General features: G+C 45.6%; 2 protein-coding genes across 3 annotated transcripts; one reads left to right on the top strand and one right to left on the bottom strand.

Annotated features, from left to right (window-relative positions):
- Nucleotides 1-13388: 13388 nt before the first annotated feature.
- AFG2B (AFG2 AAA ATPase homolog B) lies at nucleotides 13389-40435 on the top strand. 2 transcript variants are annotated; one of them, XR_014519205.1, is made up of 10 exons: nucleotides 13389-13495; nucleotides 15182-16302; nucleotides 17683-17868; nucleotides 27490-27645; nucleotides 30038-30247; nucleotides 32273-32500; nucleotides 35277-35411; nucleotides 36910-37035; nucleotides 39185-39765; nucleotides 39823-40435. XR_014519205.1 is itself a non-coding variant. In XM_083475710.1 (9 exons), the coding sequence occupies exons 2-9, from the start codon at nucleotides 15229-15231 to the stop codon at nucleotides 39329-39331; spliced, it is 2262 nt and encodes a 753-aa protein (XP_083331836.1). In that variant the 5' UTR covers nucleotides 13389-13495; nucleotides 15182-15228; the 3' UTR covers nucleotides 39332-40435. The 2 variants fall into 2 exon arrangements, 1 of the variants encoding a protein (XP_083331836.1); XM_083475710.1 differs by having other exon boundaries at nucleotides 39185-40435.
- A 1968-nt stretch (nucleotides 40436-42403) lies between these two features.
- Nucleotides 42404-43216, bottom strand: LOC310693813 (integrase/recombinase xerD homolog; the record flags this gene model as incomplete). The annotated part of the gene is made up of 1 exon (XM_083476190.1): nucleotides 42404-43216. The coding sequence occupies one exon, from the start codon at nucleotides 43214-43216 to the stop codon at nucleotides 42404-42406; it is 813 nt and encodes a 270-aa protein (XP_083332316.1).
- Nucleotides 43217-65546: the final 22330 nt, after the last annotated feature.

The raw sequence follows: 65546 nt of genomic DNA, 5'->3' as shown, positions 1-65546 counted from the left end.
AATGGCAATATTCTAATGCGACTTTTATGGACTGCAGAAGGAATGAGGCTCTGCCTACGCCAATAGAATGAGGTAATAATCTGAGTATTTACATCTGGCAGCAATTGTATGTAGGTCCCAGTTTTGTAGAATAAAGGCCATACCGAAGAGCAAGACCAGCATATGTGCTAGATGGGTGAATGCGAACTGCCTAATGTAAACCACAGATATAGGTTAGTTTCTGAAAAGGATAGAATCCAAAATGTGAAATGAGAAAGCATAACTTCAAACGCAAACACATTCTTGCGCTAACAAGAGATGCTCAAGGATTTCGTTCATTACTCAGTTTTAGGTTGTTTTTCTTGTAAACCAGTGTATACTGGTGAGAGTGTCAGGGTTGGACCTGTGAGACCAGTGTCCAAATTCCCATTCAACCATGAAAGAAGATTTCCCGGGATTCTTTGAGGAGAGCCATGACTGCTTATAAGAGTAGTATCAATGTTTGTTGCGGTATGGCTCCAATGTGTCAATGTGACTACAGTGATACCTTGGTTCTCAAACGCCTTGATACTCAAAACAACTTGGAACCCAAACACTGCAAACATGGAAGTAAGTGTTCCGGTTTGCGAACTTTTTCCAGAAGCTGAACATGCTCCATTTTGAGTGTTACACTTCCGATTTGAGAGCCACACTTTCGTTTTGAGTGCCCTGCTTCCGTTTTGAGTGTTACGCTGAGGTCTGTTTTTGCTATTTATTTTGTGCTTTTGCGGCTTTTTTGTTTTGTTTTTATGACTGTGTGGAACCCAGTTCAGCTACTGATTGATTGATTGATTGATTGGTTGTGTGACTGCAGTACATTGTTTATTGCTTTCATTTCATGGATCAATGGTCTCCTTAAATAGTACAATTCATGTTAAGTTTCTGTTTCAGGGATTGTTTTTATAAGTCTGAAACGGATTAACCCATTTTGCATTACATTCTTTGGGAAAGCGTGCCTTGGTTTTCAAACACTTTGGTTTTGGAACGGACTTCCGGAACGGATTAAGTTTGAGAACCAAGGTACCACCGTACAATGTTCAACTCACTCAGCACGGGGCAATACTTTTCTCTTCCTTCCATTTTGCAGCGTCAACACAGCAAACTTTATTTTCCTAATAATCATTTTTTAAAAAATGCCTCTACCTATGCAAAATAATACAGGGGTAAGGAAATAATTCAAAGTAGAGGTTCTGAAAGGACAGGAGAAAACAAACAAACAAAAAAAGCTACAGTGCCAATTACTGTTTGAGGTTAACAGTTAACAGACTGCAAATTAGCTAGGGGTTTCCAAAATGGTATTTATTTAGGGCGGCACAAGCTAGTGCAGCTTGGGTTTGTGAATGCAGATCTGGGAGGTGGCTGCTTTTGCTGTTAAGAAATACGGTTTTGGCAAGGGCCTCACGGTCAGAAAGCTGCATTGTATTCAGCATCCGAGATGGAAAAACTGGACCCCATTGGGAGAGGAGCGATGGCTTTTGTGGTGAAAGGGAATGATTTATTAGCTGAAGAGAGTCAAATCTGCTAAAATGTATGTTTTGGCTGAGCATCTGTAAGGGCGGGGACACAAGTGTTGAAGGGAGACGTGATACAGGGGACTGTTGTTGTTTTTAGGGGGAGGGAGGGAGGGAGGGAGGGAGGGAGGGAGGGAGGGAGGGAAGAAGAAGAAGAAGAAGAAGAAGAAGAAGAAGAAGAAGAAGAAGAAGAAGAAGAAGAAGAAGAAGAAGAAGAAGAAGAATTTATTATTTATACCCCGCCCATCTGGCTGGGCTTCCCCAGCCACTCTGGGCGGCTTCCCAAAAAAACATTAAAATACTCTAATACATCAAACATTAAAAGCTTCCCTAAACAGGGCTGCCTTCAGATGTCTTCTAAAAGTCTGGTAGTTGTTGTTCTCTTTGACATCTGGTGGGAGGGCATTCCACAGGGTAGGTGTCACTACCGAGAAGGCCCTCTGCCTGGTTCCCTGTAACTTGGCTTCTCGCAATGAGGGAACCGCCAGAAGGCCCTCGGCGCTGGATCTCAGTGTCCGGGCTGGACGATGGGGGTGGAGATGCTCCTTCAGGTATACAGGACCAAGGCCGTTTAGGGCTTTAAAGGTCAGCACCAACACTTTGAATTGTGCTCGGAAACGTACTGGGAGCCAGTGTAGGTCTTTTAAGACCGGTGTTACATGGTCTTGGCGGCCGCTCCCAGTCAGCAGTCTAGCTGCCGCATTCTGGATTAGTTGTAGTTTCCGGGTCACCTTCAAAGGTAGCCCCACGTAGAGTGCATTGCAGTAGTCCAAGCGGGAGATAACCAGAGCATGCACCACTCTGGCGAGGCAGTCCGCAGGCAGATAGGGTCTCAGCCTGCGTACCAGATGGAAGAAGAAGAAGAAGAAGAAGAAGAAGAAGAAGAAGAAGGAGGAGGAGGAGGAGGAGGAGGAGGAGGAGGAGGAGGAGGAGGAAGTTGGCTTCAAAACTCTCCTGCTTTTGGATTATGTTTATGGAATTTGGTGCAAACCAAAGTAACCTAGAAGCAGCTCTGCTTCTCACACTTTTGGAAGCTGAGCTATATAGATAAATAAACCTTTCCCTCTCACTTCCATGTATGTAAAACTTACATATTACAAAGGCACTAAGGCAGAGACCCGCCAACAAGAAGAGGACCCTCTCAGCAGAGACCATCTGAATCCAGAGCATCTTTCCCCAAATTTCTCCTATCAGTAGAAGGACAGTCGTAACAAAACAGTGCTGGGACCTGGGAGTATTCACGAATAGAAGAAATTATATTTCTGGGCTGCCTCCGGCTGCATACATCCAACATTTTATTCCAGAATTGAGAGTGGGTACTTGTCTTTTTTCTGCATAGTCCATGCACAATCTAGATCCATTGCATATTTTTGGCCCGGGAAAGCACTTCTTGAGAAACTGTTTCTTTCCAGAAATAAAAGGTCATTGCTGATTGATACTGCATTATGCCACAGTGTGTCCGTTTGAAAATGGGTGAAAATATTTCAATCTGCTTGTGAAAATTATCAGAGATCGCAAAGAAAGGAATATACGATAACAACAAGAAGAGAAAGAAAGTAATAAAGGACTATCTAGATTGAACTGGATAGAACTGTCTAATTAAAGCAGTAATATAAGTGATGTTTGGACTCGTTCGGAGCTTGATGTATGGGTACCCCCAACAAAATTTAAAATTTGGCTGTATAATTTGGAACTAATGTGATTTGGATAATGTGATGTGATTGGCCTGTTAATAATTATTATTTTTTTTAAGAAAATGGGTGAAAATAAATCCAGGCAATTGGTGGCGGGGGGCTGTATCCACCCCTGCCTAATGATGTTGTGGGTGGGCATATGCCAAGATCGCAACCACCACTTCCTTCCTCATTCACCCAGGGCATCTGCAGAGAGGAAAAGGCGTGGCCAGCCTGATCAAGGTGGAGCATTTTCAAATGTCCATCAAGTAATCCAGAATCAATCTAGATTGAGGTGAAAATGACTGGGAAAATCAGAAACCAGGAAGACCAAGACTTTAATAAAGACTGGAGGAAATTTATATTGTATAGTGGTACCTCGGGTTACAGATGCTTCAGGTTACAGACTCCGCTAACCCAGAAATCGTACCTCGGGTTAAGAACTTTGCCTCAGGATGAGAACAGAAATCGTGCGGCGGCAGCAGGAGGCACCATCAGCTAAAATGGTACCTCAGGTTAAGAACCGTTTCAGGTTAAGAACAGACCTCCAGAACGAATTAAGTACTTAACCCAAGGTACCTCTGTACTTAGAAGACCACCGTAAACAATTGAGCTCTTTAAAAGGACTTAAGTAGCGCTTGTGAGTTAACAGAGACTTACGATATAAATGATAAATGGAATAAATGGAGGACATATGCAACAGAAAGGAATAAACATGGAACCCGTGGAAAGGTGGAGGGAGGTCCAAAGATTCGAAAGAATCTTGTATCTGTTTTTTTCTTTCTTTCTTATTTATGCTTGATGAGAATGTTAACAAATAATTGGAAAATTAATAAAACTTTAATTTAAAAAATGCAATCCATCTAGATTGAAAGCAGCATGTTGAGGAGGAGCATGAATGATTCTGGACTGAGGGAAACCCACATTTTTGTGCCACAAACGTGCTGTTGGGTTTGCAGCTCCTTTTACAGTTGAAGATTTTCCTGCTGGATTTCTGCATGAATGGAAGGAACCGATTGAATTGGCTTTGGCAGCCGGGTGGAAAGTATAAATTGAGGACAATCTAGGAAGACAGCCCACTCCAAGAGCAACAGGGTACCCCCAGTGAGAAAACACCAAGGCAACAAACAAGTTTGGCAAGCTGTGCAAGCAGGGTGTCGAGATGAAGATCTCCCAGTTTCGAAAATCGGGCTATTCATTTATCGTTTCTACAGACCAGAAAGGCTTTTTTTTTTACCCATGCTCCCACCACCGCCGCTGCCTGGGTGCGCGCTTCGCGCAAGCACAATACCTACACAAACTATAAAATAATCCAGCCTGGAATTTTTTCACATTGTCCTGATTATTATGATGCTAACCATGCATGCTCATTCTTTGAGTTTAAGTAAATAGGACCACCCCCTCTGCTTTTACAGTAGTGCTTATAGAAACCATGTGTCTGGCACACAGTATAATAAACTACAAAAGGGAGAGAGAGAAAAGCGGTGATTGCTAAGACTGCCACCCTCTTTCCTGGCAAGCATGGTAGTTAAGTCGGTCAACAAGTAAAAAAAAGGGGGGAGTTTGAAGCCCATAGGAGGGAGCCACGCAGAAGGGACACAATTGGGCAAGCGGTCAGACTGCCATTCACACTGCCCTCCCTCTCAGGCCCCCATACGCTGTACAGCAGCGGGGGGTGGCATTCAGACAGTGGTGTAGCGTGGGGGGTGCAGGGGGGCCGGCCGCACCGGGCGCAACATCTGGGGGTTAGGGTTAGGGGGCACAAATCCACGGGTTAGGGGGCACAAATTACTTGCCTTGCCCCGGGTGCTGACAACCCACGCTACGCCACTGCATTCAGAAGAGCTCCCATATACAATGGCTACCTCCATTTTAAATCCATAGAACATAATGCCCTGGCCCATAGACCTGTTAAATGTATTGACCCCATAGAGAAACTGCTGCATCATTACATGCACGATGCAGGAACTTGTCCTCGGAACATATTCCCATCATGGTGAGCTAATTGATTAATAATAATGATGATGATAATTTATTATTTATACCCCGCCCACCTGGCTGGGTTTCCCCAGCCACTCTGGGCATCTCCCAACATTAAAAATACAATAAAACTTCCCTAAACGGGGCTGCCTTCAGATGTCTTCTAAAAGTCAGATAGTTCTTTATTTCCTTGACATCTGATCGGAGGGCGTTCTACCAGGCGGGCACCACCACCAAGAAGGCCCCTGCCTGGTTCCCTGTAGCTTCACTTCTTGCAGTGAGGGAACCGCTAGAAGGCCCTCGGAGCTGGACCTCAGTGTCCAGGCTGAACAATGGGGTGAAGACGCTCCATCAGGTATACTGGGATGTGGCCGTTTAGGGCTTTAAAGGTCAGCACCAACACTTGAACTGTGCTCAGAAACGTACTGGGAGCAGATGTAGGTCTTTCAGGACCGGTGTTATATGGTCTTGGTGGCCACTCCCAGTCACCAGTCTAGCTGCCGCATTCTGGATTAATTGCAGTTTCCGGGTCACCTTCAAAGGGAGCCCCATGCAGAGCGCATTGCAGTAGTCCAAGCGGGAGAGAACCAGAGCATGCACCACTCTGGAGAGACAGTCTGCAAGCAGGTAGGGTCTCCGTCGGATTACCAGATGGAGCTGGTAACTCTGTGTGTGGGCATCATGTGGGCATTCTTGCCAAGCACTCCTGACTGGTGGGTTATGTTAATTTCCTGGGATCTTGTGAGGATATCGGCCATGGATCCCCGTTTGTGGACTGCTCTCCCCAGGGAAGTTCGCCTGGTGCCTTCATTATACACCTTCAGGCACCAGGCAAAACGTACCTCTTCAACCAGGCCTTGGGCTGATTGACATCCGATGCCCTTTTAAATGTGTTGTGGCAGGGAGGATTATCAGTTTGTTTGTGCCCCTATTTTTATTATGTATATTGTGTTTTTATATTGCAATTTTATGGTGTGAACCACCCTGACATCTACAAGTGAAGGGTGGTATACAAATACAAAGGGCAGGATATAAATAAATAAAATAAAAAATGTAACAAATAATAATTTTTCTGCAACTTTTGTATTTTCTACTTGTGCGTTTCCCCCTTTCCTTCACAGGCTGGTTCTGTACCGGATGCAGTGGACATTTTGTTGGCATAGTGGTGCTACAGCTCTGCTCTTTTCAAAATATGAGTATAGGATTGGTCTGGAACGGCACTGTATTTTGCATTATTCTGCTAAAACAAAACAAAAAAGTTATGAAGAAGCAGAACTGGTTTAGTGGTGTAGTTCCTGAATACTATCAAAACATTTGCCAAATTATATAGGTGGATTTGAGGCACAATCTGCTCCAAAGAGAAATACTGGATCATATTTTGATTATTCTCCCTTTAAAACTACTCCCCTTAAAATCACTCCTCTCTGAGGAGAGGAATATCCATCACTGATGCTTCTCTGCCATCTAGTGGATATTAAAAACACCAAAATAGATATTTTATTCTTTATAAAAGATAATGCCCACCAGCCTAACCACATAATCCTATGCATGTCTACTCAGAAGTAAGGCCCGTTTTGAGTTGCATGAGTCTGCCAGGTAAGTGTTTATAGGATCGCAGCATAAGTACGTGTGATGTGTGAATACAAAGAGACAGGCTGGAAGGATCCAGACAGAGGAGTCGTTCAGAGCAGAGCAGGAAAAGCAAATCCTTCTGACACACACAAAGCACAGAACGATGTCAGCCTTTAATGATGGGATTTTCTTCCAACGATAGGCTTTCTAATCAAAACAGATACGCAGTATGAAACCTTGTGGCGAATGCGCACAGAAACTTGGGGCTGTATCCAGTGCGAATTCTACTCAAAGTAGATGCCTTGATCATGACTAACGCCCCAAGGTAGAATCTCACAACAGATCTCGGCACCTAGTGCTTTTTTTCTTTAAAAATGTTTAGGGATACTCTCATTTTGACTCAAGAGAATCACCATTTTATAGTTCAAATCGGGGGAAATAAATACAGTAAATGGACAAAAGTACGAAGATTCACAAAATGTTTAGGGGTATGCGTATGCCCAGAAAAAAAAGCACTGTCGGCACCCATCACAAACTACACTTCCCAGGATTCCTTGAGGGAAGCTATGGCTGTTTAAAGTGGTACAGTACTGTTATAACTATACAGTGCAGATTGTGTCTAATGTAGGCCCATTAATTTCATTGCGTCTACTCTGAGCAGAGCTTAGGTACATCTCATAATTTCATGCGCCCAGCAGCTGAAATCCTTTTGGTAGTCCTTGTGCAATATTTTGTGCTGTTATTCCAAAGTACACAATTGTGAGGAAGCACTGGGCTATGCCAGGAGCTTTCAACAATGTGCAATAACAGAGCCCTGAGTGCTCACTGGAAGGACAGATCCTGAAGCTGAGGCTCCAATACTTTGGCCACCTCATGGGAAGAGAAGACTCCCTGGAAAAGATCCCGATGTTGGGAAAGATTGAGGGCACAAGGAGAAGGGAACGACAGAGGACGAGATGGTTGGACAGTGTTCTCGAAGCTACTAACATTAATGGAAGACAGGAGTGCTTGGCGTGCTCTGGTCCATGGGGTCACAAAGAGTCAGACATGACTAAACGACTAAACAACAGCAACATGTATACAAGAGCAGGCTTGCAAATAGCCACTCGCCTGGTAGCATGTGATGAGCAAGAATTGTTTCCAGCTGACCACTTCTGTAAACTGGAAGAGAGCTGGTTCTCCTCTCTCCTCCCCAGATCATTGATATTCCACAAATAATTACCAAGGCATGTGTGGACACACAGATGAGCAAAGATTTCTGTGGGATAGTAACTTTGATGGACTTATTTTCAAGGTAGCAGCATGAGAGTATCCCCAATATCATCCAACACAATCACCTACCGGTTCATAGCTTGATCCAAGTAAAACTGCCACCCAATAAATATATGGCAAAGTTAGAAAATAATATGGATAAAAGTGAGTGATATAAAATTTAGATGGTGAAATAATATGCAGTTGAAAAGGCTAATAATAGGACCCATGGAGGTTAAGGTGGGAAGTCTAGAAATTCAGAGAATCTCTAAATATGGATATGCATTTTGTATTGTCATAACTCTACACTTGTAAAAGCAAATAAAAATTATTTCGGGGGAGTCTAGGACTTGTCGATCAGAAGGTTGACGGTTCGAATCCCCGCGACAGGGTGAGCTCCCATTGTTCGGTCCCTGCTCCTGCCAACCTAGCAGTTCGAAAGCACGTCAAAGTGCAAGTAGATAAATAGGTACCGCTCCGGCGGGAAGGAAACCGGCGTTTCCATGTGCTGCTCTGGTTCGCCAGAAGCGGCTTAGTCATGCTGACCACATGACCCGGAAGCTGTACGCTGGCTCCCTCGGCCAATAAAGCGAGATGAGTGCCGCAACCCCAGAGTTGGCCACGACTGGGCCTAATGGTCAGGGGTCCCTTTACCTTTTTAACCCTTTCTAAATACATATGTGTGAAGGCCTGGCCGTGCCATGCACTCTGCACATGCATGAGACTCTTAAGCTCAGAGTCTTGGGTTCCAGCTTCACATTCGGCAAAAGATTCCTGCATTGCAGGAAGTTGGACTGGATTTATATTCTATAAATATATAAAGCTTTACACTGAGGCTATTGGCCCATTTTGCCTCATCTTGTCTGGTCCGTCTAACAGCGGCATTCCAAGGCCTCACAGTGAGGTCTTTCCAAGGTTTGCTCCTTGAAATCCTTTTAAGTGAAAGCCACACCTTGTGCATCCAAATATGTGCCATGTTACTGAAGCTCAGCTCAACGGAAAGATCGCTGCAGAGACTGTCTGCAGCCAGACTTCTACATTTGGAATATGAAGCAAGCTCACGCCTGCCCTCTGGCAGCCAAAGCCAGAAGTTATTCTCTCATTTCCCAACTGCAGCACTGGCTGAGGCTCCTAGAAGTGTCTTTTCTTTTTCTTTTTGAAAATAATTGTTATTTGGTTTTACAAGCGTAAAGTTATAACAATACAGTAGTACCTCGGGTTAAGTACTTAGTTCATTCTGGAGGTCCGTTCTTAACCTGAAACTGTACTTAACCTGAAGCACCACTTTAGCTAATGGGGCCTCCTGCTGCTGCCACACTGCCGGAGCACAATTTCTGCTCTCATTCTGAAGCAAAGTTCTTAACCTGAAGCACTATTTCTGGGTTAGCGGAGTCTGTAACCTGAAGCGTATGTAACCCGAGGTACCACAGTACCAAATAAAGGTCCACACAGTGAAATTTCTCTTAATCCCTCGACTCCCCCTGCCATTCCCTCCTTGGGTCTTATTGTGAACGTTTTCAACTGCATCTTGTTTCGTAATCTATGTTTTGAATCTGTCCATATTGTACAGTCAAACCTCGGTTGTCCAACGTAATCCATTCCGGAAGCCTGTCCGGCTTCTGAAATGTTTGACAACTGAGGTGCGGCTTCCGATTGGCTGCAGGAGCTTCCTGCACTCCACCAGAAACCGTATCGGGCATTCAGCTTCCAAACAACGTTCAAAAACCGGAACACTTACTTCCGGGTTTTCAGCTTTCAGGAGCCGAAATATTCCAAAACAGAGGTGTTTGGGAACCAAGGTTTGGCTCTAATTGTTACAAGTGTTATTAAAATCCTGCTGATATTTTCATCTGCTTACAGTGGTCTCCTAAGTACAGTCATACCTTGGTTTTCAAATGCCTTGGGAATTGAATGTTTTGGCTCCCGAACGATCGAAAACCGGAAGTGAGTGTTCTGGTTTTCTAATGTTCTTTGGAACCCAAATGTTCGATGTGGCTTCCGATTGGCTGCAGGAACCTTGGTTCCTGAATGTTTTGGAAGTTAAACGGACTTCCGGAACGGATTCCGTCCAACTTCCAAGGTACCACTGTATATTATAAATTTTTCCCATTCTTTCTTAAAGTTTTTGTCTTCTTGGTTCCTGAGCTTTCTGGTCAGTTTTGCCATTTCGGCATAGTCCATCCGCTTAGTTTGCCATTCCTCTCTGGTCAGGACTCTAGAAGTGTCTTAAGCAGAACAAAAAAAACCCCTCTGTGCTCTCTTTTCCAGTACTGTTCCTCACGGATCTAGCCCTGTCGTTTTACTCTGCATGAGTGCAAGAGCAAGGTGTGCTTCAAAACCACTAGCAGAAAAGCACTGGGGCCAACAGCTACTTTGCTACGCCTCTCCTTCCTTAATAATAAAAGTATTGCAGATGGGATTGCTCTTTTTTTTGGAAATAATTTTTATTTGAGTTCACAAGTGTAAGATTATAAGAATACCAAATACATTCTCCGTATTTAGAGATTTCTCTGAATCTCTAGACTTCCCACCTTCCCCTCCGTGGGCCCTATTATCAACCTTTCCGACTGCATATTATTTCATCATCCAACAAGTTTTATGTCTCTCCATTTGGTCCATAGTAGTTTCTACATGAAATGGAGGCAGTGAGAGATTTTACTTTCTTGGGCTCCATGATGACTGCAGATGGTGACAGCAGCTACGAAATTAAAAGACGCCTGCTTCTTGGGAGAAAAGCGATGACAAACCTAGACAGCATCATAAAAAGCAGGGACATGACCTTGCCTGTATAGTAAAAGCTATCGTTTTCCCAGTAGTGATGTATGGAAGTGAAAGCTGGACCATAAAGAAGGCTGGTCACCGAAGAATTGATGCTTTTGAATTATGGTGCTGGAGGAGACTCTTGAGAGTCCCATGGACTGCAAGAAGATCAAACCTATCCATTCTGAAGGAAATCAGCCCTGAGTGCTCACTGGAAGGACAGATCGTGAAGCTGAGGCTCCAATACTTTGGCCACCTCGTGTGAAGAGAAGACTCTCTGGAAAAGATCCTGATGTTGGGAAAGATGGAGGGCACAATGAGAAGGGGACGACAGAGGACGAGATGGTTGGACAGTGTTCTCGAAGCTAGCAGCATGAGTTTGACCAAACTGCGGGAGGCAGTGGAAGACAGGAGTGCCTGGCGTGCTCTGGTCCATGGGGTCACAAAGAGTCGGACATGACTAAATGTCTAAACAACAACAGTTTCTACATTATCAGTGTTATTGCAATCCTGCTAATGTTTTCATCTGCTTACACTGGTCTCTCAAGTAAATTGTAATCCCCCCCCCCCCATTCTTTATTAAAGTTTTGGTCTTTGGGTCTTTGCGAGTAGCTGGGATTGTTCAATCGGTAAAGCATGAGACTCTTAATCTCACGGTTGTGGGTTCAACACAAAAGATTCCTGCATTGCAGAGGTTTGGACTAGATGTCCCTTGCAGTCCCTTCCATTGTATTCTGTGATAATAATAAATCAATATAACTTCACTTTATAATCTAAGAGACAGATGAGAGGAAATATTATTAGGAGCACCTCTGTGGTGTAGTGGTTAGATGTCGAGAACCAGCTCGACATCCGAAATAATCAGTCTCACACCAAGATGACTTGAAGAAAAAGCTTTGGCTTCAGCCGTGCAATGTTTATTGTGTGCAGTGAAAATAATTCATCCTCTCTCCTCCAGCACAACGTTTGTTCTGTCTCATACCCAAAAGTAACAATCAAAAGGAATGCAACCTTGCCCTTGCCCGCAAACAAAGAGGGTACTATTCTACGTGAGCCAATCATTTAGTCTAGCATGAGGTGTTCACGTGCTCATCATGCTCTTAGCAATATCTCGTGCTGTAAAATCACTCTGCAATAATAAGAACTCTGCTCATGCTCTTATGTACAAGCAATCATTTTCCCACAGTTAGAATGTTAAGACAAGTATCTGGGAGTTTGGGGTTCAAATCACTGGGTGACCTTGGGGCAGTTACTGCCTCTCACCCTAAAATACCTCAGGATTGTTGTGGGGATTAAATGAGAAGGAAGAGAACTATGTATGTCACAGTGAGCTTCTTGGAGGAAAAGGTGAGTATTTTTCTATTTATAAAGCTAAAATCCTAACCTGAGCATACCTGGAGTAAGTCCCCAATGAATTTACTCACTTCTGAACAGGTCCGGTTAGCATTGCACTGTAAAATAAATTAACACATGTGTATAAAAATCCTAATGACATTTATTTAGAAGTCCTACAGAGACCAACAGGACTTGCTCCCTCGATGGAACGTGTTGAATTTTTCAAATACCAAAAATGAGGGGTATAAAACGTTTTCACGTGACTTGGGAATTCAAAAGATATTTGGGTGCAACTTATGTAATTTATTTTGCTTAGTATGTAAAATCTGTGCAAAATTGCATAGAAGTCATTAAAAATGATTGCAGTTTTTATATTATTATTATTTTAATTTTTTTCTACATTTCAGGTTTATACATTTCACTGATTTTACAATCATTTTAACATTTCAAAACTTGACTCCCCCCCCCCCCACTTTCTGCGGTTCCTTAAATTTATTTTTAATTCCTTCTGCATATTCAAATTAACTTAATTTGCTCATTTTTTAATCTACTTTAAACATATACTCTTATATACTACAGCGGCAAGAATGTCACTAGCCCCAAAATGGAAAGAAGCAGAAGTCCCAGCAAAAGAAGAATGGATACAAAAACTTGTGGAATATGCAGAAATGGCGAAAATTACAGGAAGAATAAGAAATCAAGATAACATTTTTTTAAATAAAATAATGGAAATGATTTGTTTAATATTTACAGATAAATTATAAACCGGTAAGAACATTGGCAGGATTATTGTAATAACCTGCACTTACATAAGAGCATATATTATTATTAAGCACTACCTGACATTTTCAGAAGGTAAAATTAAAATTCTTTGGTTTTCAGAGAACAGTTATGTGCTTTTTAATACGACCTAGGTTTACCAAACTAAATGCTGCGCAATCTGAAAAATAATAGCAGGTTTTAATTTCTCGCATCCAAAAACATATTTTCATCGAATAAAGTTGCAAAAATTAAGTTTTACCCCCCCCCCCAAAAAATAAACCTCACAAAACTTCCTAACACAAACTCACGCCTCTCTCAATAAAATAGACACCTCCCTTTTTGCAACTATGCGCCACCCAGCGTCCAACCAGAAGCCTGTTCCTCTTTCCTTTGTCCCACCTACTACCACCACCCCCGTTCTCTGATTGGAACCTTCCACTCCACATCCGCTTTCGATGGGACCGGAGGAAAAGCGACTCGCTCCAAGGGTTCGTCTGATTGCCTTCTTTTGCGGGGAGAATTGATTGCCAGGCCTGTTAGCCAATTAGCGGGCTGCACTGTACCATTTCCTTCCCCCTTTCCCTTTGCTTGCTTGCAAAGAAGGAGAAAATGCCTTTAAATCGCTGGTGCCTGGTGAGTGTTTAGGCTGCAGTCTTCTTATACCTGTCTACCTGAGATATGCAGGCGCTTTTCTCCTTTGTTTCATCAGAAACTTGCATGCCTTTCATCTTTATTTTATTCCTTCTAAAATAACGCTTAATTATTCACATTTCTCAGCCGCATCCATAAATCCCATCAGATAAACGGGGCAGCAAGACAATGGAAAATAATTATCATTAATCCCAATGCTGCCCTAAAATGCCGGCTAGAGCAATGATCGTATCTTAATTAGGTATTAAATTTGTATACTGCCCTTCATCCGAATAGCCCAGGGCAGCTCACGACAGAAAGGGGGAAAAAACAAAATGAGAATATAAAATGCATAATATATATTTTTTTAGAAACTCTTGGTTCAGTTACCGGGGGGGGGGGGTGTCTCCATCTCCCACCTGAGGAAAAATCCTGCAGACACTCAGGCTTTTAGAAATTAAACTGGGAAATGTTGCTTTTTGTGGCTGTATTTCATGTATGGCTTGGGATGTCTGTCTCTGGGAATGCGTTCCTTTGTGTTTATTCCTTTGTGTTTACTAGTTTTCTTAAAAAACAACAAAGCAGGATATAAATTTGATGAAATAATTGCGTACCTATCCTTGAGCATTTTGCTTTCAGAATTGAGTTTGTGTGTTGGAAGATAGGGTATAATAAGAAGCCACTTAAGCCATTGTCAGGCTATTGCTCCATCTAGGCCAGCATTGCCTACTCTGGCTGGCAGCAGCTTCTCCTGGTGCTTCTTCAGCTACTTGATGCTTTTTCATTGGGATTGATCTTGTAACCTTCTGTATGAAAAGCCTAGGCTCTAGCAATGGGCTTTACTGGCTTCCTATAACTACTGGCTGGGTTGAGAGCTAGTCAACAAAAGGCCTGCTGATGCTCAAGGCTACCTAGAAATTGTGCCCCATATTGCCCCCCCATATTGTGGCAGCTGGCTGCCCATAACAACAAAGGGAAGGTTTTCTGTGTGTATCCAAGGACCAGCTTTCTTGTTTGTGAATTGTGCATTGGTAGTTAAAAAGGGTTTCAGGGCAGAGGACAGATTCAAAGTGAGCGCAAGCCACCCAGAGTGGCTGGGGAGACCCAGCCAGATGGGTGGGATATAAATTAAATTATTATTATTATTATTATTATTATTATTATTATTATTATTATTACAGTAGGCCTGTTTCTACATACATTCTTAGATCCCTCTTTCTCCTGGGTCTGGGCAAGCAAAAAGTATAATTGGAGTCAAGGGCACATTCTAGCCAGGCAAAAGAACTTGGGAGGATGTAAAGAAACTGGGGAGAAGGACTGGAGCTAGGAATTGTCTGAGGGCCATATAAAGAGGCTTGGAGGGCCATTGGTCCTCTCAGTTTGAGGTCCTCCATCCATGTCTTAGATAAACTATTCAGGGAAGGCAGAACCCTTCACATTCTGTGATTCAGAAAAGTATTTCTTTTTCAGGCAAATTTTATGTCTGGAATGATAACGGACAGGCTCTTCAGTTATATGGCTGTCTTGTAATTTATTCTTGAATGCATCCGGGAACTTTGAACCTTTCTATTAAACTTACACCTCTCCCTGAAATCTATTATCCTCCTTCCTAAAACCTGCACACACTATTGTTAAATAAAATCAGCTAATTTTCTTTTTCTTTTTTCCTCTTCATTCTAAACTGTGCAGAGAAACATCTGCGTGTATGATTTGCAACCCAGCGGCTCGCCGTGAAGATGGCTTTGTTAAAGCTGTTGCCGCAGGTTCCCGAAGATGAAGGCACCCAAAGGTGCAGGCTGGGGCCTGCTGTATTCTCTGCCCTGGGTGCCACACTGGGCTCCCCTGTGAAGATCACCCTCCCTACTGGCAGCTGTCTCTGTGCCGCCTGGCCGAGGCACGATTTGGCCGATGGCTATTTGCAGGTCGATCTCAAGTGCAGAACTTTGGGCTTAAAGGAGTGTCAGCCCCAAAATCTCACAGTGAGCATGGACCAATTGAAGCTCTTGCCTTCTTGCAAGCTCAGGAGAGTGACAGTCAAAGCCATCTTTAAGAACCGTGCCTTGAAAAAATCCACTCCGAAAACCATGGTGCAGGACGTGGTCAAGGAACTTCTGAGAAAGACCTACGTTTCTCCCCATCACGTTGTTACCTTTGCGCCAATTCCGGGCAATCCGTTGGCATGTATTGAAATATTGTCCATGGAGCCTGCCACCGCAGAAGAAGCCGGTTTGGTAACCCTCAAAACTGGTGTAACTGTCAAAGAGGCAGTCACACTAGATTGGCACAACAGTTCAACGGAGGACAGCGCCAAAATCCTGGTGGCGGGCATGAACGACGCCAGCACCTCCTTAAAAGAGATGATTGACTTGCCCTTGCGTTTTCCGAAAACCTTCCAGAAGCTGGGCCTTTCTGTCCCTAGAGGAGTGCTTTTGGTGGGGCCTCCAGGAGTGGGCAAAACTCTTCTGGTGAAATCGGTCGCCAGGGGAATCGGTGCCAGCCTCCTTTGCATCAACGGCCCTATAATCTACGGTTCGAGGCCCGGCGAAAGCGAGGAGAACTTGCGGCGAGTTTTTGAACAAGCAAGAGAATTGTCCAGCGAAGGACCGGTTGTTCTTTTTATTGACGAGATCGACTCGTTGTGTCCTAAACGGGGAAGTTCAAGTAATGCCCCAGAAAATCGTCTGGTGGCTCAATTGCTAACTCTTCTAGATGGCATCGGGGGAGAAAATGACGTAGTGATCGTGGCGGCGACAAATCGACCCGATGCCCTGGACCCTGCACTTAGGAGGCCAGGAAGGCTGGACCGAGAGGTGATTGTAAATTATATCTTTCTTGTTACTTCTGATTGCTACTTACTGCTTTGTTTAGGAAGGGGGAGCCCTTTTATTTTTTGCTACTACTGCAGCCCGTGTTTTCTGAGCCCAAAATGGAAAACAAGCGAGGTCCCAACTAAAGAAGAATGGCAACTTAAACCGATGGAATATGCGCCGCTTCTGGACCTAACATATAGAATAAGAGAACAAGAAGAACATACTTTTAAGGAAGATTGGAAAACATTTATTGATTATATGGGGGGAAATTGTGTACACTTGAAAATGTTGGCAGCATTAGGATTCAACAGTGAAAATAAGTTTTGATGGATGTAATAATGGAATACTGAATGGTTTAGTTTATGTAAAATATGCAGGGATTTATGTTAGGCAAAATGAACCATGGAAAGAGAGGAAGGGAAGTCATTGATATTTTAAGGTTGTTTAAATGAATACAGTGGTACCTCGGTTTTCGAACGTAATCCGTTCCAGAAGATCGTTCGACTTCTGAAATGTTTGAAAACCGAGGCGCAAAGGGCGGTCTGCAGTGGAGAAAATTGAAAAAAAAACCTCAGCGGAAGCTGTTTGACTTCTTAGGCACGTTTGAAAATGGAAGCATTGACTTCTAGGTTTTAGGTGTTGGAAAACCCAAGCGTTCGGCTTCCGCGATGCTCAAAAACCGAGGTACCACTGTATTCTAAAATGTAAAACAGAAAATTTGATAAAAATTATGGAAAGAAAAGGAAGGGGGAGCCCTCTCAATGACCTTGGGGTGTCATGGCTTTCCTCAAAGGACTGTAGAGTTGTAGTTCCTGCAAGAGAACTCTTTTATCATCTGGCCCATTTTCAGAAGTACATTTCACAGCCTTCTTTTGTTCCAAGTGGTAATATTTAGAAATGGACAGTTCCAGGCCTGCCCCGTAGTTGGAATGATGGAAAACGGGGTGATAAATAATTTTACGGAGACGCTTACACATTGGGGTTACTTTGTAGAATTTGCTCATTATGTGGACATTGGAGGGTGTCTTTTAAAGCCATCTGAGTTGGTTGGAGAAGAACATTATGAAGAAGCTCAGATCTGAGGTTTAGTTCAGCCCATCTAGCACAGGGTTGCAGAACCGTCAGTCCTCCATATTTTGCCGGACTACAGTTCCCATCTGCCCCAGGCAATCTATGCAGCGAAGAGGGATGAAGGGAGTTGGAGTCCCACGGCACCTGTCGGGCTAGAGATTGCCCATTCCTGATCGAAACCTTTGCACTCGAAATTGGCCTGAGATTTGCTTCGGATAAGCCCTGCGTTGCCTATGGTTAATACAGGTTGTGAATTGCCAGGCTACACCAAGATAGCAACACATTTCTTTATATTTGCTCTTTTCTTAGGTTATAATCGGGACGCCGACCATGAAGCAAAGGAGGTCTATTCTGCAGTTGATTACTGCTGGCATGCCTGTGTCGAACGATGTGAATTTGCTTGAACTTGCAGAAATAACCACCGGTTATGTTGGAGCTGACCTTACGGCGCTCTGCAGAGAGGCTGCAATGCAGGCTGTGTTTCGTGCCTCTTCGGTAAGGAATTATTTCAGATGTCAGCCCAGAATATTTTCGTGCACTGGGGGGGGGGGGGTCTCCTCCCATGCACTCTTCCCCCTGCCGCGCTTTGGGCTAAATGCTCAACAGCTTTATCCTGTGTGACATTGTGGCTGCAAATAGACATAGCTTGGTTTAATAATAATAATAATAATAATAATAATAATAATAATAATAATAATAAAATTTATTATTTATACCCCGCCCATCTGGCTGAGTTTCCCCAGCCACTCTGGACGGCTTCCAATCAAGTGTTAAAAACAATACAGCATTAAATATTAAAAATTTCCCAAAACAGGGCTGCCTGTTTTGAGTTGCTGCACCCGCACAACATCTAGGGTGGGGTGGGGAACCAGCTTGGGGGACTTGTGTCAGTTCTACAGGTGCAATTGAGTGTCTGTGTCACTGTGTAACCCATATTTACTAGATATCAATGATTCACACACCTGGGATGCAGAAGAGACTGAGATGATAACACTGGAAATAACTTGTTTGCCCATCACAGAGTCAGCAACAGTGGTTGAACTCTACATGCCTGATATGTACGATTCTCCCTTTTTCTGATGTTCAGGCAGTGGGTACCATTAACTGACACCACCCAAACTCAGGAAGGGGTTATAACTGGGGGTTGCCATATTTCAAAAAGTAACAACCAGCACACCCCGAAAGTTGATGAGTTGTTTTTTTAGGAAGACCCCAAAATTGTTGAGCTTTGCAAAAGTACAAGATATCTGGCGAGGAAAACCCAAAGAAGGGGACTCTCCAAACTTTGTACAGTGGCCATGGAATACCAACTGACTGTTTGAGGTGGCAGATAAGGGAGCAACTGGGATCATGAGAAGCAATACTCTCCACTGCAATGTTTTGTTGCAGATGCACTCTGTGTGCGGTGGTATATCATATATGTGCCTATTTCTGGAATCTGTGCCTTTCACACCCTGTAATATGGCCAAGGAACGCAATCTAGGCCGAGACATTTACAGTCAAGCTCATTTCTCAGTGATCCCCATTACATTGAGATTAGCAGTGCAGTGGTACCTCGGTTATCAAACGTAATCCGTTCTGGAAGACAGTTTGAGTTCTAAAACATTCGAAAACTGAGGCACAAAGGACTGTCTGCAAATTCAATTGAGAAAATTGAAAAACACGCAGCAGAAACCGTTCGACTTCCGAGGCGCATTAGAAAAAGGAAGCATTTACTTCCGGGTTTTCAGTGTTTGGGTTCTGAAACATTTGTTAACGGAGACGTTCAAGAACTGAGGTACCACTGTATCATGGGAATTGGGGTTGCTTGTGTGTAAACCTCCAGCTGTTCCAACTGCTTAGGGGTGGTTGCGTCTTTCCCTGGCTGAGCAGCCCCTTTTGCACGGCTCGCTCAGTCGCTGGCAGAATCTGTCAGTGGGTGTCTCCTAAATTTCCTCCAGCATAAGAATTCCTTAACGGACCAGCTCCTCCTCGCCTCTCTGCGCGGAAGCCTTCTGCGCAGAGTGGGCGTGCCAGGCGGTGGTCCTCCACTCTCCTCACTGACTTCACTGGAAGAGTCTCGGAGCCTCCCCTCCGAAGTGCTCTCTGCCTCTCCCTTCTTCCTGGTGTCACCTGGACTTCTTTCCCCAGAGGACGTTCTCTCTCTTCCCTTACTGGTTCCCTCTCTCCGGCAGAATCTGGGAGCTTAGCCTCTCCACTCTGCTCCGATGTCAGTTCCCTGACACACTGTATATGGTTATAGGTGCCTGCTTTGCTCCAGCCATCTATATAAACACAGGGTTTCAGTGTCAGAGAGACAATTTGAGCTGGGTGTCAGGGAGAGGCGGTCTTGCTGGCCAATCCCACCAAACAGACCCAGATTCTACAGTTCATAGGACCTTTCTCAGTTCCCCCACTCAACAATGGGTATTTTTGCTTGTAAGGTAAAGGACCCCTGGACAGTTAAGTCCTAACAAAGGTGACTGGGGTTGCGGCACTCATCTTGCTTTCAGGCTGAGGGAGCTGGCATTTGTCCACAGACAGCTTTCCGGGTCATGTGGCCAGCATGACTAAACCGCTTCTGGCGCAACAGAACACTGTGACGGAAACCAGAGCGCACGGAAACGCTGTTTACCTTCCCTCCGCAGCAGTACCTATTTATCTATCCACTTACTTGTTTAGCCACTTGCACTGGTATGCTTTTGGACTGCTAGGTTGCTAGTAATTATTAATATCACATAGCCACAGTTGCTTCCCCTAGGAGGCCTCTGTAGCTATGTTATCACAAGCTCCTGGATAGCATTGCAGAGTTGCACATCTCTGTAGAATCAGAGTGTTGTAAAACATTATAACTTGAATGTTGTAACAGACACTGTCTGCCCTGTGGGAAAGAAGGGAAAAGTGAGGCAACCAGGCGAAGACAATATTAGAGACAGCTCCAGTCAAACTGTCCCCTCCCTGCCCAACTGTACAATTTGTTGTGGGGACACAGGTGGCGCTGTGGTCTAAACCACTGAGCCTTTTGGGCTTGCCGATCAGAAGGTCGGCAGTTCGAATCCCCACAACGGGATGAGCTCCTGTTGCTCTGTCCCAGCTCCTGCCAACTTGGCAGTTCGAAAGCACGCCAGTTCAAGTAGATAAATAGGTACCACTGGAGTGGAAAGGCAAACAGCATTTCCGTGCGCTCTGGTTTCTGCCACAGCGTTCCGTTGTGCCAGAAGCAGTTGTCATTCTGGCCGCATGACCCGAAAAGCTGTCTGTGGTCAAATGCCGGCTCCCTCAGCCTGAAAGTGAGTTGAGCGCCTGTCAGGGGTTTAGGAGCAGAGGCACGGGCAAGGGAGGAAACAGAGAGCGAAGGGGAGGAGGCAGAAGAAAAGATGAGTGATGACGACGACCCGAGATCTCCTAGTCTTTCCAGTGAATCAGAGGATTCACAGAAAGGAGCACCAGTGGCCAGGGCAAGGGGGGAGTCTAGGGGGGCACCCCAGGAAGATAGAGCCAGAGGGGACTCAGGGGGGAGCAGCTGGAAATCGGGACCAGCGTCACCGCCAGGAAGCAGGGAAGAGGAAGGGAGCCAGGGGGGAAGCGCTGGCAGCTCACCACAGGAGGGAGGGCATGAGTCAGGAGTGGCCACACCTCCATCGGGGAGCGAAGAAACGGTTAAGAGGAAAGTGGAAGGTTGGGCGCGCGCGCCAAGTTCAAATGCAGAGGAAGGCGGCGCAGTAAGCAGCCCCGAAAGGGAACCAGGTCCTAAAGCCCGGCGCAAGGAGGCAGGAGGGTCCGGGTCAGCGTCAGAAGAATCCCGGAAGGAAGAAGCCCCGGGGGGTAGAGGGACCCAGAGGAGGACAGTCAGGCGGAAAAGGTGGAGCAAGGCTAGGATATTAAGTTGGTGCACACGGGGCGGAGACTCAGACGGAGCTTCGCCGACCTAGCTACTAGACGTAGAGTTGCGCGCAGCAGCGTGAGAATGGAAACTGTAATTCAATAAAGACTTTTACTTAATGATCGCTGGCTAGCGTGATCCTCTGTGAGCTAGGATCTTCAAGCAGCTCTGACAGTAAGCTCCGTCTCCCTCTTGTGGGCATCTACAGCCTCGAGGAGGGGAGAGAAACTGGTGCCTACTAGCGAGCTCACGAACGGCAGACGACATGACGGCTGAGCAGCAGATAGAGGAACTCAGAAACGCAGTGGCACAACTGAACGCCGAGGCTCTCGCATCCAAGAAGAGAGAGGAGGAGGCAGCTGCCGCCTGCAGGGATCTCCAGGTCAGGTTAGACGTGCTGACAAAGCAGACACCCCGGCAGGAGGGAATTGGGTTGGCGAGACGGACAGGCGGGCTGGTCTCTCACTTCGATGGGAACCTGCAACAGTATCCCAACTTTAGAGCCGACGTACTGTGCGCACTGCAACTGCTGCATAAAGACTTTAGAGATGAACAAGAGAGAGTGGGGTTCATCATGTCCCATTTGCATGGGGATGCGAAAGCATGGCTACGCAATTTATGGAGAGATAAGGATCCGGCGCTCCAGAATGCAGATGCCTTTATTAAAGCGATGGATGGGTGTTTTTTATCAAGTATTGACGTGGATCTTGCACGGAAGGAGGTGCATGGGCTGAGACAAGGGAGGGCCAGCGTCAGGCAGTATCATGCCCGCTTTTTCGCCTTGGTCAGTGCCCTGGAATGGGACAGAGATTCGGCTCCTGTAAGAGACCTCTTTTGGGAGGGGCTGCACAACTCGATTAAAGATGAGATCGCGAGGGGGGAGAGACCCCGAACCACCCAGGAGGTCGTTCAGAGGGCACTGGCAGTGGGGGTGAGGCTGGAAGGACGTCCGTGGAGCAGGGACGAAGGGCGTGGAGGGCGCGAACCAGCCGGGGGCCCCTCCTTCCTTCCCAGAGAAGCAGCGCGGGCGCAATCCACGCCTCCGCCAGGAGGAGGAGCCGAACCTATGGAGGTTGGAGGTGCAAGGGCTCAGTCAGCAACCAGAGCCCTAGCACCGGCAGCAGTGAAAGCGAAGCCTCCTAGAGGGAACAGGAAGTGTTACGTCTGTGAGGAGCCAGGGCATATGGCAAAAGAGTGTCCCCAGAGGCCCCACAAGCTCACTGCAGCCTCAGCAATGGTGACTGCAGCAACGCAGCAAGGAGGACCACAGCAGGGAAACGACGCTGTCTGGCTGGAGGAAGAGGCACTGGGGCCCAGCCAGACGTGTTAGTGACGCAGTCCCCAGAGATTTTACAGCCCGTGAACCCCCTCCCGCCCAAACCAGTAGTGAGGCTCACAGCATCTCTCCAGCTGCCCAATGGAATCACCATGGACGTGCCAATCACCATTGACTCAGGCAGCAATGCGGACTTTATAGGGCAGGACTTTGTCGACAGGCACGCTGTGCAGTTGCTGCCGGCCACACTGCCCCTGCAGGTTGTCACGGTGGATGGCAGGGAGCTGCTCGGGGGGCAAGTGGTGAAGCAGACGCCACCAATGGTGATGCGACTTGGGAATCACAGAGAAATCATCAGCTTCAACGTCACTCAACTATCTGACACGCCCATTGTATTGGGCATGAGTTGGCTGGACAAGCACAGCCCAACGATGGCTTGGTACCAGAGGCAGCTGACCTTCGGCTCTTCCTTTTGTGCTGAACACTGCATCGTGCCCAGGCAGGAAGGAGAGGAAGAGGAGTCACAGCTGCTGCTAGGCACGCTGCAAGCGATTCCCCACAAGTACGCTGAATTTTTGGAAGTTTTCTGCGAGAAGGAGGCAGACAGGCTACCCCCTCACAGACCATATGACTGCAAAATTGACCTGCTGCCGGGGGCGGCGCTGCCTAAAGGGAAACTGTATTCCATGTCAGAGGACGAACTGCAAGAACTCAAGGAGTTCATTGATCATAATTTGCAGCGCGGCTTCATCCGGGAGTCCAGGGCAGTGGGGGGCAGTCCCGTATTCTTTGTTAAGAAGCGGGACACGCCCCAAAAGAGACTCGTAGTGGATTACAGGATTTTGAACAGTGTGACTAGGCCATCGGACTTCCCCATGCCCCGAATTGACGACCTCCTCGCAAAGGTACGGAAGGGCAGAGTGTTCACCAAGTTGGACCTGCGGGGGGCGTACAACCTCATTCGCATGCGGGAGGGTGATGAGTGGAAGACAGCCATGTTCACGCCACTGGGGACCTACGAATATAGAGTTATGCCTTTTGGATTGCAAAATGGCTCCCACGTTTTTCAAGCGTTTATGCATCACGTGTTGGCGGGACTTCTCTACAAGACGTGCGTCTGTTTCTTAGATGACATCCTGATCTTTTCGGAGTCGCAGCAGGAGCATGACAAACACGTCAAGGAAGTGCTGAGCAGGCTAAAGCAACATAGGCTCTACGCCAAGCTGGAGAAGTGCCAATTTGACGTGCCGGAGGTGGATTTTCTGGGCTACAAGCTGTCTGACAAGGGGCTCGCCATGGACAGCGCCAAGGTTCGAGCGGTGTTGGATTGGAAGAGCCCGCGCAACCGGAAGGAGGTCCAACGGTTTGTCGGCTTTGCGAACTTCTATTGCAAGTTTATCAAGGGCTTCGCGATGCAGACGGCGGCCATCACTGACACGCTTAGCTCCAAAAAAAAGAAGTTCATTTGGACAGAGCAGGCGGAGCAGTCCTTTCAGGCACTCAAGCGTCTCTTCGCGTCGGAAGAGCAGCTGCTTCATGTCAACCCCAGCAAGCCGATGAGGGTGGAGACAGACGCCTCGGACAGAGCCGTGGGGGCGGTCCTGCTGCAGAAAGACCCGCAGGGGGTGTGGCGACCGGGAGCGTTTTACTCCAGGAAGCTCAGCAAGTCCGAGCAGAACTACACCATATGGGACAGGGAGTTGCTGGCCATTCACGCAGCGTTCAAGGCGTGGAGGCACTTTCTGATCGGCGCCAAGCACACGGTGCAGGTTTGCACGGACCACAAGAATCTAGAGCACTGGCGCACGGCACAGTTCCTGAACCAGAGGCAGATACGTTGGGCTGAGTTCTTTGCGAACTTCGACTTCCGAATAGAGTATGTCCCGGGGGACACCAACATCATGGCAGACGCTCTCTCCCGTAAGCCACAGTATCTGGAGGACGCAACACCAGCGGCCGCCATGCACATCTTCGCACCAACAGTGTGGGCGTGCGCCGCGGCGACCGTGGACCTAGAGGCGGTGCGACGAGCGTTGCAGGGGGACTCCTTCGCACAAGCAAAGATGGCAGAGGTGCAAAGGGGCAAGGCAGCGGCCGACGGTTTCCAGCTAAGAGATGGATTGCTCATCCGTAAAGGGGCCATCTACGTGCCGGGAGACGAACTTCGAGCCAAGGTGCTGCAGCAGCTGCACGACGCGCCCACGGCCGGGCACTTTGGCAAGGAGAAGACGGTGGAATTAGTAGCCAGGGATTTCTGGTGGCCTGGAATGAGAGGGGAGGTCGCAGACTACGTGGCGAGGTGTGACACCTGCCAGAGGGCCAAACCAGTGCACAAACCGCCGGCCGGACTGTTGGAACCGCTGCAAACTCCGGTCGAACCTTGGGAAAGGGTGGCCCTGGACTTTGTCACGGATCTGCCCAGCTCAAGGGGCAAGACGGCAGTGCTGGTGGTGGTGGACCTGTTTTCCAAGATGGCGCATTTCATTCCGTGTGCTAAGGTGGCCACGGCGGAGCAAACCGCCAAACTGTTCATAGACCACGTGTTCAAGGTTCACGGTCTGCCACGGTCTATTCTGTCCGACCGGGGGCGGCAGTTCATCTCGAATTTCTGGCAGAAGCTGATGGGCTTCCTGAACGTCAAGATCAACCTGGCGTCGGCGAGACACCCGCAGACCAACGGGCAAGCGGAACGGGTCAATGCCATCATGCAGCAGTACCTGAGATGTTATGCAAATCAACAGCCTGCGACGTGGGTGGATTACCTGCCGCTTGCCGAGTTCGCCTACAACAACACGAAGCACGTGTCCACGGGGGTCACGCCGTTCTTCGCCAACAACGGGAGGCACCCCAGAACCTTCCCGGGACTGGAAAGAATGGGGGAGGGGGAGCCGCAGACAGCAGATGCGTTCGCGTCGGAGCTGCAGGAAGTCCACGATCAGCTGAGGCGCCACCTGGAGCTGGCCAAGCACGCATACAAGGTACAAGCAGACAAGCACAGAAGGGTTGGAGAAGAGCTCCACGTGGGAGACTGGGTTTGGTTAGCAGCCCACGCAGTGCCGGCCAGGTCGTTGGCCAAGAAGAAACTAGGGCATAAACAACTGGGGCCCTACCAAGTCGAAGAGCAGGTCAACCCGGTAGCTTTCAGACTGGCACTTCCGGAGGGTTCCAGAATGCATCCGGTATTCCACAGATCGGTGCTCACTCCCTACAAGGCACCGCACAGGTTCCAGGAACCCGGAACGGCGCCGAGTCCGGCCAGAGACAGAACAGGGCACGCGGGAGTGGCACAGAAGGAGCGCATCAACGAAGTCACGGAGATTTTGGACTCCAGATGGGGGGAAGAGGGGGTAGAATACTTTCTCGCCAAGGAGGGCACCCCGGCCAGTGCGAACAGCTGGGTGCCGGGCTACGCCTTAGACGAACCTCTGCTCAAAGACGAGTTTCATGCCCTCTTCCCACATAGACCTATGCCAGCAGACTTTTTCGACGACTGGCTTTTCACGCCCACGCTTTCGGCCAGCACGTTCCGGGGGTTCGACTCGGACGAGGAACCGACACGAGACGTCCGTTCCCCGGAGGGGTCACCCTCGGGATCTGCCTCAGAACCCTCGTATTGGTGGGACGATAGGCCAGAGGAGCAGTTCCGCAGAAAGTGGCTGGAATGCTCAGGACGAGCAACGCCGCCAGGAGGAAGTGAGGGAGAGACGGACATGGACATTTTCGGGGACGACCCTGGTTTCGAGCACGGCGGCACAGAGATGGAAGCGGAGGTGACCGTCGTCGACGAGAGCAGGGAGGAAGACCCGGGAGAGTTCAGATGGAGGCCCGCCACGGGAAGCGACCGATATCCGACGTTCGTCCCTTTGCAACAGCAGCCCCCAGCTCCAGCACCGGAAGGAGGGGAGGGGGGAATGGGGGGCTTCGAGGGGGGGATGGATGTCAGGGGTTTAGGAGCAGAGGCACGGGCAAGGGAGGAAACAGAGAGCGAAGGGGAGGAGGCAGAAGAAAAGATGAGTGATGACGACGACCCGAGATCTCCTAGTCTTTCCAGTGAATCAGAGGATTCACAGAAAGGAGCACCAGTGGCCAGGGCAAGGGGGGAGTCTAGGGGGGCACCCCAGGAAGATAGAGCCAGAGGGGACTCAGGGGGGAGCAGCTGGAAATCGGGACCAGCGTCACCGCCAGGAAGCAGGGAAGAGGAAGGGAGCCAGGGGGGAAGCGCTGGCAGCTCACCACAGGAGGGAGGGCATGAGTCAGGAGTGGCCACACCTCCATCGGGGAGCGAAGAAACGGTTAAGAGGAAAGTGGAAGGTTGGGCGCGCGCGCCAAGTTCAAATGCAGAGGAAGGCGGCGCAGTAAGCAGCCCCGAAAGGGAACCAGGTCCTAAAGCCCGGCGCAAGGAGGCAGGAGGGTCCGGGTCAGCGTCAGAAGAATCCCGGAAGGAAGAAGCCCCGGGGGGTAGAGGGACCCAGAGGAGGACAGTCAGGCGGAAAAGGTGGAGCAAGGCTAGGATATTAAGTTGGTGCACACGGGGCGGAGACTCAGACGGAGCTTCGCCGACCTAGCTACTAGACGTAGAGTTGCGCGCAGCAGCGTGAGAATGGAAACTGTAATTCAATAAAGACTTTTACTTAATGATCGCTGGCTAGCGTGATCCTCTGTGAGCTAGGATCTTCAAGCAGCTCTGACAGCGCCACAAACCCATAGTCACATTTGACTGGACTTAACCTTTCAGGGGTCCTTTACCTTTACATCTACAATTTATTTCATTTATTTGCTTTAGTATTTTGCCATTGTAAACTGCTCTGGGTGCCGTGTCAGAAAGCAGTATATAAATGTAAGTTGTGGACCCAGATATATGGACTGATTGTTCTTTGGCAGGGCTGCTAAGACTTCTCATGAGTGAGTGACTTCAGGGTTTGGGGCATTAAAAGCAAACAAACCTTTTTTTCCTCTGCTTGTACATACATTTCTTCAGGATTCAATTGACACAGTGCACATGTCGGACTTCCGTGAAGCATTGAAAAAGATTCGGCCGTCCTCTGTTCGAAGTGGAGTTGGGCTGGCAGACTTCAGGCCTGTCACCTGGGATCAGATTGGTGGCCTTGAAGATGTGAAACTCAAGTTAAAACAGGTAGTGTTACAGAGACAAGGACGGCTATACTTTCACAGGTCTTGGATTCTGCAATTATTACCTTATTTATCACATTTTCAGCTCTCTCCCTGTATGGAGCCTGGGGAGATGTTTATAGCACTACTGATGTTAGCCCCGTGAGACAACATAACATGTAAGGTGGTAGCCGGATTTAGATGACCGCTTAAACCAGGAATCAGGAAATGGTGGCCCTCCAAGAGGTTGTTAGATCCTGACCATTGTTGATGTAGGGGCTGGTGGGAGTTTGAATCCACCAGTATCCAGAGGACCACACATTCCTTGTGCTTATTTAGAGGGTTCAAAATGCTTTGTTAGTTTTGTGAGAATTATTTCTCTACATCGCAGAGAGAATGGGGCGGAGGGGGACTTCCCTCTGCAAGCTGGTTTACTGCCTTCAGGACCATAACCTGGGACCAGACTAGAAATCTCCACCCCCATCGTTCTGCCCGGACGCTGAGGTCCAGCACTGAGGGCCTTCTGGTGGTTCCCTCATTGCGAGAAGCAAAGCTACAGGGAACCAGGCAGAGGGCCTTCTCGGTGGTGGCGCCCACCCTGTGGAAACGCCCTACCGTCAGATGTCAAAACGATAAACATCTATCTGACATTCAGAAGACATCTTAAGGCAGCCCTGTTCAGGGAATTTTTTAATGTATGATATTTTAGTGTTTTTTGGTTTCTATGGAAGCCGCCCAGAGTGGCTGGGGAAACCCAGCCAGATGGGCGGGGTACAAATAATAAATTATTATTATTATAAATGTCATAAGGAGCAACTATTATTATTATTTATTAAATTTTTGTATACTGCCCCATACTCACAGGTCTCAAGGTGGTTTCAACATAAAACTGCAATATAAAAACACAAAATGCATAATAAAAACAAAAACAACCCAATTAACACCCCTCAACACATTTTAAAAGGGCATCAGGTATCAATCAGCCAAAGGCCTGGTTAAAGAGGAATGTTTTTACCTGGCACCTAAAGGTGTATAATGAAGGCACCAGGTGAACATCCCTGGGGAGAGCATTACACAGACGGGGAGCCACTGCAGAGAAGGCCCCTAAGCTCAGTGCAGTTGAGTGTAGAATGCAGAGAAAGTTATCAGCTCAAAGTCTTAAAGGAAACTCAAAACCAGGAATGATGTTTGTTTAGCAGAAAGCTATTTCTCTCTGGATTGTGGGCCCATCTCTGTTATCAGTGTAGCACTGTGGGGTGACAAGTACATTGATCTGAAGTTGTAATAATAATAAAAAATTATTATTTATACCTCTCCTATCTGACTGGGTTCCTCAGCCACTTTGGGCAGCTCCCAACAGAATATTAAAAACACAACAAAACATCAAACATTAAGAAGAGAAGAAGAAGAGTTTGGATTTGATATCCTGCTTTATCACTACCCGAAGGAGTCTCAAAGCGGCTAACATTCTCCTTTCCCTTCCTCCCCCACAACAAACACTCTGTGAGGTGAGTGGGGCTGAGAGACTTCAAAGAAGTGTGACTGGCCCAAGGTCACCCAGCAGCTGCATGTGGAGGAGCGGAGACGCGAACCCGGTTCCCCAGATTACGAGACTACCGCTCTTAACCACTACACCACACTGGCTCTTAAAAACTTCCCCAAACAGGGCTGCCTTCAGATGCCTTCTAAAAGTCAGATCGTTGTTTATTTCCTTGACATCTGAAGGGAGGGCATTCCACAGGGCGGGCGCCACTACCAAGAAGGCCCTCTGCCTGGTTCCCTGTAACCTCAATCCTCGCAGGGAGGGAACCACCAGAAGGCCCTCGGCACTAGACCTCAGTGTCCAGACTGAATGATGGGAGTGGAGACGTACCTTCAGGTGTAATAATAATTTATTATTTCTACCCCGCCATCTGGCTGGGCTTCCCATCTCAGCTGGGCCGAGGCCATTTAGGGCTTTAAAGGTCAGCACCAACACTTTGAATTGTGCTCGGAAACGTACTGGGAGCCAGTATAGGTCTTTCAGGACTGGTGTCATACTGTCTCAGCGGCCACTCCCAGTCACCAATCTAGCTGCCGCATTCTGGATTAGTTGCAGTTTCTGGGTCACTCTCAAAGGTAGCCCCACATAGAGTGCACTGCAGTAGTCCAAGCGGGAGATAACCAGAGCATGCACCACTCTGGCGAGACAGTCTGTGGGCAGCTGGGTCTCAGCCTGCGTACCAGATGGAGCTGGTAGACAGCTGCCCTGGACACAGAATTAACCTGCGCCTCCATGGACAATTGTGAGTCCAAAATGACTCCCAGGCTGCACAACTGATCCTTCAGGGGCACAGTTACCCCATTCAGTGTTGCCTTGTATGATCTAATGTTATAAGGAATTAATGGAAGTTTCTACGGCTTTTTTGTATTTGCAGAGCATTGAATGGCCTATAAAATTCCCAGAGGCTTTTGTGAGAATGGGGCTTGCCCGCCCGAAGGGCATCCTTTTGTACGGACCGTCAGGTTGCGCCAAAACCACGCTTGTAAAAGCAGCAGCCACAAGCTGTCACTGTTCCTTTCTGTCTGTGAGCGGCGCCGACCTTTTCTCGCCTTACGTTGGAGATTCGGAGAAGATTTTGTCTCAGGTTTGTTTTTTATTCTCCTCGTAGTCTACAGTCCTTGGGTGAAAATAGACCACATTAAATAGTTATCTGGTTCAGACCTAGCCATCCTGCTTTAATAACCCATAGCTAGATTTTAGTTTTATATTGTGGCTGATAAACTGAGATTAAACTTTGGTTTCCTGGTTTGGGGACAAGAAGAAATGGTGGTTTCAGAAATGGTTTAAGTTTTCTGTTACATTGTGCTAGAGAAGGCAGGAAAGAGCACGCAGGCACAAAACTCATTTTATTATGCCGACTTTATTGCATCTGAGGTGACATTATGTCCATAGAATAAGATAATTTAAGATAATAAAAAACAGTTAAACATGAAAACCAGGCAGAGGGCCTTCTTGGTAGTGGCGCCCACCATGTGGAACGCCCTCCCATCAGATGTCAAGGAAATAAACAACTATTTAAATTTAAGAAGATACCTGAATTAGGGAAGTTTTAAATGTTTTATCTTTTATCACATTATTATTATTATTATTATTATTATTATTATTATTATTATTATTATTATTTTAATAATAATATAATATTCTGTTGGGAGCCACTCAGAGTGGCTTGGGAAACCCAGCCGGATGTGTGGGGTATTAATTATATATTATTGTTATTATTGTTGTTGTTGTATTATGTATACACTTTCATTATTAAGGGCTACCATCTCACTCTGTATACATCGTAACTTCAGACAAGCCATGCTAATTGAAGTACCTTTCAACTTGATGCTAAATTTTTGTATTGAGCCTTTTTCACGGATTTCCATTTATCTCTCGGTGTGGCAGGACTGACTTTTTATGCCTTTAATCACCTTCCAAACAACCACCTCAAGGTGATTTGCACGTAAGAGAATTAAAAACAATTAAACATAAACAGATAAACACATTAGCAGGATTGTTGTAATAACCTGCAGTCTTATAAGAGTATATATTTACAGCAGGTAATTAAATGAGCAAGTTAAATGAATTTGGATTTGAAGAAGATATTAAAAAATAAATTTAAGGAACCACAGAAAGAGGGGGAAGGAAGTCGAATTTTGAAACGTGAAATTGATCGTAAAACTAATGAAATGTATAAATTTGAAAAGAATAAATAAAAAGCTAAGTAAATAAATAAAACCATAACAAAATAGACACTCATGGTAAATACCTATTTATCCAGCAGGTAAAGCCTGTCAGAAATATAAATTCTTCAGTTGTTTTGTGAAAGTGCAGATTGTGGTTGCCTGTCGAAGGTCAACAGAAACGCAGAACAGAGACAGCCACACCAAAAGCCCTGCTTTGAGTTACTGCAGAGCAAGCTTCTGAGATCTTTATATCATGCAAAAGAAGCTCTCCTACAAATCAGAGTGGGTATATTTGGCTTCAGCAAGTATAGTGCTATCTTGGTTCTCAAACTTAATCCGTTCTGGAAGTCCGTTCCGAAACCAAAGCGTTACAAAACCAAAGCACACTTTCCCATAGAAAGTAATGCAAAATGGATTAATCTGTTCCTGACTTATAAAAACAACCCCCTAAAACAGAAATTTAACATAAATTTTACTATCTAACAAGACCATTGAGCCATAAAACGAAAGCAATAAACAATGTACTGCAGTCACACAATCAATCAGTAGCTGAACTGGGTTCCACACAGTCACAAAAACAAAACAAAAAAGCCACAAAAATGCAAAATAAATAGCAAAAACAGACAGACACTCAAAACGGAAGCGTGGCACTCAAATCGGAAGCGTAACACTCAAAACAGAGCACGTTTGGCTTCCGAAGAAAGGTTTGCAAACCGGAACACTTTCGGGTTTGCAGTTTTTGGGTTCCAAGTTGTTTGAGTACCAAGGCATTTGAGAACCGAAGTACCCCTGTGCAAAGAAGAATTTACACTTCATTTTAACATAGGAAAAAAATGCATGTCTTCCCCCCATTTGTCTTAAATTATGCATTCTGCACAGATATATGATTTCTACCTATTTCCCCCTCTCCCCCACCCGCCGCTTAATTTTACTTATTCAAGGTATTTCGTCAAGCAAGAGCCAGTGCGCCTGCAATTGTGTTCCTTGATGAGATCGACTCCATCCTGGGATCTCGGTCAGTCAGTAAAACAGGGCGTGGCGTCCAGGAGAGAGTTCTTTCTGTCCTCCTTAATGAATTGGATGGCGTTGGGCTGAAGTTAACGGAAAGGAGAGGAAATAAAGCCGAGCTGGAAAATGACAGTCGAGAACAAACAGAAAATGATAGAGAGGTATCTAATTCTCATAACGAGATGTTTTTCATCCTTTTGCTTTTGTAGATGAGCTCATTTCTATCTGCTGAATCTGTTATGGCATAAACGCAGAAAGCTAGGTTGCAACAATGGACAGGCCCCTTATGCACTGTAGAATTAAAGCAGTATCATGCCACTTTAAACAGTCATGGCTTCCTGCAAGGAATTCTGGGAACTGTAGTTTCTTAAGGGTCCTGAGAGTTGGTAAAGGTAAAGGGACCCCGACCATTAGGTCCAGTTGTGGCCGACTCTGGGGCTGCGGCGCTCATCTCGCTTTATTGGCCAAGGGAGCCGGCGTACAGCTTCCAGGTCATGTGGCCAGCATGACTAAGCCGCTTCTGGCGAACCAGAGCAGCGCACGGAAACGCCGTTTACCTTCCCGCCGGAGTGGTACCTTCCCTACCTATTTATCTACTTGCACTTTGACGTGCTTTCGAACTGCTAGGTTGGCAGGAGCAGGGACCGAGCAATGGGAGCTCACCCCGCCGTGGGGATTCGAACCGCTGACCTTCTGATCGGCAAGTCCTAGGCTCTGTGGTTTAACCCGCAGTGCCACCCACGTCCCATCCTGAGAGTTGTTAGGAGACGCTTAATCCTCTCACAGAGATACCATTCCCAGAGTGGTTTAATAATCAGTCCATTTCGCCAGAGAACACCATCAGTAGTAGGTTCTTAGTGAGGTTCTTCATCAGTGAGCCCGGCCTTGGCTGGGGAGGGCGGGGTATAAATAAAAAATTATTATTATTATTAAGTCCATTTTAATAATAATAATAATAATAATAATAATAATAATAATAATAATAATAATATATACCCTGCCCATCTACTAAATCATTTTGAAAATCGTTTTGTTTGGTTTTCTGCACAGTTATCCTTGAATGCATTTTCCCTTAAATTGATAAATACCACCACTGGCAATGTTAGATATAAACAGATAAATAGAAGGATGCATGGAGAAAATATTGCAAATGGGTTTCTTTGAAACCATTTCCATAAGTTTGCTTACTTTGCATTTTATGTCTACTAAGGTTGTAATGGGTATAAGCCACATACATGATCTCAGATTGGGCTTTAATTCTGATAAATCCTGAATAAAGAACTAGTTGGCTTTCTTGTAATACAGTATTGCGTTAACAGGGATGGGAAACTTATAGCTAGTCCCAGCCAGCTTGGCCAGCAGTCAAGGGCAATGGGAGTTGTAGTTCAACATCATAAGGCCAGAGGATTTCCATCTATGCCTCATAGTTCTATAACCCTGGACAATCCTGTACATGAAAAGAGTAAGTTAAACTTTTTGTTACCATCAGTACAATCTTTTTTTTTTTTTTAGAATAATATTTATTAAAATTTCCATTTTAATAATCCAATAAAAGCCACCTTAAAAACATTCCAAATTGTAATGCAATCTAACAGTTCGAATTTTATGCCAAATTATAAATCTCCATCAGTATAATCTTATATATGTCTACTCCAGGCTTCCTCAACCTCGGCCCTCCGGATGTTTTGAGACTACAATTCCCATCATCCCTGACCACTGGTCCTGCTAGCTAGGGATCATGGGAGTTGTAGGCCCAAAACATCTGGAGGGCAGAGGTTGAGGAAGCCTGGTCTACTCTGAAGTATGTTCCATTGAGTTCAGTGAGGCTTATTCCTAGTATTTATTTATAGGATTGTAGCCTAATTTTTTTCTTAGTTGACTTGTTGTCTAAAACAAGTTGGTGGGGTAATCTAAAGCCACCTTTAATTTTTGGTGAATAAGCAGAATATACAGTTAATGTGAATTAAACTTTCCCCCCTAATAATGAATTGGGGGGGGGATGTTTAAAAGACCCAGAATCCTTCCTGTTGAGGATAATTCAGCCTGAAATTCCCAGGTGTCAAAAAAGGTTACTTATGTATGCCACTACTGTGGCCTGTGTTTTGTTAGCCCAAAAATGTAAAACGAGCGAGGTCCCAACCAAAGAAGAATGGCAGCTTAAGTTGACAGAATATGCACAACTTGCAGACTTAACACACAGACTAAGAGAACAAGAAGAACATACGTTTAAGGAAGATTGGAAAACGTTTATTGAATATATGGGGGGAAATTGTGCACACCTGAAAACATTGGCAGCATTAAGATAAATTCAACAGTGTAAATAAGTATTGATGAATGCAAGAATGGAATACTGAATGGTATAGTTTTTGTAAAATATGCAGGGATTTATGATATGTAAAATGAACCATGGAAAGAGAAGAAGGGAAGTCAAGTCATTGATACCTTAAGGAGGTAAAATGAATATTTTGTAAAACAAAATTTAATAAGGAGTTAAGTTCAAATAAGTTTTAGGGTTTTAATGGTAAGATAAGGTTAAAATAAATTAAGACAATTAAATGACAGAAAACAGTGAAAGATGGAAAGGATTTGCTGAAATAATTAATAACTAGAACACAAAAAAGGGAGGTGTGAGGAGGTCGATGAAACAAGTTAATGAAAGATAAAGATATGGAAATACTGGATGTGTTTTTAATTGTTTTTGCTTTTGTTTTTGTTTTGATGTATTGTGTCTTTTGTTTTTTTTATATGTACTGTAATGTATTGATTTGTATTGTTTACCTTTTCTTTTTTTCTGTAATTCTTAAACTCTTAATAAATATTATTTTTTAAAAAAATATAAAACAAAATTTAATAAAGATTATTTAGATAGATAGATAGACAGACAGTTAATGTGCATATGCTTATTTTTCAAGCGTTTAATTTTTGCCAACTTTCTAGCTGGAATTTCAGGAGGTTTTCAACAAAGATGTCGTCGTCGTCGCTGCAACCAACAGACCAGACATGTTGGATGATGCCTTGTTGCGTCCTGGACGGTTTGACAAGATCATCTATATTCCACCTCCAGATCGGAAGGTAGGGCACAAATCCAGAGGTGAATTTTAAACCGCAGAGATAGGCAATTACGAGCATTCCGTTTTTCACAAAGAAAGGTATATGAAGCCTCTTGAGACTTGGCTTTAAACTTCCAGATATTTAGCAGGCAAGCCCAGGGTTTAGAGCTGATTGTCTGCTTTCATATACCATCCACTTAGAACTCAGCTTCTCAAGTATCTGCCCTTCTAAAGAGGTATCTGCCTTCTGAGACACACAGCAGCAGGCTGCAGTTAGCATGCTACTTTGTACAGTGGTGCCTCGCAAGACGAAATTAATCCGTTCCGCGAGTCTTTTCGTCTTGCGAAGCAAGCCCATTAGCGGCTTAGCGGCTATTAACGGCTTAGTGGCTATTAACGGCTTAGCGGCTTTAAGAAAAAGGAAACAAACTCGCAAGAACTCGCAAGACGTTTCGTCTTGCAAAGCAAGCCCATAGGGAAATTCGTCTTGCGGAATGACTCAAAAAACGGGAAACTCTTTCGTCTTGTGCGTTTTTCGTCTTGCGAGGCATTCGTCTTGCGAGGTACCACTGTAAAACCAAAACAACAAACACACAATTAAGTGGTGCATAAATTTTGTGATATAAATAATAAAATAGTAACTCTGAGTTCCCAGTTTGACAGCCCTTTGCAAACCATAGTTTGTAAGTTGACCTAGGTTTAGATATAATGCCAGTCCATGGTTCGGTGCTATATCTGAATGCAGCAGTGTATATCATAATTGTTCTTTTTTTTTTTAAAAAAAAAAAAGGTGTTAAACCTATTTCAGAGTAGACCGGACTTGTACTTTAATGCTGCAGAATACTGGCTTTCAGACTGTGTTCCAGGGAGGGCTGGGGTTCCTTAGAAACTTTTCAGAGGTTTCATGGTGAAAAGATCAATAGTAAAGGTAAAGGTACCCCTGCCCGTACGGGCCAGTTGTGACCGACTCTAGGGTTGCGCGCTCATCTCGCTCAAGAGGCCGGGAGCCGGCGCCGTCCGAAGACCCTTCCGGGTCACGTGGCCAGCGTGACAAAGCTGCAACTGGTAAGCCAGCACCAGTGCCGCACACGGAAACGCCGTTTACCTTCCCTCTATAAAGCGGTACCTATTTATCTACATGCACTTAGGGGTGTTTTCGAACTGCTAGGTGGGCAAGGGCTGGGACCGAATGACGGGAGCTCACCCCGCCGCGGTGATTCGAACCGCCAACTTTACGATCAGCAATTCCTAGGCACTGAGGTTTTACCCACAGCGCCACCCGCGTCCCATGAAAAGATCAATAACAGGGAATAAATGTCCCTTATAGGTAGTTTGTTTGCCATTGCTCTTTTTGCCCATCTGCTTTGGGAGGATGTATTTATTTTATGCCGTTCCTGAAATCTGATGTGTAGTGAACCATTAAGTAAAACATCATTCTGCTCTCAGCTAGCCTCCCCAACTGTCTGCCTTCTTTCTTACAAATACATAATTCTGACCCTTTCTTTTCTGTTTTGTATTAGGGAAAGCTTTCTATTTTGAAAATCTGCACTGAAAAAATTCCGGTTGATCCCGATGTTTCTCTAGAGGATATAGCAGCTTGTGCTAATCTGTTCTCTGGAGCTGACCTTGAAAATCTTTGCAAGGAGGTAAGGCTTTTAATTTTCCTAATTAGTCCTAATTAGTCTTGGGAGAGTTTTCTGAAATGTTCTATTTTTTCCTAATTAAGAGGGAAAGGCTTCATGTAAGCTTGAGAGAGAAGTAAAATCTCAACTCGAAGTTTGTGTTTGTGAGGAAGAGACAAAATCTGGCATTGCAAATAATTACATGCTGTTTGTTTTTGCCTTGGAAGATCTCAACTGGGAAATGCAAATGGCTTCTTAATTTAATTTAGTATCTGGTACAAATTAAGAATACAGTATGTCAGCAAACTCAAAAGAGGCAGAAATAGTGGTGAAATCCAACTGGATTGTATTTGGAGTAGGCCCATTGTGTTGGACTCGTCTACATTTTGATTGTGTTCTTCCACCAAGAACTTCAGTGTACCTCATGGGTCTCCTTCCCCAACGCACACTTTATTCTCACAACAACCTTGTGGAGGTTGGGGAGTTTTGGCATTTCATGGCATTGTGATTAGCATGAGGGTCACTGCTTTCCATGAGGATATACACGGGCAATGTATATTGAAATGGCTCCCAGATTGTTCTGGTGTTCCATTCCTAATCTAAGAAGATCTTACAGGATCATGTCAATGGTCATTACAGCGCCCGATGGTAAGATTACATAGGACAGGAGTGGGTAAACGGATCCCCCACACTTTGCCACCTATCTTACTGACATCAGGCAACCAATTTTCCCTTCGCAGCATGGCAAAAAATAAAGTCAGGCAAGGCCTGGAGTTACCACCTAACCAGAAGGATATTCCCTCAGGCAAATAGGTCACACCGCCAATGCAGCAGGCTTGGAGTCATCACCTATCAGCTGATAGGCAGTAAGTTCAAACCTGCTGGACTTCTCCATGTCCATGCTTTGGACAGCGGTCATCTGCACTACTGAGTTCCCTGTGAACGCAGTATCCTGCCTGATCCCAGCAGGTTTGCTCTGACCGCCACTCCTCTGATCATTTGCCAATGCACAATCAGAAGCACATTTTAAGGCTCCCAAGGTTGTGCATTGGCAACCGTAGGCCTGTCTCTCCCATGTCTGATTTCACCCATGGCATCAGGTGCAGGGCAGGTGGGTGTGGTTTGGGGAAAACAGCCTCATGGGCCAAATCGAAACCCTAAGTAGATCCATGAGCTGGGGTAACTGTGCCCCTGAGGGACCAGGTGTGCAGCCTGTGAGTCATTTTGGACTCACAGCTGCCCATGGAGGCGCAGGTCAATTCTATGTCCAGGGCAGCTGTCTACCAGCTCCATCTCGTACGCAGGCTGAGACCCTACCTGCCCACGAGAGGGGTGCATGCTCCAGTTATCTCCTGCTTGGACTACTGCAATGCGCTCTACGTGCGGCTACCTTTGAAGGTGACCCAGAAACTACAACTAATCCAGAATGCGGCAGCTAGACTGGTGACTGGGAGTGGCTGCCGAGACCACATAACACCAGTCCTGAAAGACCTACATTGGTTCCCAGTACGTTTCCGAGCACAATTCAAAGTGTTGGTGCTGACCTTTAAAGCCCTAAACAGCCTCGGCCCAGTATACCTGAAAGAGCGTCTCCACCCCCATCGTTCAGCCCGGAAACTGAGGTCCAGCTCCGAGGGCCTTCTGGTGGTTTCCTCACTGCGAGAATTGAGGTTGCAAGGGAGCAGGCAGAGGGCCTTCTCAGTAGTGGCGCCCGCCCTGTGGAACACCCTCCCATCAGATGTCACGGAAATAAACAACTATCTGACTTTTAGAAGACATCTGAAGGCAGCCCTGATTGGGGAAGTTTTTAATGTTTGATGTTTTATTGTGTTTTTAATATTCTGTTGGGAACCGCCCAGAGTGGCAGGGGTATAAATATATTATTAGTATTAGTATTAGCAACCGCAGCTTTGTCTCTCCCACGTCTGATTTCACCCATGGCATCAGGTGCATGGGAGGTGTGTCTGGTTTGGGGAAAACAGCTTTGTAGGCCAAATTGAAACCCTAAGTAGGTCCATGAGCTGGAGGTACCCCACACCTGGAGTAGAAATAATGGATGGTAGTCGGTTAAGTTTTATGCTCAGAGGCGGCGTATGGAAATGATTGGCCCTTACTTAGTCGTGTTCATTAACTAAGCTTCGTTCATGTCGGTTTCTCCTCCCCTACCCCTTAGGCTGCTTTATTGGCATTGCAAGAGAACAAAGTTGAAGCAACACCTGTGAAGCAGAAACATTTTGAAAAATCCTTGGAGATCGTCAAACCGTCGCTAACCAACGAAGAGCTGGAATTTTATGAAAAAATGTTTAGAAATCGGGAATGATTCTTGTGAAAACAGTAGGGGCTTATTATCCACATTGACATAAGCAACAACTCTTGGCAGTGAATTCAACACATCTGTAAAGAGAACCGAGGGGATGTGGTTGGTTGTTCATTTATTTAGAGTGTAAATTTCTCCATCGCCTCTTCAGACTTTTTCAAGGGAGCTCATATACATGACAGAGGTTTCTCTTGGGATTACAGTGAAATTTAGATCCTGTGGATAGAAGTCCCTACCAGAGAAGTCTGGCTGATAAAGATGATGGACTATGCCGAAATGGCGAAAATGACCAGGAGAATTAGAAACCAAGAAGACAAAAGCTTTAATACAGAGTGGGGGAAATTTATAAGCTACTTAGGAGAACACTGCAAAGAATTAAAAACATTGGCAGGATTGGAAAAACACTTGTGATTTAGTAAGAACTAGGGTATAATGAAGTCTGACTCACGAAGAGTCGGACACAACTAAACAACAACAACAAAGGGTATAATGAGGATTTTAAGGAAAAATGGAGGATAATATGAGATGCAGGGCAAAACAGATTAATAATGGAACCCATGGAGGAAAGTCCAAGGATTCATTCAGGGAATGCTATATACTTAACATTTACATTTACATACAAGTCATAATCTTAATTGTGAAACTGAATAAAAAATTTTTTAGATCCTATGCTGTGGGGAGAGATTTCTTTGTGACATTATGGACAGCAGCCAAGCAAACTGGCAGGACCAGTTTCCTCTTGCGCATATAAAGAAAATGCTGTGAGTATATTTTCAGAGTGCCTACCTTATGCCTAGTTGATCAGCTTTCCCAGTTCCAATAAAGACTGTAGCCATGGTGCTTAGCTTAACACTGGGTGACTTACGCTGAGTGGTGCCCAGAATTGGAAGTGCTGTCAAACTGCTCTGGAAAATTTACCACAGTGCTGATAAATTCTGCATATTTATAAAATGAAAAATTCTTCCAAGAGTGAATTACAGTCACATTTCTGCTCTTTTTTTACATAAATAATTTAATCATCTCATAATAAGGTAAAATGTGTTTTATAACTGAATATAGCAGATTTGTATCATAATATTCAATAAAGGTATCCAATTTTGTAATGAAGTCTGGATATTTCCTTTTTTCATTCTTTCATTGCTTATTGGCTTTGCCACTCTGATACGGTCCCGTATCGTAAACCATTAATTAGCCTGTCCCAGCAAAGGAAGAATGGATACGAAACTTACGGAATATGCAGAAATGGTGAAACACACCGGAAGAATAAGAAATCAAGAGAATATTCTTATAAAAGAATGGAAATGGTTTATAGAATATTTACAGATAAATTGCAAACAGATAAAAACATTGGCAGGATTATTTTAATAACCTGCAGTTTCATAAGTTTACGTTTAAAGTAGATAATTAAATGAGCAAACTAAATGAATTTGGACATGCAGAAGATATTTAAAAAATGAATTTAAGGAACTGCAGAGAAAGGGGGAAGGAAGTCAAACTTTGAAATGTTAAGAAGAGAAGAAGAAGAAGAGTTTGGATTTGATATCCCGCCTTTCACTCCCCTTCAGGAGTCTCAAAGCGGCTAACAATCTCCTTTCCCTTCCTCCCCCACAACAAACACTCTGTGAGGTGAGTGGGGCTGAGAGACTTCACAGAAGTGTGACTGGCCCAAGGTCACCCAGCAGCTGCATGTGGAGGAGCGGAGAAACGAACCCGGTTACCCAGATTACGTGACTACTGCTCCTAACCACTACACCACACTGGTCACAATTTCAGCAAAAATCTGACTTTTGGCAAGTCACTCAAAAATGGTGCCAACAGGTTGCAAATGCTCCCCGGAAAGGTTTCGCAGTCGAAACAGAAGGCTTTTTATCACAGGACAAGAAATCAGCCCTCAACAACTTAACCGGCGGAAAATATTTTTTTGAAACAATCCCTAAGCCCCGGGGTCACAATTTCAGCAAAAATCTGACTTTTGACAATTCACTCAAAAATGGTGCCAACAGGTTGCAAACGCTGCCCGGAAAGGTTTCGCAGTCGAAACAGAAGGCTTTTTGTGGTTCGAGGACCCGACCCCCGTGTGGTGAAATAAAGACACAAGGACACGTGATATATGGTTAATGGGCAAGAAAAGGCCACAACTTTATTGGTTACAGCAATGGAAAAGGTATTGGCTTAGGCATTGGACGATGGGTTATTCACCAGTAGGTGGAGCCTGTCGATGCTAATCCGACTCTAGGCTCACCCCTGTTGTCACCGAGGGTCATGCCAAGGCCTCCCGCCAAGCAGGCATCGGACGGATACACGACCCCCAGATTCCTTTAACGGAATACCCCTAAAACATTGAAGGCATAGGCGATGGCCAAACCTAGCACTTCGACACACCACAACACAATTATTCCAATGCCTAACCGCCACCCGAGCCAAAGGCTCGCCGCCAATACCCTCACTGCTGCAACCAATCCCAGATGCTTTTGCTGACACTAGCTAACCAAATATCGCTCTCCAAGTCCGATAAGTGGACACCATCATTCCGGTATAGAGCTTGGTCGCTAATACGGATACGATCATGCCGGATGACACGGCCACACATAAAGCGCACCCAACGGGCTACCGCCCGATTTACGAGTTTCCTGGTTCTTTCAATGGCCAAACAACTTTGCGCTCCGCGCCACTCGATTCTTTTCAGGAAGGAGGACCAGAACACCATCGTTCTGGGGCACAAAGCTGCCAATGTGTTCAAGTCTCTTTTTATGCTCCCCAATAAGTCCGCACTCTTTCTGCTGGTTAGGTCATTCTCTCCCAACTGTATCACAATAGTGTCGGGAGGGCCAAAGTTGGCTACTTTCTCCCGGAGCAAAGGCAACAGCTCCTCCCATCGCATGCCTCTTCTCGCAAACCAGGAAACTCGGACATCATTTGGGAGGCCAAGATTTGGTGCCAGGCCGCAACTTGCTGCACGTACGCGGGCCCAATGAACAATACTGTGGCCGCAGATCCACACGCTTCTTCTGAGCAAAGCTAGGGGTAAAGACAGAAAAGACGGCAGGTAAGTGGGGCCCAGCGACTGGTCGCGTACTAGCGAATGTAAGACTTATAAGCATTGGATCTCCACCGGCCCATTTCTTTGATCCTATCCGCCGGTAGCCCTAAGTGCGCAGCCGTGGTTGCGGCACCAATCCTAAAAGAGTGTGCAGCGTACTCCTGGGCAGATAGTCCACAGGCCTCGATCGCCTTGCGCAGTACCCTGGTGAATTGGTATCTCGACATGGGCGACCCATCCTCGTGAATAAAAAACGGACCTGGGCCCGGTGGCCTAAGGTCGAGATACCGCCTAGTGTCCTTTACCGGACATGGGCCCTGCTGTGTTGACGCTGTGAGTTTGACCAGGACACCCTTGCCAGCCTGATCGGTCTTGGACTGTCGTATGAGCACTGACACGGAAGAGCTAGACAGCTGCACATCCTCGCACAGGAGTCCGCGGTTTGGACCCCGTGCACTAACTTCAAACACAACCTCCCCAACCCTTAGTGCGCCGAAAAAGGCGATAGCATATGCTGCAGAAAAAAGGCGTGCTTCGAACCTGGACCAGCAAATCAACCTAAGTTTTTTGCGAATCTGAGACAACAACCCGTAAGAAATCGGCTTACGGCCTTCGTCCCTGGGAGGCTGTAACCTGCTCCAACCCTCGATTGCCCTACGTATCATGAAGTCGCTACACGGGTCATGGGCAAATGTAGCTTTTGAAAAGAAACTGATAGCTGCTACATGAATTTTTAGTGTTTTTGGGGCCCGTCCCAGGTCGTCGAGATGCGAAAGATACTGCAAAACGTCATCTGTGGTGGGAGGCACATTATATGAAAGCCCGGATAACCTGAACCTGAAACCCATGAAATCACTCCAGGCCTTCTTGTAGGACCTGAGCGTGGAAGGTGCTACGGACGCTAATACTCCCTGTATCACTTTGCGTCTCCAACGTTCCACAGGTACTCCGGAAAGGGTTCGGGCAACTGTTGTGCTCCAGGTGCAAGCGACCAGAAGCGAGGAATCTGGAATCGAGACAAGGCATCGGCTATATCATTATTGGCTCCGGGTACAAATTTAGCTGAAAATATTATATTGTACTCAAGGCAACGGAGGACGAAGGCCCGTAGGAGGGAGGAAACCCTCTCAGACCGAGATGACTGCCTGGCGAGAATGTTCACCACCGCCAGGTTGTCGGTCCTGAAGCACACACGATGGTCCCGGAACTCCTCCGTCCAAATGTGAACAGCCACCACTATAGGAAAGAACTCGAGAAAGGTGAGATCCCGTGTGATGGCCTGGCCTAACCAAGCCGTCGGCCAACGCTGAGCACACCAACGCCCCTTGAAGTACAGGCTGAAGCCTATGGATCCGGCCGCGTCCGATTGTACCTGGAAGTCTGAAGACAAGTTCAAAACGTCCTGCCATAGAGATACCCCGTTGTAATTTACTAAGAAGGCCAACCACACCTCGAGATCTAACTTGACCGACCTTGGGAGGCGAACCCTATGGAGCGGGTGTCTAAGACCGACTGACAATCTAGAAAGGCGGGCACAGAAGGGGCGTCCGGGGGACACCACTCTGCACGCAAAATTAAAGTGTCCTAATAAAGACTGAATCTGCCTAAGGGTAATCTTCTTAAGCCTAAGAGTGTCCTGAATTAATTAGCTTCACTGCCTGGGCAAAGGAAGCGTACTTAACTGTGCATAGCTCAGGTGGGATGGCGTCGTTAACTGATCCGCCTTTTGGGTAAGAGAGGTTGTGAATGAGTCTAAATTCCCCGGGGGTTTTCTTGGGCACAATACCTAGTGGAGATATGTGCAGGTTTGGAATGGGAGGGCTGTCAAACGGGCCTGCCACCCTGCCTGCGCTAACCTCCTTGGCTATCTTACGTTCGGCGACTTCCGGCCTTTCCCTAACTGATTTTTGGTTTGGTGAATCTTTCGCAATCAAAGAACCTGAAATAGGAATTCTGAACCCACAGGAAAACCCTTCTCGTAAATAGGATGCAGCATTTTTATCTGGGTACAAGGCCAAAAGGTTACAGAGGGGGGCGAGCTTGATAGGGGAGAAGGCCAATTCCAGATTCACCTCATCTCCTGTTCCCAGCTGCGGGGGCTCCCCTGGGACTGGGATGATGGAACCCCCGGCCACCACGAAAGGGCTGCTTCCCTCCTTTAAAGCAAGACGTAACGGGGTGAGCCCCAGCGCATCTCTCACATTCGTGCAGGTATCTACAGGATGGCCTTTGGCATAACCCTTTATTGTACTCCCAGCATACGCGACGCCTGTAATCCTTTCTCTGCTCATTCCTGGCCGACCGATATGGGTCAACTGGTTTCTTCTCCACGTATGGGCCAACCGCCACAGACCAGATGCCGCTCTCAATCTGATCCCAGCGTGCCAACGGGATCCTGGAAGCTTTTCTCCGAAATTTCTTGTCATAGCTTATGGCTGCAGCCTCACCGGACAGGGCGCAGGCCGTGCGGATATGTGAAAGGTAAGCGACAAGGTGAACGGCCCTCTTGGGATAGGCAGCAACGATGGTCCCCATAAAGGCCTGAAAACCATCGAGCCAGTTTTCAAATGTCCTAGGCACAGAGGGGTACCTGCTCCTTTTCTTACCATGGGAAGGCCTCTTTTCTCCCCTACCCAACTCCTCAGCCGGGGGCACTAACTTAAACATGTCAACAAATTCTCCGTTTAATATTTTCGCACGTAGCTTGGGGGAAAGATGATCACCTGGAATAACATCTGAGGTTGAGTAGGTGGATATGGAGGCGTCTTTTACCAGAGCCCCATCCTTCCACTCTTGCGTCCCCCCGAAACTTTTCCGGTGGCTATTGGCCCTCCTTGAAAGAGCCCAGTCCGGGAGACCAGACACTTCCTCGCCCTTCCCCCAATAGGAACCCAGGGATGCGTCACTATCATAGTCAGAAGAAGGAAGTACCTGTATCATCGTCTGTGTCGTCCTTTCTTGACTTGCCTTTCCTACAAACGTGCTTTTTCTTCTCGCGCCTCTTACCCGAAGGTTTCTCCACCGATGCTGCAGTGGTGGCGTCCTCCGCTTCCCGTGGCTCGTCTTCCTCGCCTGCGGAAGACCCTGAATCCGGCGACTGCGCCCTGGGCCGCTTGTCCTGCGTGCGGGTAGAAGAGCTGGGGGCAGCAGGATCGTTATTACGAGCAGACTTAGAAAGCGCTTCCCCCCCCCGAGCGCGAGGCGCAGAAGCCCTAGCCTGCGACTGGGACCTGGTCTGTACCGGACCAGGGCTAGAAGCCCCAGCCCCCTGAGCATCATCAAACAGGGCGGCAGACGTACAAGGCAATTCATCCCACCGGGTGGATCTTGAACCCCCCGGAATCACCTGAGTCTCAGGGATGACATCTGGCGAAGAGGGGGGGGGCTAGGGTTCGCATCGGGGTAGCGTTGTTCATATTCGTCGATAAATGATCTAAAAGCGTTGAGGAAGTGGGAAACGGGCTTTGCTTTACTGCCCTTCCCCCGCTGACCCCGGGATGTGCTCCCCTCAGCGTTGCGTGCGGCTTCGGACGCGTGTTTTCTCTTAGGAGCCATGAGTCCGCTTTGTGCACTAATACCGTGACGATGCTTGATAGTGTGTGTGTGTGTGTGGTTTTTTTTTTTTTTTTTGTTATATATATATATGTATATGTATGACTAGTGTTTTCCTAATATATGTATGTATGTATGTTTCTACCACTATCTATGTTATATTATTATTTATTTATTTTTTTGATTATTATTTTTTTGAATTTTTTTATTTAATATATATATATATTCATAGTAGTATTAATTTAATTATTTATTTATTTATTTATTTAATTTTATATTTTTAATATTTTTATTTATTTATTTATTTATTTATATATTTGTACAATTAATATTACTATTAATGTATTTAAAGAGTTGGTTGGGATAGTGACCAAACGTAATATCTGTATCAATTTGAAATCAATCTGTTACTCTTGCTATCCCACAATTAAAGAATATTATGATCAATTGTCAGTGTCTGATGATGTTCCCCAATTGCCTGACACAGCACAGTATAGTTGAATTGCAGCTGTGAAGAACAAGCCCCTCCCTAAGGGTGTTAACCCAAGGTAAAGAGGAAATAAACACACACAAAACTACTAGGCCCCTCCTGGGTATAGGAAAGAAAACAAAATGCCAGCTGCTCAAACTGCTCAGGCTTCTCTCCCTATGAAACAGGAAACTGCAAGCTATTTGGTTGCTGGGCAACCAGACAACAATCAGAATCCCCCGGCTGCCAAACAGAAGAAGTTATGAAGAGTGCAGCAGGGTTAAATGACTCCTTCCCTCAGGGGAAAACCGCCCCTATTCAAAGCCAGGAAGCTGGTGGTGAGGAACAGAACAATAGAACAATAGAACAATAACTGAGCTGCCTGGTCCCCAGGGGACAAGCTGGGAGTGAATTACAATCTTCCACTGATGCCAATGCTAAATAACAATGCCTAAAGTACCTATTGTTGGCTGCTGAGCTACAAGCAGCGTTACTGCAGCAACCGTGAAACCAACAAAAGCCTTTCCAAGACTCCCAACCTCCAGCAAGTAGACAAAAAGAGGGGCAACTAAATGAAAAATAAAACGGGGGGGGGGTGTTCCTAGAAGGGGGTTACAAACAAGAACAAGAGCAAACAGGCTTGAAAGCAAACGGAGGCTAAAAATACTCTGAACCCCTCTGAACCCAACACGCTTTAAACTACTGTAGGAGGCTTGTTATTCTTGCAAGCAGCCGCGCTGGAAAATAATTAGCCCAGAGGATACAGACCCGAGTAATGGGGGGTGGGTGGGAGAACACACGTGAGCCTGGTGCTAGAAGAGCCACACAGCACAAAGAACAAGGAAGTAACACCAAGAAGCCAAGCCTAAACTGTCCACGCTCGGTAAGAGACAACAGGGGCCACCAGCAAGCAAGCACAAAGAACAAGGAAGTAACACCAAAAAGCCAAGCCTAAACTGTCCACGCTCGGTAAGAGACAACAGGGGCCACCAGGAAGCAAGCAACTATACCTAACGCAGACAAAACGGGGAAAGAATCCTTCCAGGGACTAGGCAGTAGCGCCGGCTCGTTTTGAATCTCAGCACCACAAAAGGGGGCGCCCCCACTCACCCACCGTGGAAGATCACGCGGTAAAAGCAAAAGCGGAAAAGTAAAGCAAAATACGTAGAAGCCAACCATATCGACCAAACGCGCGCGTCAGCTGGTGGGCAGCCAAGGCGGCTTAGCGGCAGCAAACAGTAAAATAAACTAAAATTGGAGTAACAAGAGGGAAAAATTAATACCGCGTATCAGCTATTGGTTGGCCCCAAAGCTGCCTAGCGGCTGCCTAAGGTCGGGAGAAGCGCGGTGGAGTGAGTTAATTACGCGCGTCAGCTGTGGGGCGGCCGGAAGCGGAACCGGCAGCTCCTGAAAGAAACTCCCACGTGGGCTGTAGCCCGGACGCGCAGCTAGCAGTGATATTATTCCTAGCACTCCAGCCGGAAAGTGGTGGGGTTTGTGCTCTAACAAAGGCTTGAGAGAGGAGCCGCTACAAAGCCCAGGGGAAAAACAGGCGGAGCTGGCACGCTAGAAAACGCGCCGAAAACACTCCGAAAGTGGTAGGCAAAAAACGCGGCGAAAATCACTCACACTCTCAAGCACACAGCCCAGCCTCAGCAGCAGTCGAGATTAAAAGACACAGACACAACCCACAATACTTCCCACCAAAACGCAACACTCAGCCCAGTCCAAGCCGCAGTAAATAATAATGAATAAAGGAATAAAAGAGCCAAACCCTCAGCCTAGCCGCAGACAAAAGGCGCAACCCAAAATACTTCCCTGGCTTCAGGTAGCGGAGACCTCCTATTCTGCTGACTTCTGAAGAGGCGACGAGAAGAATGAGGCCGGGGAAAGGCTGTCGCTGCAGCAAAAGCTGCTGAACACGCCCCCTCAGTGGCACCTGGTTGGGTGGCTCACCGAGGGGGCGTGAGCGCCAGCCAGGTGAGCTGCAGGCAGGGGGCAACGCCCCCTGCTAGGCGGAGCTCGGGCTCCCGACCACAACCCCTCCCCTCTCTTTCAGGGAGGAGAGTCTTTATCACAGGACAAGAAATCAGCCCTCAACAACTTAACCGGGGGAAAATGTTTTTTTGAAAAAATCCCTAAGCCCCAGGGTCACAATTTCAGCAAAAATCTGACTTTTGGCAAGTCACTCAAAAATGGTGCCAGCAGGTTGCAAATGCTCCCCTGAAAGCTTTGGCGATGGAAACAGAAGTCTTTCTATCACAGTACAAGAAATCAGCCCTCAACAACTTAACCGGCGGAAAATATTTTTTTGAAAAAATCCCTAAGCCCCGGGTTCACAATTTCAGCAAAAATCTGACTTTTGGCAATTCACTCAAAAATGGTGCCAGCAGGTTGCAAATGCTCCCCTGAAAGCTTTGGCGATGGAAACAGAAGGCTTTCTATCACAGGACAAGAAATCAGCTCTTGAAAACCTAACCTGCGGAAAATATTTTTTTGAAAAAATCCCTAAGCCCCGGGGTCACAATTTCAGCAAAAATCTGACTTTTGGCAATTCACTCAAAAATGGTGCCAGCAGGTTGCAAATGCTCCCCTGAAAGCTTTGGCGATGGAAACAGAAGGCTTTTTATCACAGGACAAGAAATCAGCCCTCAACAACTTAACCGGCGGAAAATATTTTTTTGAAAATATCCCTAAGCCCCGGGGTCACAATTTCAGCAAAAATCTGACTTTTGGCAATTCACTCAAAAATGGTGCCAATAGGTTGGAAATGCTCCCCGGAAAGGTTTCGCAGTCGAAACAGAAGGCTTTTTATCACAGGACAAGAAATCAGCCCTCAACAACTTAACCGGCGGAAAATGTTTTTTTGAAAAAAATCCCTAAGCCCCAGGGTCACAATTTCAGCAAAAATCTGACTTTTGGCAAGTCACTCAAAAATGGTGCCAACAGGTTGCAAATGCTCCCCGGAAAGGTTTGGCATTCGAAACAGAAGGCTTTTTATCACAGGACAAGAAATCAGGCTTCAACAACTTAACCGGCGGAAAATGTTTTTTTGAAAAAATAACTAAGCCCTGGGGTCACAATTTCAGCAAAAATCTGACTTTTGGCAATTTACTCAAAAATGGTGCCAACAGGTTGCAAATGCTCCCCGGAAAGGTTTCGCAGTCGAAACAGAAGGCTTTTTATCACAGGACAAGAAATCAGCCCTCAACAACTTAACCGGCAGAAAATATTTTTTTGAAACAATCCCTAAGCCCTGGGGTCCAAATTTCAGCAAAAATCTGACTTTTGGGAAGTCACTCAAAAATGGTGCCAGCAGGTTGAAAATGCTCCCCTGAAAGCTTTGGCGATGGAAACAGAAGGATTTTTATCACAGGACAAGAAATCAGCCCTCGAAAACCTAACCTGCAGAAAATATTTTTTTGAAAAAATCCCTAAGCCCCGGGGTCACAATTTCAGCAAAAATCTGACTTTTGGCAATTCACTCAAAAATGGTGCCAGCAGGTTGCAGATGCTCCCCTGAAAGCTTTGGCGATGGAAACAGAAGGCTTTTAATCACAGGACAAGAAATCAGCCCTCAACAACTTAACCGGCGGAAAATGTTTTTTTGAAAAAATCCCTAAGCCCCGGGGTCACAATTTCAGCAAAAATCTGACTTTTGGCAATGCACTCAAAAATGGTGCCAGCAGGTTGCAAATGCTCCCCGGAAAGGTTTCGCAGTCGAAACAGAATGCTTTTTATCACAGGACAAGAAATCAGCCCTCAACAACTTAACCGGCGGAAAATGTTTTTTTGAAAAAATCCCTAAGCCCCGGGGTCACAATTTCAGCAAAAATCTGACTTTTGGCAATTCACTCAAAAATGGTGCCAACCTGTTGCAAATGCTCCCCTGAAAGCTTTGGCAATGGATACAGAAGGCTTTTTATCACAGGAAAAGAAATCAGCCCTCAACAACTTAACCGGCGAAAAATATTTTTTTGAAAAAATCCCTAAGCCCCGGGGTCACAATTTCAGCAAAAATCTGACTTTTGGCAAGTCACTCAAAAATCGTGCCAACCGGTTGCAAATGCTCCCCGGAAAGGTTTGGCATTCGAAACAGAAGGCTTTTTATCATAGGACAAGAAATCAGCCCTCAACAACTTAACCGGCGGAAAATGTTTTTTTGAAAAAATAACTAAGCCCTGGGGTCACAATTTCAGCAAAAATCTGACTTTTGGCAATTCACTCAAAAATGGTGCCAACAGGTTGCAAATGCTCCCCGGAAAGGTTTCGCAGTCGAAACAGAAGGCTTTTTATCACAGGACAAGAAATCAGCCCTCAACAACTTAACCGGCGGAAAATGTTTTTTTGAAAAAATCCCTAAGCCCCGGTGTCACAATTTCAGCAAAAATCTGACTTTTGGCAATTCACTCAAAAATGGTGCCAACCTGTTGCAAATGCTCCCCTGAAAGCTTTGGCAATGGATACAGAAGGCTTTTTATCACAGGGCAAGAAATCAGCCCTCAACAACTTAACCGGCGGAAAATATTTTTTTGAAAAAATCCCTAAGCCCCGGGGTCACAATTTCAGCAAAAATCTGACTTTTGGCAAGTCACTCAAAAATGGTGCCAACCGGTTGCAAATGCTCCCCGGAAAGGTTTGGCATTCGAAACAGAAGGCTTTTTATCACAGGACAAGAAATCAGGCTTCAACAACTTAACCGGCGGAAAATGTTTTTTTGAAAAAATCCCTAAGCCCCGGTGTCACAATTTCAGCAAAAATCTGACTTTTGGCAATTCACTCAAAAATGGTGCCAACAGGTTGCAAATGCTCCCCGGAAAGGTTTCGCAGTCGAAACAGAAGGCTTTTTATCACACGACAATGAATCAGCCCTCAACAACTTAACCGGCGGAAAATATTTTTTTGAAACAATCCCTAAGCCCCGGGGTCACAATTTCAGCAAAAATCTGACTTTTGGCAATTCACTCAAAAATGGTGCCAACCGGTTGCAAATGCTCCCCTGAAAGCTTTGGCGATGGAAACAGAAGGCTTTTTATCACACGACAATGAATCAGCCCTCAACAACTTAACCGGCGGAAAATATTTTTTTGAAAAAATCCCTAAGCCCCGGGGTCACAATTTCAGCAAAAATCTGACTTTTGGCAATCCACTCAAAAATGGTGCCAGCAGGTTGCAAATGCTCCCCGGAAAGGTTTCGCAGTCGAAACAGAAGGCTTTTTATCACAGGACAAGAAATCAGCCCTCAACAACTTAACCGGCGGAAAATGTTTTTTTGAAAAAATCCCTAAGCCCCGGGGTCACAATTTCAGCAAAAATCTGACTTTTGGCAATTCACTCAAAAATGGTGCCAACCTGTTGCAAATGCTCCCCTGAAAGCTTTGGCAATGGATACAGAAGGCTTTTTATCACAGGACAAGAAATCAGCCATCAACAACTTAACCGGCGGAAAATATTTTTTTGAAAAAATCCCTAAGCCCCGGGGTCACAATTTCAGCAAAAATCTGACTTTCGGCAAGTCACTCAAAATTGGTGCCAACCGGTTGCAAATGCTCCCCGGAAAGGTTTGGCATTCGAAACAGAAGGCTTTTTATCACAGGACAAGAAATCAGGCTTCAACAACTTAACCGGCGGAAAATGTTTTTTTGAAAAAATAACTAAGCCCTGGGGTCACAATTTCAGCAAAAATCTGACTTTTGGCAAGTCACTCAAAAATGGTGCCAACCGGTTGCAAATGCTCCCCGGAAAGGTTTGGCATTCGAAACAGAAGGCTTTTTATCACAGGACAAGAAATCAGGCTTCAACAACTTAACCGGTGGAAAATGTTTTTTTGAAAAAATAACTAAGCCCTGGGGTCACAATTTCAGCAAAAATCTGACTTTTGGCAATTCACTTAAAAATGGTGCCAACAGGTTGCAAATGCTCCCCGGAAAGGTTTCGCATTCGAAACAGAAGGCTTTTTATCACAGGACAAGAAATCAGCCCTCAACAACTTAACCGGCGGAAAATGTTTTTTTGAAAAAATCCCTAAGCCCCGGGGTCACAATTTCAGCAAAAATCTGACTTTTGGCAATTCACTCAAAAATGGTGCCAACCTGTTGCAAATGCTCCCCTGAAAGCTTTGGCAATGGATACAGAAGGCTTTTTATCACAGGACAAGAAATCAGCCATCAAAAACTTAACCGGCGGAAAATATTTTTTTGAAAAAATCCCTAAGCCCCGGGGTCACAATTTCAGCAAAAATCTGACTTTCGGCAAGTCACTCAAAATTGGTGCCAACCGGTTGCAAATGCTCCCCGGAAAGGTTTGGCATTCGAAACAGAAGGCTTTTTATCACAGGACAAGAAATCAGGCTTCAACAACTTAACCGGCGGAAAATGTTTTTTTGAAAAAATAACTAAGCCCTGGGGTCACAATTTCAGCAAAAATCTGACTTTTGGCAAGTCACTCAAAAATGGTGCCAACCGGTTGCAAATGCTCCCCGGAAAGGTTTGGCATTCGAAACAGAAGGCTTTTTATCACAGGACAAGAAATCAGGCTTCAACAACTTAACCGGCGGAAATTTTTTTTTGAAAAAATCCCTAAGCCCCGGGGTCACAATTTCAGCAAAAATCTGACTTTTGGCAATTCACTCAAAAATGGTGCCAGCAGGTTGCAAATGCTCCCCGGAAAGGTTTCGCAGTCGAAACAGAAGGCTTTTTATCACAGGACAAGAAATCAGCCCTCAACAACTTAACCGGCGGAAAATGTTTTTTTGAAAAAATAACTAAGCCCTGGGGTCACAATTTCAGCAAAAATCTGACTTTTGGCAATTCACTCAAAAATGGTGCCAACAGGTTGCAAATGCTCCCCGGAAAGGTTTCGCATTCGAAACAGAAGGCTTTTTATCACAGGACAAGAAATCAGCCCTCAACAACTTAACCGACGGAAAATGTTTTTTTGAAAAAATCCCTAAGCCCCGGTGTCACAATTTCAGCAAAAATCTGACTTTTGGCAATTCACTCAAAAATGGTGCCAACCTGTTGCAAATGCTCCCCTGAAAGCTTTGGCAATGGATACAGAAGGCTTTTTATCACAGGAAAAGAAATCAGCCCTCAACAACTTAACCGGCGGAAAATATTTTTTTGAAAAAATCCCTAAGCCCCGGGGTCACAATTTCAGCAAAAATCTGACTTTTGGCAAGTCACTCAAAAATGGTGCCAACCGGATGCAAATGCTCCCCGGAAAGGTTTGGCATTCGAAACAGAAGGCTTTTTATCACAGGAGAAGAAATCAGGCTTCAACAACTTAACCGGCGGAAAATGTTTTTCTGAAAAAATAACTAAGCCCTGGTGTCAGAGCTGCTTGAAGATCCTAGCTCACAGAGGATCACGCTAGCCAGCGATCATTAAGTAAAAGTCTTTATTGAATTACAGTTTCCATTCTCACGCTGCTGCGCGCAACTCTACGTCTAGTAGCTAGGTCGGCGAAGCTCCGTCTGAGTCTCCGCCCCGTGTGCACCAACTTAATATCCTAGCCTTGCTCCACCTTTTCCGCCTGACTGTCCTCCTCTGGGTCCCTCTACCCCCCGGGGCTTCTTCCTTCCGGGATTCTTCTGACGCTGACCCGGACCCTCCTGCCTCCTTGCGCCGGGCTTTAGGACCTGGTTCCCTTTCGGGGCTGCTTACTGCGCCGCCTTCCTCTGCATTTGAACTTGGCGCGCGCGCCCAACCTTCCACTTTCCTCTTAACCGTTTCTTCGCTCCCCGATGGAGGTGTGGCCACTCCTGACTCATGCCCTCCCTCCTGTTGTGAGCTGCCTGCGCTTCCCCCCTGGCTCCCTTCCTCTTCCCTGCTTCCTGGCGGTGACGCTGGTCCCGATTTCCAGCTGCTCCCCCCTGAGTCCCCTCTGGCTCTATCTTCCTGGGGTGCCCCCCTAGACTCCCCCCTTGCCCTGGCCACTGGTGCTCCTTTCTGTGAATCCTCTGATTCACTGGAAAGACTAGGAGATCTCGGGTCGTCGTCATCACTCATCTTTTCTTCTGCCTCCTCCCCTTCGCTCTCTGTTTCCTCCCTTGCCCGTGCCTCTGCTCCTAAACCCCTGACACCTGGGGTCACAATTTCAGCAAAAATCTGACTTTTGGCAAGTCACTCAAAAATGGTGCCAACCGGTTGCAAATGCTCCCCGGAAAGGTTTGGCATTCGAAACAGAAGGCTTTTTATCACAGGACAAGAAATCAGGCTTCAACAACTTAACCGGCGGAAATTTTTTTTTGAAAAAATCCCTAAGCCCCGGGGTCACAATTTCAGCAAAAATCTGACTTTTGGCAATTCACTCAAAAATGGTGCCAGCAGGTTGCAAATGCTCCCCGGAAAGGTTTCGCAGTCGAAACAGAAGGCTTTTTATCACAGGACAAGAAATCAGCCCTCAACAACTTAACCGGCGGAAAATGTTTTTTTGAAAAAATAACTAAGCCCTGGGGTCACAATTTCAGCAAAAATCTGACTTTTGGCAATTCACTCAAAAATGGTGCCAACAGGTTGCAAATGCTCCCCGGAAAGGTTTCGCATTCGAAACAGAAGGCTTTTTATCACAGGACAAGAAATCAGCCCTCAACAACTTAACCGACGGAAAATGTTTTTTTGAAAAAATCCCTAAGCCCCGGTGTCACAATTTCAGCAAAAATCTGACTTTTGGCAATTCACTCAAAAATGGTGCCAACCTGTTGCAAATGCTCCCCTGAAAGCTTTGGCAATGGATACAGAAGGCTTTTTATCACAGGAAAAGAAATCAGCCCTCAACAACTTAACCGGCGGAAAATATTTTTTTGAAAAAATCCCTAAGCCCCGGGGTCACAATTTCAGCAAAAATCTGACTTTTGGCAAGTCACTCAAAAATGGTGCCAACCGGATGCAAATGCTCCCCGGAAAGGTTTGGCATTCGAAACAGAAGGCTTTTTATCACAGGAGAAGAAATCAGGCTTCAACAACTTAACCGGCGGAAAATGTTTTTCTGAAAAAATAACTAAGCCCTGGTGTCAGAGCTGCTTGAAGATCCTAGCTCACAGAGGATCACGCTAGCCAGCGATCATTAAGTAAAAGTCTTTATTGAATTACAGTTTCCATTCTCACGCTGCTGCGCGCAACTCTACGTCTAGTAGCTAGGTCGGCGAAGCTCCGTCTGAGTCTCCGCCCCGTGTGCACCAACTTAATATCCTAGCCTTGCTCCACCTTTTCCGCCTGACTGTCCTCCTCTGGGTCCCTCTACCCCCCGGGGCTTCTTCCTTCCGGGATTCTTCTGACGCTGACCCGGACCCTCCTGCCTCCTTGCGCCGGGCTTTAGGACCTGGTTCCCTTTCGGGGCTGCTTACTGCGCCGCCTTCCTCTGCATTTGAACTTGGCGCGCGCGCCCAACCTTCCACTTTCCTCTTAACCGTTTCTTCGCTCCCCGATGGAGGTGTGGCCACTCCTGACTCATGCCCTCCCTCCTGTGGTGAGCTGCCAGCGCTTCCCCCCTGGCTCCCTTCCTCTTCCCTGCTTCCTGGCGGTGACGCTGGTCCCGATTTCCAGCTGCTCCCCCCTGAGTCCCCTCTGGCTCTATCTTCCTGGGGTGCCCCCCTAGACTCCCCCCTTGCCCTGGCCACTGGTGCTCCTTTCTGTGAATCCTCTGATTCACTGGAAAGACTAGGAGATCTCGGGTCGTCGTCATCACTCATCTTTTCTTCTGCCTCCTCCCCTTCGCTCTCTGTTTCCTCCCTTGCCCGTGCCTCTGCTCCTAAACCCCTGACACCTGGGGTCACAATTTCAGCAAAAATCTGACTTTTGGCAATTCACTCAAAAATGGTGCCAACAGGTTGCAAATGCTCCCCGGAAAGGTTTCGCAGTCGAAACAGAAGGCTTTTTATCACAGGACAAGAAATCAGCCCTCAACAACTTAACCGGCGTAAAATATTTTTTTGAAACAATCCCTAAGCCCCGGGGTCACAATTTCAGCAAAAATTTGACTTTTGGCAATTCACTCAAAAATGGTGCCAGCAGGTTGCAGATGCTCCCCTGAAAGCTTTGGCGATGGAAACAGAAGGCTTTTTATCACAGGACAAGAAATCAGCCCTCAACAACTTAACCGGCGGAAAATATTTTTGTGAAAAAATCCCTAAGCCCCGGGGTCACAATTTCAGCAAAAATCTGACTTTTGGCAAGTCACTCAAAAATGGTGCCAGCAGGTTGCAGATGCTCCCCTGAAAGCTTTGGCGATGGAAACAGAAGGCTTTTTATCACAGGACAAGAAATCAGCCCTCAACAACTTAACCGGCGGAAAATATTTTTGTGAAAAAATCCCTAAGCCCCGGGGTCACAATTTCAGCAAAAATCTGACTTTTGGCAAGTCACTCAAAAATGGTGCCAACCGGTTGGAAATGCTCCCCTGAAAGGTTTGGCAGTCAAAACAGAAGGCTTTTTATCACAGGACAAGAAATCAGCCCTCAACAACTTAACCGGCGGAAAATGTTTTTTTGAAAAAATCCCTAAGCCCCGGGGTCACAATTTCAGCAAAAATCTGACTTTTGGCAATTCACTCAAAAATGGTGCCAACCTGTTCCAAATGCTCCCCTGAAAGCTTTGGCAATGGATACAGAAGGCTTTTTATCACAGGACAAGAAATCAGCCATCAACAACTTAACCGGCGGAAAATATTTTTTTGAAAAAATCCCTAAGCCCCGGGGTCACAATTTCAGCAAAAATCTGACTTTTGGCAAGTCACTCAAAAATGGTGCCAACCAGTTGCAAATGCTCCCCGGAAAGGTTTGGCATTCGAAACAGAAGGCTTTTTATCACAGGACAAGAAATCAGGCTTCAACAACTTAACCGGCGGAAAATGTTTTTTTGAAAAAATAACTAAGCCCTGGGGTTACAATTTCAGCAAAAATCTGACTTTTGGCAATTCACTTAAAAATGGTGCCAACAGGTTGCAAATGCTCCCCGGAAAGGTTTCACAGTCGAAACAGAAGGCTTTTTTTCACAGGACAAGAAATCAGCCCTCAACAACTTAACCGGCGGAAAATATTTTTTTGAAACAATCCCTAAGCCCCGGGGTCACAATTTCAGCAAAAATCTGACTTTTGGCAATTCACTCAAAAATGGTGCCAACCGGTTGCAAATGCTCCCCTGAAAGCTTTGGCGATGGAAACAGAAATCTTTTTATCACAGGACAAGAAATCAGCCCTCAACAACTTAACCGGTGAAAAATATTTTTTTGAAAAAATCCCTAAGCCCCGGGGTCACAATTTCAGCAAAAATCTGAGTTTTGGCAATTCACTCAAAAATGGTGCCAGCAGGTTGCAAATGCTCCCCTGAAAGCTTTGGCTATGGAAACAGAAGGCTTTTTATCACAGGACAAGAAATCAGCCCTCGAAAACCTAACCTGCAGAAAATATTTTTTTGAAAAAATCCCTAAGCCCCGGGGTCACAATTTCAGCAAAAATCTGACTTTTGGCAATTCACTCAAAAATGGTGCCAACAGGTTGCAAATGCTCCCCGGAAAGGTTTCGCAGTCGAAACAGAAGGCTTTTTATCACACGACAATGAATCAGCCCTCAACAACTTAACCGGCGAAAAATATTTTTTTGAAACAATCCCTAAGCCCCGGGGTCACAATTTCAGCAAAAATCTGACTTTTGGCAAGTCACTCAAAAATGGTGCCAACCGGTTGCAAATGCTCCCCTGAAAGCTTTGGCGATGGAAACAGAAGGCTTTTTATCACACGACAATGAATCAGCCCTCAACAACTTAACCGGCGGAAAATATTTTTTTGAAAAAATCCCTAAGCCCCGGGGTCACAATTTCAGCAAAAATCTGACTTTTGGCAATCCACTCAAAAATGGTGCCAGCAGGTTGCAAATGCTCCCCGGAAAGGTTTCGCAGTCGAAACAGAAGGCTTTTTATCACAGGACAAGAAATCAGCCCTCAACAACTTAACCGGTGGAAAATGTTTTTTTGAAAAAATCCCTAAGCCCCGGTGTCACAATTTCAGCAAAAATCTGACTTTTGGCAATTCACTCAAAAATGGTGCCAACCTGTTGCAAATGCTCCCCTGAAAGCTTTGGCAATGGATACAGAAGGCTTTTTATCACAGGACAAGAAATCAGCCATCAACAACTTAACCGGCGGAAAATATTTTTTTGAAAAAATCCCTAAGCCCCGGGGTCACAATTTCAGCAAAAATCTGACTTTCGGCAAGTCACTCAAAATTGGTGCCAACCGGTTGCAAATGCTCCCCGGAAAGGTTTGGCATTCGAAACAGAAGGCTTTTTATCACAGGACAAGAAATCAGGCTTCAACAACTTAACCGGCGGAAAATGTTTTTTTGAAAAAATAACTAAGCCCTGGGGTCACAATTTCAGCAAAAATCTGACTTTTGGCAAGTCACTCAAAAATGGTGCCAACCGGTTGGAAATGCTCCCCTGAAAGGTTTGGCAGTCAAAACAGAAGGCTTTTTATCACAGGACAAGAAATCAGCCCTCAACAACTTAACCGGCGGAAAATGTTTTTTTGAAAAAATCCCTAAGCCCCGGGGTCACAATTTCAGTAAAAATCTGACTTTTGGCAATTCACTCAAAAATGGTGCCAACCTGTTCCAAATGCTCCCCTGAAAGCTTTGGCAATGGATACAGAAGGCTTTTTATCACAGGACAAGAAATCAGCCATCAACAACTTAACCGGCGGAAAATATTTTTTTGAAAAAATCCCTAAGCCCCGGGGTCACAATTTCAGCAAAAATCTGACTTTTGGCAAGTCACTCAAAAATGGTGCCAACCGGTTGCAAATGCTCCCCGGAAAGGTTTGGCATTCGAAACAGAAGGCTTTTTATCACAGGACAAGAAATCAGGCTTCAACAACTTAACCGGCGGAAAATGTTTTTTTGAAAAAATAACTAAGCCCTGGGGTTACAATTTCAGCAAAAATCTGACTTTTGGCAATTCACTTAAAAATGGTGCCAACAGGTTGCAAATGCTCCCCGGAAAGGTTTCACAGTCGAAACAGAAGGCTTTTTTTCACAGGACAAGAAATCAGCCCTCAACAACTTAACCGGCGGAAAATATTTTTTTGAAACAATCCCTAAGCCCCGGGGTCACAATTTCAGCAAAAATCTGACTTTTGGCAATTCACTCAAAAATGGTGCCAACCGGTTGCAAATGCTCCCCTGAAAGCTTTGGCGATGGAAACAGAAATCTTTTTATCACAGGACAAGAAATCAGCCCTCAACAACTTAACCGGTGAAAAATATTTTTTTGAAAAAATCCCTAAGCCCCGGGGTCACAATTTCAGCAAAAATCTGAGTTTTGGCAATTCACTCAAAAATGGTGCCAGCAGGTTGCAAATGCTCCCCTGAAAGCTTTGGCTATGGAAACAGAAGGCTTTTTATCACAGGACAAGAAATCAGCCCTCGAAAACCTAACCTGCAGAAAATATTTTTTTGAAAAAATCCCTAAGCCCCGGGGTCACAATTTCAGCAAAAATCTGACTTTTGGCAATTCACTCAAAAATGGTGCCAACAGGTTGCAAATGCTCCCCGGAAAGGTTTCGCAGTCGAAACAGAAGGCTTTTTATCACACGACAATGAATCAGCCCTCAACAACTTAACCGGCGAAAAATATTTTTTTGAAACAATCCCTAAGCCCCGGGGTCACAATTTCAGCAAAAATCTGACTTTTGGCAAGTCACTCAAAAATGGTGCCAACCGGTTGCAAATGCTCCCCTGAAAGCTTTGGCGATGGAAACAGAAGGCTTTTTATCACACGACAATGAATCAGCCCTCAACAACTTAACCGGCGGAAAATATTTTTTTGAAAAAATCCCTAAGCCCCGGGGTCACAATTTCAGCAAAAATCTGACTTTTGGCAATCCACTCAAAAATGGTGCCAGCAGGTTGCAAATGCTCCCCGGAAAGGTTTCGCAGTCGAAACAGAAGGCTTTTTATCACAGGACAAGAAATCAGCCCTCAACAACTTAACCGGTGGAAAATGTTTTTTTGAAAAAATCCCTAAGCCCCGGTGTCACAATTTCAGCAAAAATCTGACTTTTGGCAATTCACTCAAAAATGGTGCCAACCTGTTGCAAATGCTCCCCTGAAAGCTTTGGCAATGGATACAGAAGGCTTTTTATCACAGGACAAGAAATCAGCCATCAACAACTTAACCGGCGGAAAATATTTTTTTGAAAAAATCCCTAAGCCCCGGGGTCACAATTTCAGCAAAAATCTGACTTTCGGCAAGTCACTCAAAATTGGTGCCAACCGGTTGCAAATGCTCCCCGGAAAGGTTTGGCATTCGAAACAGAAGGCTTTTTATCACAGGACAAGAAATCAGGCTTCAACAACTTAACCGGCGGAAAATGTTTTTTTGAAAAAATAACTAAGCCCTGGGGTCACAATTTCAGCAAAAATCTGACTTTTGGCAAGTCACTCAAAAATGGTGCCAACCGGTTGCAAATGCTCCCCGGAAAGGTTTGGCATTCGAAACAGAAGGCTTTTTATCACAGGACAAGAAATCAGGCTTCAACAACTTAACCGGCGGAAAATGTTTTTTTGAAAAAATAACTAAGCCCTGGGGTCACAATTTCAGCAAAAATCTGACTTTTGGCAATTCACTTAAAAATGGTGCCAACAGGTTGCAAATGCTCCCCGGAAAGGTTTCGCATTCGAAACAGAAGGCTTTTTATCACAGGACAAGAAATCAGCCCTCAACAACTTAACCGGCGGAAAATATTTTTTTGAAACAATCCCTAAGCCCCGGTGTCACAATTTCAGCAAAAATCTGACTTTTGGCAATTCACTCAAAAGTGGTGCCAACCTGTTGCAAATGCTCCCCTGAAAGCTTTGGCAATGGATACAGAAGGCTTTTTATCACAGGACAAGAAATCAGCCCTCAACAACTTAACCGGCGGAAAATATTTTTTTGAAAAAATCCCTAAGCCCCGGGGTCACAATTTCACCAAAAATCTGACTTTTGGCAATTCACTCAAAAATGGTGCCAGCAGGTTGCAAATGCTCCCCGGAAAGGTTTCGCAGTCGAAACAGAAGGCTTTTTATCACAGGACAAGAAATCAGCCCTCAACAACTTAACCGGCGAAAAATATTTTTTTGAAAAAATACCTAAGCCCCGGGGTCACAATTTCAGCAAAAATCTGACTTTTGGCAATTCACTCAAAAATGGTGCCAGCAGGTTGCAGATGCTCCCCTGAAAGCTTTGGCGATGGAAACAGAAGTCTTTTTATCACAGGACAATAAATCAGCCCTCAACAACTTAACCGGCGGAAAATATTTTTTTGAAAAAATCCCTAAGCCCCGGGGTCACAATTTCAGCAAAAATCTGACTTTTGGCAATTCACTCAAAAATGGTGCCAGCAGGTTGCAAATGCTCCCCGGAAAGGTTTCGCAGTCGAAACAGAAGGCTTTTTATCACAGGACAAGAAATCAGCCCTCAACAACTTAACCGGCGGAAAATGTTTTTTTGAAAAAATCCCTAAGCCCCGGTGTCACAATTTCAGCAAAAATCTGACTTTTGGCAATTCACTCAAAAATGGTGCCAACCTGTTGCAAATGCTCCCCTGAAAGCTTTGGCAATGGATACAGAAGGCTTTTTATCACAGGACAAGAAATCAGCCATCAACAACTTAACCGGCGGAAAATATTTTTTTGAAAAAATCCCTAAGCCCCGGGGTCACAATTTCAGCAAAAATCTGACTTTTGGCAATTCACTCAAAAATGGTGCCAGCAGGTTGCAAATGCTCCCCGGAAAGGTTTCGCAGTCGAAACAGAAGGCTTTTTATCACAGGACAAGAAATCAGCCCTCAACAACTTAACCGGCGGAAAATGTTTTTTTGAAAAAATAACTAAGCCCTGGGGTCACAATTTGAGCAAAAATCTGACTTTTGGCAATTCACTCAAAAATGGTGCCAACAGGTTGCAAATGCTCCCCGGAAAGGTTTCGCATTCGAAACAGAAGGCTTTTTATCACAGGACAAGAAATCAGCCCTCAACAACTTAACCGACGGAAAATGTTTTTTTGAAAAAATCCCTAAGCCCCGGTGTCACAATTTCAGCAAAAATCTGACTTTTGGCAATTCACTCAAAAATGGTGCCAACCTGTTGCAAATGCTCCCCTGAAAGCTTTGGCAATGGATACAGAAGGCTTTTTATCACAGGAAAAGAAATCAGCCCTCAACAACTTAACCGGCGGAAAATATTTTTTTGAAACAATCCCTAAGCCCCGGGGTCACAATTTCAGCAAAAATCTGACTTTTGGCAATTCACTCAAAAATGGTGCCAACCGGTTGCAAATGCTCCCCTGAAAGCTTTGGCGATGGAAACAGAAGTCTTTTTATCACAGGACAAGAAATCAGCCCTCAACAACTTAACCGGCGAAAAATATTTTTTTGAAAAAATCCCTAAGCCCCGGGGTCACAATTTCAGCAAAAATCTGAGTTTTGGCAATTCACTCAAAAATGGTGCCAGCAGGTTGCAGATGCTCCCCTGAAAGCTTTGGCGATGGAAACAGAAGGCTTTTTATCACAGGACAAGAAATCAGCCCTCAACAACTTAACCGGCGGAAAATATTTTTTTGAAAAAATCCCTAAGCCCCGGGGTCACAATTTCAGCAAAAATCTGACTTTTGGCAATCCACTCAAAAATGGTGCCAGCAGGTTGCAAATGCTCCCCGGAAAGGTTTCGCAGTCGAAACAGAAGGCTTTTTATCACAGGACAAGAAATCAGCCCTCAACAACTTAACCGGCGGAAAATGTTTTTTTGAAAAAATCCCTAAGCCCCGGGGTCACAATTTCAGCAAAAATCTGACTTTTGGCAATTCACTCAAAAATGGTGCCAACCTGTTCCAAATGCTCCCCTGAAAGCTTTGGCAATGGATACAGAAGGCTTTTTATCACAGGACAAGAAATCAGCCATCAACAACTTAACCGGCGGAAAATATTTTTTTGAAAAAATCCCTAAGCCCCGGGGTCACAATTTCAGCAAAAAATCTGACTTTTGGCAATTCACTCAAAAATGGTGCCAACCTGTTCCAAATGCTCCCCTGAAAGCTTTGGCAATGGATACAGAAGGCTTTTTATCACAGGACAAGAAATCAGCCATCAACAACTTAACCGGCGGAAAATATTTTTTTGAAAAAATCCCTAAGCCCCGGGGTCACAATTTCAGCAAAAATCTGACTTTTGGCAAGTCACTCAAAAATGGTGCCAACCGGTTGCAAATGCTCCCCGGAAAGGTTTGGCATTCGAAACAGAAGGCTTTTTATCACAGGACAAGAAATCAGGCTTCAACAACTTAACCGGCGGAAAATGTTTTTTTGAAAAAATAACTAAGCCCTGGGGTCACAATTTCAGCAAAAATCTGACTTTTGGCAATTCACTTAAAAATGGTGCCAACAGGTTGCAAATGCTCCCCGGAAAGGTTTCACAGTCGAAACAGAAGGCTTTTTATCACAGGACAAGAAATCAGCCCTCAACAACTTAACCGGCGGAAAATATTTTTTTGAAACAATCCCTAAGCCCCGGGGTCACAATTTCAGCAAAAATCTGACTTTTGGCAATTCACTCAAAAATGGTGCCAACCGGTTGCAAATGCTCCCCTGAAAGCTTTGGCGATGGAAACAGAAGGCTTTTTATCACACGACAATGAATCAGCCCTCAACAACTTAACCGGCGGAAAATATTTTTTTGAAAAAATCCCTAAACCCCGGTGTCACAATTTCACCAAAAATCTGACTTTTGTCAATTCACTCAAAAATGGTGCCAGCAGGTTGCAAATGCTCCCCTGAAAGCTTTGGCGATGGAAACAGAAATCTTTTTATCACAGGACAAGAAATCAGCCCTCAACAACTTAACCGGCGAAAAATATTTTTTTGAAAAAATCCCTAAGCCCCGGGGTCACAATTTCAGCAAAAATCTGACTTTTGGCAATTCACTCAAAAATGGTGCCAGCAGGTTGCAATTGCTCCCCTGAAAGCTTTGGCGATGGAAACAGAAGGCTTTTAATCACAGGACAAGAAATCAGCCCTCAACAACTTAACCGGCGGAAAATGTTTTTTTGAAAAAATCCCTAAGCCCCGGGGTCACAATTTCAGCAAAAATCTGACTTTTGGCAATTCACTCAAAAATGGTGCCAGCAGGTTGCAAATGCTCCCCTGAAAGCTTTGGCGATGGAAACAGAAATCTTTTTATCACAGGACAAGAAATCAGCCCTCAACAACTTAACCGGCGAAAAATATTTTTTTGAAAAAATACCTAAGCCCCGGGGTCACAATTTCAGCAAAAATCTGACTTTTGGCAATTCACTCAAAAATGGTGCCAGCAGGTTGCAGATGCTCCCCTGAAAGCTTTGGCGATGGAAACAGAAGGCTTTTTATCACAGGACAATAAATCAGCCCTCAACAACTTAACCGGCGGAAAATATTTTTTTGAAAAAATCCCTAAGCCCCGGGGTCACAATTTCAGCAAAAATCTGACTTTTGGCAATTCACTCAAAAATGGTGCCAGCAGGTTGCAAATGCTCCCCTGAAAGGTTTCGCATTCGAAACAGAAGGCTTTTTATCACAGGACAAGAAATCAGCCCTCAACAACTTAACCGGCGGAAAATGTTTTTTTGAAAAAATCCCTAAGCCCCGGTGTCACAATTTCAGCAAAAATCTGACTTTTGGCAATTCACTCAAAAATGGTGCCAGCAGGTTGCAAATGCTCCCCTGAAAGCTTTGGCGATGGAAACAGAAGTCTTTTTATCACAGGACAAGAAATCAGCCCTCAACAACTTAACCGGCGAAAAATATTTTTTTGAAAAAATACCTAAGCCCCGGGGTCACAATTTCAGCAAAAATCTGACTTTTGGCAATTCACTCAAAAATGGTGCCAGCAGGTTGCAGATGCTCCCCTGAAAGCTTTGGCGATGGAAACAGAAGGCTTTTTATCACAGGACAATAAATCAGCCCTCAACAACTTAACCGGCGGAAAATATTTTTTTGAAAAAATCCCTAAGCCCCGGGGTCACAATTTCAGCAAAAATCTGACTTTTGGCAATTCACTCAAAAATGGTGCCAGCAGGTTGCAGATGCTCCCCTGAAAGCTTTGGCGATGGAAACAGAAGGCTTTTAATCACAGGACAATAAATCAGCCCTCAAC

The sequence above is a fragment of the Podarcis liolepis genome, assembly GCF_965112155.1.
Source record: "Podarcis liolepis genome assembly, chromosome: 14".
NCBI classification, from domain to species: Eukaryota; Metazoa; Chordata; class Lepidosauria; order Squamata; family Lacertidae; genus Podarcis; species Podarcis liolepis.
The sequence above is the reverse complement of the archived record's forward strand: the minus strand, read 5'-3'. Positions and strand labels throughout refer to the sequence as shown.

What these genes read in the sequence shown, in the direction of transcription:
- AFG2B (XM_083475710.1), top strand. Translation starts at nt 15,229, where the DNA reads ATGGCTTTGTTAAAGCTGTTGCCGCAGGTTCCCGAAGATGAAGGCACC. An exon ending in TGAAACTCAAGTTAAAACAG is followed by an intron (nt 27,646 to 30,037) that starts GTAGTGTTACAG and finishes TTGTATTTGCAG; the next exon opens with AGCATTGAATGGCCTATAAA. An exon ending in TTCCACCTCCAGATCGGAAG is followed by an intron (nt 35,412 to 36,909) that starts GTAGGGCACAAA and finishes GTTTTGTATTAG; the next exon opens with GGAAAGCTTTCTATTTTGAA.